The sequence below is a fragment of the Suncus etruscus genome, chromosome 10, assembly GCF_024139225.1.
Source record: "Suncus etruscus isolate mSunEtr1 chromosome 10, mSunEtr1.pri.cur, whole genome shotgun sequence".
Lineage (NCBI taxonomy): Eukaryota > Metazoa > Chordata > Mammalia > Eulipotyphla > Soricidae > Suncus > Suncus etruscus.
Genome location: NC_064857.1, coordinates 71,307,634 through 71,379,157, shown reverse-complemented (window position 1 = coordinate 71,379,157; position 71,524 = coordinate 71,307,634). Strand labels below are relative to the sequence as shown.

The 71,524-nt window shown below is 44.9% G+C and overlaps 1 protein-coding gene and 1 pseudogene across 2 annotated transcripts; one reads left to right on the top strand and one right to left on the bottom strand.

The window, feature by feature from the left end:
• The first annotated feature begins 11,485 nt into the window (after positions 1-11,485).
• Positions 11,486-69,147, top strand: MALT1 (MALT1 paracaspase). Of its 2 annotated transcripts, XM_049782067.1 has the most exons (17): positions 11,486-11,712; positions 20,072-20,238; positions 28,430-28,551; positions 32,009-32,168; positions 35,038-35,216; positions 36,288-36,384; positions 37,453-37,485; positions 41,339-41,365; positions 43,719-43,751; positions 49,207-49,410; positions 57,249-57,426; positions 58,309-58,383; positions 58,724-58,851; positions 64,394-64,543; positions 64,715-64,872; positions 66,103-66,228; positions 68,216-69,147. In XM_049782067.1, exons 1-17 carry the CDS (start codon positions 11,486-11,488, stop codon positions 68,618-68,620), a joined length of 2,469 nt encoding a protein of 822 aa, XP_049638024.1. In that variant the 3' UTR covers positions 68,621-69,147. The 2 variants fall into 2 exon arrangements, with proteins under 2 accessions (XP_049638024.1, XP_049638023.1); XM_049782066.1 differs by lacking the exon at positions 37,453-37,485.
• LOC126021775 (uncharacterized) lies at positions 13,727-13,824 on the bottom strand (annotated as a pseudogene).
• Positions 69,148-71,524: the final 2,377 nt, after the last annotated feature.

The following is a 71,524-nucleotide window of genomic DNA, read 5'->3' as shown; positions in this document are numbered from 1 at the left end:
GAATTTGTGTTTGGTTTGGTTTGGTTTGGTAAGGGAATCTATATATTTTTTTAATTTAAGCACTATGCTTACAAGGTTGTTAATACTACAGTTTTTTTCCCCACAGATAAAGTTGTTCATGATTGAGTTACAGTGACGCAATGTACAACAATCTTCACCAGTACTCATTTTCAGCATAGTTTATGTTTTTGTTTGTTGGTTTGTTGGTTTTTATTTTGGGGCCACACCCAGCAGCACTCTGGGATTACTCCTGGCTCTGTGCTAAGAAATTGTTCCTGGCAGGTTTGGGGGACCAAATGGAATGCCCAGGATCAAACTCAAGCCCAGTCAGCCATGTGCAAGGCAAATGCCCTATTGCTATGCTATTGCTCCAGCCCACAAAATTTGTGTTTTTAAAGAGCCAGTGCTCCTGACATCCTGGCAAAGGGGAGTGGACACTCTGATGGAATGTAGTGTTAGACTGTTGGGTGTATGAAACCTTGTTGTGCACAGATTGTCAAAAATGGGGCCTCATACTAAAAGCAAATGTTAAAATTAAATAATAATCATAAAGAACTGGTGCTGGGGTCAGAGCAATAGCACAGCAGAGAGGGCTTTGGTCTAACCCAGGGTCAGTCCCCGGCATATTGTCCCCGAACCTGCCAGAAGTATTTTCTGAGCACAGATACAGGAGTAACCCCTGAGTGCCAGTGGATGTGACCCCAAGACAAAAACAAACAAACAAAAAGCTGGTACTGTGATCAGGGCCTACCTACCCTTTCAGCATAAGTTCGTGAGAGAGTCAAAGCACCAGAGGAAGCTTCTCTAGGCCAGGGAACTCTTGGCTGAAGTTTGAGGTACTGAACTAAGTGGTCTCTCATGTGTGGAGGGGCTAAGGGATAAAATTCTACCAGTGTCCAAAAGACACCTGCAGATGTACTGACCTCAAGTCTATCTGCCCATCATTAAAGCATTATTGCCGACTTTCTTTTCTTTTCTTTTCTTTTCTTTTCTTTTCTTTTCTTTTCTTTTCTTTTCTTTTCTTTAGTTAATTAAAGGAATCATAGTTTACAAAGTTACACATAGTTGACTTTTAAGTGTTATAATATTTCAGTACAAATCTCATCACCAGTGCTCCTACACTCCATCATCCCCCACTCCCTGCCTGTTCACCTTGGCAGGCACATTAGTGTTTAGGGGTTTCAGCTTAGAGCTCATGTTTTCAGTGTTTTGGATGTCTAGCTACATCACTCTCCTGGGCTTATTTTATCGCTACACTACAGACATCCAAGAGTTCCAGAATTCTGTTGTATATATAAGGAGACCTAATAGAGTTTACTTCGGGCTGGAGCATCTCATTTCCGGCCTATAACTCCAACGCTCTGGGGCCTGATGAGTGGAGGCAGACAGGAAGTTGCTTCCTCTTGTCCTTAGGTCCTGTCACTCAGCACAGTGCTCTCTAGGTTCTTCCAGTTTGCATCAGAATTCCCTACAAATGAGGCACATCGTGTTCACCCATCCCTCTCTGGATGGTCGTAGTGTGTCATTTCCATCATGTGTGATAGAATGTGACAAACGCAAAGAATGCTGCTAAGAATTTTGGGATCACTGCCAGCAGGCTTAGGGCATCATATGGGGTGCCAGGAACCTGACCTGAGTTAGCCTCATGCAAGACAAGTGCCTCCCACAGTATTATCTCTCTGGCCCATCTCTTCTATGTCTTCCCTACTCTGTCAGATGCACCAGGTTGGATCTCCTGGTTCTGTGCATGATCTGATTGGGTTTCCCCCACTTGTGGCCTAGGGCCTTCTCTCTTACCTTCCTGCCACACCAGAGTTGGGGAAGTTCCTTTCCTCATCTCTAGCTGAAATTATTGGATTAATCAACATTATCTTCTAAGCATCTGAGAGGGAAAATTGACAAAGCCTGGAATGGAGTGGGTGTGCTGGCAGCCAATTGGATGTCCATACCTTCTTTTGTTTTTGACTAGGTGGCCTACAATCCTGAGAGAGAAGGTGTTCAAAACTGATGCAATGCAAATCAATCATCTTTATCAACAAATCCATTATGACAGGTATCATCCTACTCCCTTGCAGAAAAGCTAGTTGTGGGGCCAGAGAAATAGTACAATCAGGTAGAGCATGTGTCTTTGCACTTGGTTCACCTGGGTCGCAACAAAACAGTATCAGAATGATACCTAGTATAGAGCTGGGAGTAAATCACAGAGCAACTTGCCAGGATTTGCCCTAAAGAAAAGAAAGAGAAAGAGAGAAAGTAAGTAGAAGGAGAGAAAGAAGAGAAAGAAGAAGAAAGAAAGTAAAGAAAAGAAAGAAAGAAGAAAGAAAGAAAGAAGCAAAGAAGAGAAAGAAAGAAAGAGAAGAAAGAAAGAAAGAAAGAAAGAGAAGAAAGAAAGAAAGAAAGAAAGAAAGAAAGAGGGAGGAGGGATGAGGGAGGGAGGTGAGGATGAGGGAGGGGCGGAGGGGAGGGAGGGAGGGGGGGGGGAGGGAGGGAGGGAGGGGGGAGGGAGGGAGGGAGGGAGGAAGGGAGGGAGGGAGGGGGAGGGAGGGAGGGGGGAGGGAGGGAGGAAGGGAGGGAGGGAGGGAGGGAGGGAGGGAGGGAGGAAGGAAGGAAGGAAGGAAGGAAGGAAGGAAGGAAGGAAGGAAGGAAGGAAGGAAGGAAGGAAGGAAGGAAGGAAGGAAGGAAGGAAGGAAGGAAGGGCTACTTGTGCATCAAGTAACTCAATTCATCAGTTTTACTGGGCCTATGTATTTCTCTCACCTTTGGATTCACTGGAAGTGGCTATGACACTTTTATGTTTCTCTTTTTCATTCATAATTAAACAAAATCCTTGTCACTTATTTATGGAACCCATGAGATTCACTTTCTTCTACGAACTTTCATTTACCGTATTTTCCGGCGTATAAGACGACTTTTGAAACAAAAAAAGTCAACCAAAAATCGGGGGTCGTCTTATACGCCGAGTATATCCTGATATACTCACTAAACAAAAATCCGGCGAAACGAATTTTCCAACTTGATCCTGCACCAATCACTGCAAGGCTCTCGGACTGCCTCTCTAACTCAGCCAATCCAAGCAGGCTTTTTATGCATGCAAATTAGACAATGTTCAGTACCGAATCTACACTGTAAAAAGCCTGCTCAGATTGGCCAGAGTCAGAGAGGAAGTCTATTACAGTATAACCTTTGGACCTTTGCTTGTTGTGATTGGCTCACTCAGTTGCAGCACAGGAATGTTCTGTCTTATACAGTGTATATAGGCTAAACCTATGTTTTAACTGGAAAATTAGGGGGTCGTCTTATTCGCCCAGTTGTCTTATATGCCGAAAATACAGTACAAAAGCCAGAACACTGACCAAACCTAATGCTCGTGAGATTGTGGGGCCACAGACACACTCACTGGTTGCTAGCAAGAATTTAGAAGGTCCTGATTACTTATAAAACTAGTGAAGGTTGGGGCCGCGGGCGGGGTGGCGCTGGAGGTAAGGTGCCTGCCTTACCTGCGCTAGCCTAGGAGACGGACCGCGGTTCGATCCCCCGGCGTCCCATATGGTCCCCCAAGCCAGGAGCGACTTCTGAGCGCATAGCCAGGAGTAACCCCTGAGCGTTAACGGGTGTGGCCCAAAAACCAAAAAAAAAAAAAAAAAAAAAAAAAAAAAAAAACTAGTGAAGGTCACACACCCTTGACTTGTGACCAAGAGGTACCACTCCTTGGTATGTAACTGAAGGAAATGAAAGACATTCCACACAAAACCCATATGGATATTCCATAGCAGCTCTATCTATGACTGCTAAAATCTGGACTCAACCAAGGTGTCTTAGCAGGGAAAGTGATAAATACCTGGTGATACATCCAGCCAACAGGATGTTATTCAATACTGAAAAGCACACATGTTTCACCCTCAGCTTGGTTTGGATTATTTCATGTGTGTCCCTGACTCAGATTCACCTGTGTTTGAAGATATGGAGTGTGGGGTGATTTTACACACTGAGCCCAGAAAGGACAGGGAAAGATTTCTGCACCTATGACTACATAAAAGACATTCCTCTCATAAAGCTGTTTGCTTCCAACTGTGGTTGACCTTTAGACAACATGGGGCCACAAGGGGCACTGATTCCCCAAATAATGTATAACTTTGTCTCCCCCAAAACTTAACTCTAGTGAGTAAAATCAAAGAATACAGAATCAATGGAATGGAAAAAAATAAACACAGTGGTTGTGAAGCAACAAAGATCAAACCCACGCTGTTTAAGGATCAACTATTGATAGCATTATAATGTTAGCTTCCAGACTCAGGATCCGTCCCACAAAGATCACCAAGGAGGGGCCGGGTAGGTGGCGCTGGAGGTAAGGTGTCTGCCTTGCAAGCGCTAGCCAAGGAAGGACCGCGGTTCGATCCCCCGGTGTCCCATATGGTCCCCCCAAGCCAGGGGCGATTTCTGAGCACATAGCCAGGAGTAACCCCTGAGCGTCAAACGGGTGTGGCCCAAAAACCAAAAAAAAAAAAAAAAAAAAAAAAAAAAAAGATCACCAAGGAGACAAACAGCACTGCAGTGCAAGGGAGTTTATTTTTTACCACATGCTGGGGTCACCTTTTATCAGGCAATGATCCCTTTCTGAGATCTCATGCTCCCTTAATAGGGTTACAGAGCCTTCAAACCATCACAGTTAGCCTTTAAGTTGATTGGCTATTGTCTAGGGTGTTTTTTGTTGTTGTTGTTGTTGTTGTTGTTTTTTATGGCTAGATATCCAGAATGTAATATTGTTGCTTTTAGGGCTTTGGGGTCTGTGTCAGCTGAAGTAGTAGAGGAGGGGCTCAGGTATCCATTGGGTGCCCATGACCTTGTCTGCCCACAGGCTCCCGGGTGTTGCTAGTTTCTCTGCTTTGGTACATGCCCTCAAAGTTCCTGGAACTGGCTCTTTTGACCAAGTCCTTTATGCCACATATCTGAGGCCTATCATGCAATCTTTATGTTTAAAGCAAAGCAGAATAAGTAGTAATAAACTTACATTCTCTTCTTCTAGCTTTTAACAATAATAAGGGAAATTATAAAATAAAATAAAATAAACAGTGGTTGCATATTTTGGAAAGGAGGAGTCAAGAGGAGGCAGAACAGAGAAAACTTTTAGGGCAGTGAAAACATTAAAGCCATTGCATTTGTCTAAAATTTATCTAAAATCACATAATGGGAGAGTCAGTGCATCCATGCAATGGGGGTCAGCTGCAGTTTTACAGCTATGAGGATTATTAGTGTCTGTTTATCAGCTAAAACAAACATAGTATTCTGATGCATAAACTACTAAAAAGGGAAGCAATGTCAGTATGGGGGCAGGTGCACAGGGACTCTTGGGACTTTCTCAATGCTGTTATGAACCTAAAATTGCTCTAAAAAATAAAATTTCAATTAAACATGATCTTGTAACAATATCTGATACAGAGCCAAACAACCCAGAAGCATTTGTGTAAATTGCTAAATTACACCTTTGTCACTCTTCCCAAAGCCAAATACTAATCTTACCTGATGGTCAGACCAGCCCATTGCTGGGAGGTATCTATAGTTGGTAATTAAGGCCTGGGGAATCAGTGAAGAAGAGAGGCTCAGCAAGAGAAGAAGCAAGTATCTTTTCCATTAAATGTCTGAAGAGACAGCACAGAGGTTAATAAAAAAAAAAGAGAGAGAGAGAGAGAAGAAGCAAGAAGAAGCAGAAAGGAGAGGAGAGACAGGTTGGGTGCAGAGAGGCTGCTTAGCTTAGAAGCCATGTGAGATATGCACATGGTGGTTAGCACCTCTTAATAAAACTGCATGTCTCCTGACTTCTACTGACTGGCTGTGGATCATTTCCTCACAGTTACTCTCGGACCCAACAGGCCAAAGAAGCTACAGGTGGAAGTCAGGCCGAGAAAGGCTCCACCATTCACTCCTTGCACCACAAAGGACTTTATAATTAATATTTAATTCAACACACCTTATTTCATCCAAAACAAAGATTACTCCTGGTTTCTTTTTTTTCTATTTTTTTTACAGCTTGGTTTTACCCTGAAACAGAGATTGTCTTACATGTAAACCTGAGCAGGACTGGTTCAGGATAGCCTGAGCTATCTGTCCTTACTCCCCCACCTGGTGATGGTCTTTGTACTTAATAAAAATGACTGTTCTGGCAGGCAGTTCAATCTCTATACAGAGTAGAAGATTGCCAGGCTACACATATTTCATACTCGAGGGGTGCTTTTTATAGTAAATGACTAAATTAATGTATTTAGACAAGTCAATGTGGTATTTACGATAGCAAGACCTCAGGCAGGGTCCTTGGTCTTGAAGGGAAGGTCTAAAATACCAGAGTGATTCTTAGCTAAACTGCAAAAGTTAACGGGAACATTCCACTTAGCCTTCAGGACAGTGGCAGCAAAAAGGGGTGCAGGGAATACGGAGATCCTTGTGTGGAAGACAGTTTGAGTGACCTCAATAATAGAGACTAAGTCAGAGGTCAAGAAAGACCCGATGGGGGTAATTGCAGAGGTAAAACTAGGAGTAACTCTTGAGCATTGTTGGATATAAGTCAACCCTCCCCCAAAACAAGAGTAGTAGGCAAGGAATAAGGACAGAAAGCCACTAAAGGCACAGCCTACCTTCTTCCCTCGACTTCAATTTGGGGGTAGGGTGGTAGAATGTACCCCATGATATATGGGGGTTGCTCCTAGGGATGTTCAAGGATACATGCAGGGCCAGGAACTGAGCCTGTACTTCTTTCATGTGCTCAACCACTAACGTATCTCCCTGGACCATTTTTGTTGCTATTGTTGCTTTGGGGTCACATCTCTGCTCAGGAGCTATTCCTGGCTCTGTGCTCAGGAGAGACCCTTGGAAATGCTGGGGGATTGGAACCAAGGTCAGCTGCATGTAAGCAATAGCTGTAACTCCTGTACTATTTCTGTGGACCCCTTCCTGGCTCCTCTTGCTAATCTTCTACAAGCTCACCCCATGACATTGCCATTCCAGAGCACCCCAGTAATTGTGTTTCATTAAAGTGAGTTGTGTCTTTCTTCTTGGATTCCCAATGCACACAAAAATTTTTACATGCATAGAGCCTAGTAAGTGTGCAAGAGATTTATATATAAAACAATGTAGACATCTTAATTTTTTTTTTTTTGGTTTTTGGTTTTTGGGTCACACCTGGCTGCGCTCAGGGGTTATTCCTGGCTCTCTGTTCAGAAATTGCTCCTGGCAGGCACGGGGGACCATATGGGATGCCAGGATCCGAACCACTGTTGGTCCTGGGTCAGCCACTTGCAAAGCAAATGCCCTATCGCTGCACTTTCTCTCTCTCTGGCCCAGACATATTAATTTTTAATACTTTATAAATGTATATAAATATTACTATTCTGTGGAATCATATTCAAGTGGCTCCCAATAGCAGTAAGAATAAAGTTTAGGGCATCTGAGTGATAATACAGTGGGTAGGGTGTTTGCCTTGCATGCGGGTTACCCAAGTTTGATCCCCAATATCCTATATGGGCCCCCCCATGCACTACCAAGGAGGTTCCTGAATGTGAAGTCAGGCATCACCCCTGGGCATCGCTAGGTGTGACCCAAAAACCAAAATATAAAGTTTAAATTAAGAACCTGGCAAAATAATAATTTGTTTTGTTTTGGGGCCACACCCAGTGAAGATCAGAGGTTACTCATGGCTATGCGCTCAGAAATCGCTCCTGGTTTGGGGGACCATTTGGGACATTGGGGAATCAAACCATGATCCATCCAAAGTTAGCGTGTGCAAGGCAAGCACCCTACCATTTGTGCCACTGCTCTGGCCCCATAATAAATTTTCTTTTACTGATAAAAAAAACATGCCCATCATCGTCTGAGCTATTGGAGAAAAGAGGCCAAAAACTTGCTCAACAGAAAAATGGAGTTCACAGATTTATTCAACAAAGGGTGGCTCGAGTCCATCAATTTCTAGAAAGTGTTCACCCAGGACATCATGGAAGCAGGGCGCAGTGGAAGGGCTGATCCACGGCCCTGCATGCCTTCCTGCACCAGGTCTTAGAAGACTCGTGTAGAGAGGAAACAGTGTGCGGTTCTGACATTTTCAGAGTCTATCTATAGTCGAATTGTGAAAGGAAAAATATCGTTTGAGTCAGCGTCCAGATGTGTGCTTTGAAAATGACATTACACTGTATTTCCCTAGAATGAAACCACCAGCTTCCTGGAAATTGTCTGGATTCACCACATTTTGTCACTTTCAGCTAATGAGGAAGCATTGTCATCTATAATCTAAATAAAGACTGGCATGGACTTTCAAGGTTTGTGTCAATGCCAGATCTCGATTCTCTATTTTCACCATCTTTCTGGAAACTGAATGGTTGAACTGGAAAGAAAATTGAATTAACTGTTTATTATGTTGTTCCCAAAGTTAACAAGGCTATTTTGCAGTACAGATGTGTGTGTATGTGGTGGTGGTCAGAGTATAGGTGTGTGAAGGGTGTGGAGGCTCTTTTTGCAATGCCAGGATTAAACCCTGGACCTCATACATGCTAGACCATCATTCTACTGATGAGGGAGGGGATATAATAAAGATATAAAAATTTGACTGATGACTCCAGGCCCATCATAGGACCAGGAGATGGCTCAATGCCCATGTGTGAAGCCACAAATTCAATTTCTAGTACTGCTCCATGAACCGTATACAACCCAGGCTCCTCATTTCCTGCAGTGGGGCCACACAACTCTTCTGTCTCCAGTGCTACACACCATTTCTGGTTGTGCTATCCCCATATATGTTTGAGCACCAAAACTAGAGGCTTGGGGGAGCAGTATGACAGAATGTATGAACTCTGCAACTAAAGGAGCATGACTCTGCACTCCAGTCCTGCACCATCACCACACACACACACACACACACACACACACACACACACACACACCTGTGTGCGTCCAGATCAGCTCACCTCCACAGAGGTATAAGGTAATGCCCAGCTATCACCCCCAAACAAAAGTGTTCCCTCAACTCCCCTTATCCCTAAATCTCTTCTTTTGGTATATAAAAGCCCACCTAAAATTACAGGACCTTCCCCCACCCTGGTGGATTTGATTCTGGAGAATAAAGAAAGAGCAGTCCTGGCTTGGAGCAGTGGCATAGGCAGCACATGGCAAAGAGAAGCCATGAATAAAAGCAAACTAACTCCAATGAATCTTTTGACTGGCTTGGTATTATTCTCCACCTCTACCCTGTTTTATCAGACCAGTTCGCCTAAGGGGTTAGAAGTACGGTGCCTGGGGCAGTCACACCAGATCCTGGATTTGCACCATCACCACTACATACACATCTGTGTGTGCCCAGGTTAGTTCACCTCCACAGAGGAAAGGGAAGGGGATTTTTCCAACTGTCACTAGAGACAGTGATTGGAGAGAGTTGGGTGGTGTAGATGCAAAGATTGTTTCATTGCTAAGGCTGGTAGCACAGTGCTAACTATATAGTGCTAACTATACTGAATAAGGTACCTGATCAACCTGGGAAGATCACACACACACACACACACACACACACACACACACACACACACACACACACAGCTGCAGAAAGAACACCAGCCTACTTGTATGGAACCTCTATGTCAGGACTAGAAGACAAGGGGCTGGAGTGATAGCAGAGCATGCAGCCGACCCGGGTTGGACCAAGGTTCAATCGTCAGATCCCATATGGTCTCCTGAGACTGCCAGGAGTGATTTCTGAGCCCAGAGCCAGAAGTAACCCCTGAGCACTGTTGGGTGTGGTCCAAACACCAAAATAAATAAATAAACAAACTAGAAGACAAGACATACAGGCTGAATAAATCAGTGAATAGACTCATAAAACATTTTTCAGTGACTGTGGACAAGTGGAGCAGGCCACAAGCATCGGTATTTATGAGAATAATTGCCTTTATTACCCACTCAGTACAGAGCGGAGTTAATGATTTATATACACCAACTGCTCAGTCTGCCTGCAGTTGCCTCGAGATGGATTCCAGATTCCAGTTTCTGAATGAAGAATGGAATCCCTCCATCAAGATCATCAAACGAGAAAGAATCCACTTTCTTTCTGGACCCAAGGTCATCCTACCATTACTCATCCTGAACTTGAAACCGATAGTGGTTTGAGAAAGCACTGCTTGGGCTAGAATGCGGTGGAGACCTTCGGGCGCAATGCCCTCGCCCACTAGTAGTGAGTACATCCAGTGATTCTCACATGGTGCCAGTGATTGCTCCAGAGTCCTGCGTGATGGAAAAGGCGGGTGGAAAACAGAGCAGGAGGAAGTCAGTGACTGGGGGCTGTCTGTCTATCTGTCTGCCTGTTAGGCCACATTGCAGTTGCTTGCTTCCGTCCCAAACTCTGCTTTCCTTTACCTTGGGAGAATGATTTGAATATTGGTAATATTGGATGAGCAATGAAGCTTGGAGTCTGCGCTAATAATTATATATTATATAATTATATATGTTTAATATATATTTTACATATTCTATATTTATATATTATTTATATAAATAAATAGATAAATTATACACATATATATATAAAATCAACTGCCGATCCTTCTATGCAGGACATCTGCTGTAAAGCAGCCTTGTTTGCTGAGAAAGGTAGTGAGTGACAGTCTGATTCGGAGAAAACCAATCAGATGCCTGCCCCCCCCCAAAAAAAAAGGGCAAAAACAAATTGTGCCCAAACTTTGATTGCATTGACACACAGCACAGTGCAGGTTTTGCATTCCTCTTTCAAGTCTAAACCCAGATTTCGCGGTCCATTTCCATTGACGCATCGGCACCACTTCCCTTAAGCCAAGCCGACCGCAGAGAAACTTTCCAAACTTCCAAACTTCAACCCGAGCTGAGGTTGCCCAACGCGGGCGGACGGGAGTCGAACCGGCCGCTGGGGCGTAGTTCCTGGCCGGCTTCCTCCTCCCTGCGCTGCAACCGCATCCGGCCCCACCTCCAGGGACTCAAAAGAACGCACCCCTGGGAACCGCGGCCGCGGCAGGAGGCCGCGCGCACGCGCCCTGGAGTCCCGCTAGGCCACGCCCTGAGATCACGCCCCCAATCATCCAGAACACGCCCCGCCTGACCAAACCACGCCCTATGACCACGCCCTCTAGTCAGACCACGCCTCTCTGGCCAAACCACGCCCCTCCTTGCCAGACCCGCCCATGACCAAGCCCCTCCAGTCTGTTTGCCTGATCGAGGCCCGTGTGGCCACGCCCCTTTAGTCAAATCACGCCCTATATGGCCTGGCCACGCCCCGTGTGGTCACGCCCCCCGAGGCTCCCGAGACCGAGCTGTCACCGCGGGGCGCGGCTCGACTCGGCTCGGCGCGGAGCTTCTTCCTCCCGGACCGGAGCGCGGGGTCCGCCCGGCCGCCTGCGCCTTCCGCCCGGCACTTCGCGGGGCCCCGGCGAGCGGAAGAAGCGGCGCCCGAGCCCCGGAGGCCCGTCTGCTCGCTCGCCCGCCCGCGATGCGGTCGTCGGGGGCCGCGGCCGTGGCGGCGGGCTCGCTGCCGTGGGGGGAGTCGCTGCAGGCCCCGCCGCCCCCCGCCGCCACCCCGCAGCCGCCCGCCACCCTCGCCCGCCTCCCCGAGCCGCTGCTGCGCCGCCTCGCGCAGGGCCTGGACCGAGCGCCCGAGGGCCGCGGCTGGCGGCGGCTGGCCGAGCTGGCGGCGACGCGGGGGCGCCTGCGACTCAGGTGAGGTCCCGGGGCGCGGGGACGCGGTCGCCACTGCGCGGGAGGGCGGCGGGGTCCGGGCATCGCCCCGGAGGGTCTCGGGGCCCCGGTGTCACTTCCGAGGAGGCGGGGTCCGGGCGTCACCTTGGAGGGACTCAGGGTCCGGGTGTCACACCCAAGGCACGGAATCCGGGAGTCACCCTGGAGGGCCTCTGGATCCGCTTGTCACCGTGGAGTGTCTCGGGGTCTGGGCGTCACCCCGGGGGGGCGGCAGGGTCCAGAGGGTCTCGGGGTCCGGGCGACACCCTGGAAAACCTCCAAGTCCGGGTGTCACTTCCAAGGCAGCGGGGTCCGGGAGTCACCCTGGAGGACCTCGGGGTCCTGGTGTTACCCGCGAGGCTTAGGGATCCGGGCATCACCCTGGAGGGTCTCTGGATCCGCTTGTCATCTTAGAGGGTCTCGGGATCTGGGCGTCACCCCAGGAGGCGGCGGGGTCCGGGCGTCACTCTGGAGGGTCTCGGGGGCCGGGTGTCATCCCCAAGGCGCAAGGTCCGGGCCTCACCCCGGAGGGCGGCGGGGTCCAGGCGACACCCTGGAAGACCTCGGGATCCGAGTGTTACCCGCAAGGCTTAGGGGTCTGGGCGTCACCCCGGAGGGTCTCAGGGTCGGGGCGCTCTCCATCGTCCCCTACTCGCTCGCTCCCTGCAGCCGCCCAGCGAGGAGAAGCAGGAGGATCTTGGAGGGTCCGGAGAGCTAGAGCTAGAGGCACGATAGGGACTTGACTGCCTGGGACTTTTGACTCTGGGTCCGAGACTGACCCGCGAGGATGCTCCCCACTCCCCACTCCGGGTGTCAGGAAGCAGGAGGGCGTGGAAGTGCGGGGTGAGGGGCGCCGGGTTGGGGGCGCCCTCACCCGCCTCTCTCTGACCTGCTCCTCGCTCACCTCCACCATTCAGCTCCAGGTAAATAAAACGTTTTCCTTCCCCTCCACCAGGCTTGAACCACCTTAATTCAAAAAAACTTTTAACTTAGTGATCTTTGGGGCTCCCTTACTCAAGTTATAGAGGATCCCGGAGGGTTGTTGTTTGTTTGTTTTTAATATAGGTTCTATGTCTTATGCATGTTTTTCTATGTACTGCCATTTACATTAGAAATCAAAGCTAGAGGGGCCGGAGAAGTGGCGCTAGAGGTAAGGTACTTGCAAGTACTAGCCAAGGAAGGACCGCAGTTCGATCCCCCGGCATCCCATATGGTCCCCCCAAGCCAGGGGCAATTTCTGAGTCCTTAGCCAGGAGTAATCCCTGAGCATCAAACGGGTGTGCCCCCCCCCCAAAAAAAAAACCCAAACAAACAAGAAATCAAAGCTAGAAAGTGTCTTTTTTTTTTTTTTGGCTTTTGGCTTTTGGCTTTTGGATCATACCCGGCGGTGCTCAGGGGATTACTCCTGGCTCTGCGCTCAGAAGTCGCTCCTGGGACCATATGAGATGCTGAGATTCGAACCAGGGCCTGTCTGTTCTGTGTTGACCTTATTTAAGGCAAACACCTTACCTCTGTGCTATCGCTCCGGCCCCATGGAAGTGTCTTGATATCAACTTAGTTGTCAAGAGGAGCCCAGCATAAGTTCAGAGAATCTGTTTTTGCAGGAGAATAAAGAAAAGTCCTAGAAGAAGCCAAACAATGAGTTAGACAGAGGCATTGCCTTTTTTTTTTTTCTGAGAAATTCCTGCCGTGTCTTGGCTTGGCTACAGGGCTGGCTCTTTATCTGCTTCTGTATTCTACCTGTGCCTTGCCAAGGTGGTGGCTCTCCCACGGGAGAATGAATGAAGTGAATAGAACATCTTAGAATGTTCAGAGTTCCCCGGTCCCTGCCCTGAGATTCCAAACTGTGTCTCTTCCTGGCTGTACTTCTGGTTGGCCTTTCAATACCTTAGTCTTTTTCTAAACTTCTCACACTCCTCAACTTTGTCTTCTGCCATCATTATTTGTGTCTCCTCAAAAAAGGAGCCATCTCTTCTTCATCAATTGTCTGCACCCTAGATAATCGAAATATTTTTTAAAATATTTTCTTGCGCAGGGCCCATGCTAATTTCTGTATCGTTCCAATTTTAGTATATGTGCTGCCAAAGCAAGCACTTTTTCAAAATATTTTCTTAAGAAGGATCATATTTCACTGTTGCAAAACTGTATCAGTGCAAAATCATTGCGTGCCAGTGATTTGCTGGAAGTTCCAGAAGATGATAAAAAGATGACACATGGTTAGGGTTATCTAGCAATGGGTTGTTATTCTGAGATGTTTACCAATATCATGTGACATACTTTGTTAATATTGTTTTGTCTTACTCAATCATTGATTGAGCATTCATTATAGGCCATTCAGTGAGTGTCCCCTGCCTTTAACTTTCACAGAAGCCCAAGGTTTAAGGGTTCATTAGCTAGATGATGATTTGCAATCATCTGGCCATTCCGGGGAAGAATGATTTGAGCCAGGTATAGAAGCACAGTACACACAAAGGCAAGTAAACAAGTGTCACGATTTTTCCTGTGCTAGGAAAAGACCTAGATAATATTGGGGGCAAGTTTCCAAGCAGTGCTCAGGAAACATGGAATCCCACTGGTGGTTCTCACCCAGGGGCTGAATGAAGGGACCTGAGGATGCCGTGAAACCAGGGCCACATCCAGCAGTGCTCAGGGACCATGTGGTGGCAAGATAGAACCTAAATCAGGTGTATAACTGTTCTACTATTTCTAGCCCCCCCCCAAATAATAGCTTTACGCAAAGAAAATTTAAAATATCTTTTCTTAAGTTTATAGTTGTTGATTTTTATTTCTAGGCTTACCATAATGTCAAACATTGTCTTTGGGGGGAGGGGTAAGAGGCTCCTGTATATTGGGACGTGACCTAGTGCCCTACTCAGGCTTTCTGAAAGGACTTGCTAGTCAGAGCTCTTATTTGTCATTGAAGGGACAAGAAGAGAGTAAGGTCAGCCACCAGGGACTTGTGAGGAACACAGGCCCTGGTCAATGCCACAGACAGTAAAAACCTAAACTGATTGGAATCTCAGTTGACCAAGACCTGTGGGGTAACTGTAGACTTGAGTCAGGTGTTGGAGAGTAGAAAGGGGGCAGTCCTCTGGCGAGAGTGGCAAAGAAAGCACAGGTTGCCTGGTACATGGTGACCCATGGTCTGTACCCATGAGCAAGGACACAGGGGTCCTGCCCGAGTGACTCTGTTGATGACGGGAACTTGACAAAAGGTGGACCCACGGCTGTACAAGGACCTCGGAAAAATGGGTTGCTGCCTCCTTAAGGGGCCAGAGGTGCTCCTTGAACACTGATGGCAGAAATGTTGATGGAAATGTTTGTGAAAGGAGAAGAGGGGAAACCCACACTCCCTCCAGTCTGGGGGTGGGAGTAGGCTACAGGCTAGTCTGGCTTCTTTCTGTATATTTATTTTGTTTTGGGGCCACACCCAGCAGCTCTCTGGGGTTACTCCTGGCTCTGCACTCAGATATCACTCCTGGCAAGCTTGGGGGACCATATGGGATGCTGGGGGGCATAAGGGGGGGGATCAAATCCTGGTTTGAACCTGATTGGCAGCATGCAAGGCAAATGCCCTACCGCTGTGCTATTGCTCTGGTCCAGGCCTGGCTTCTTTTGACCCTGTTTCTTCTGCTTCCCCTCTGACCCTTTTCCTCCAGTCACTGGGCTTCACCACTGCTTCCACGAGAACTTTTGAACCTTCCTTCAATCTGTTTCAGGGCCTACATCAGAGACTCACACCTTATGCACATGTGTCCTTCCTCCCCCAAAAACCAACGTCTCCTGCAGTTTGCTCATCTAGGGAGTCGGGGGTCAGCTATACCCCCTCCCTGTTCTCACTGCTCAGGCCACACCTCTTAGTCACCTGCAAGTCCACTTGGATGCACCCTGCTGGGTCATGTGGTCTGCAGACCATATTATCCTGCCTTCCAGTCTCCACTGCAGCCAAGGCCCCCAAAACTCTTCCCTAAACTCTCCGGACTCACCCCAGCTTCCATCTGTTCTCAGTAATAAGTATGAGTCTTCCCAAATGGGAAATCCCATCCTATTCTTCCCCAGTTCACCTCCTACAGGCAGAAATAGCATCTGGCTGCCACTCAACCCTGTCCTGTGACTCTCTTGTCGCCTCACACTAGCTCACTGGCTGTTCCTGATCACACTCAGGCCTGTACCTGCCGTTTCTGGGACCTATGGACCCACCCCTGTCAGCCAACCTGACTTGCTCCTTTACCTCTTAAAGTGTAGACTGGCTTTTGTTGATTAATAAGTGTTGATTCAATTAGTAACAATTCCAAAGAGTCAGTGTGGCCAAAGTAGAAGCAAAAGAAACTTTTTGGTGCAGAGGGCTGTCTGTGCAAAAAGGCATTTGGGGACACATAGCATGCCCAGGGTTGCAAACACCTTCACTTCAATGGTGCCTCTCTGGCCTATCAAAGAAAATTTCCAAAGCCTTGTCATCTCTCCTTGAAAACCAGATCACAGCTTTTTTAGATAGATTATGGTAGGGGGCCACAGCTGGAGCTGCTCAGGGCTAATTCCTGGCTCTGTCCTCAGGAAAGGTTCCTAGTGGTACTTGGGGTCCATATGGCGCACTGGGGATTCAGAACTGATACCCTACCTGCTGTAATCTCTCTCTGGCCCCAACTTTAGATACATTTTATTTTAAAAAAAAAGTTCTTTTTTTAAGCTCATCTTTTTACTTAAATGAGACTCCAAATTCCTGCTATTGGAAACCACTTCAAAGCACTCTTACAGGAAAGTAGCTAAAAAAGGAAAGAAACACCACTACCACCCCAACCCCGCTCATAGAGCCTAGCCCAGGAGGTTCAGTAAGAGGAAAGACACCAGGTTCTGCCTCTCTCTTGGTGTCTGCATGGGCTTTCACAAGAACTCTCTGCCAGTGCAGATCAGCGACACTCCAGAAACACTCCGGGTGGTGTTCTGGGAACTAGAGGAAATGTTTGATGGAAACCATGTCAGTCAAGTCAGGTACCCTACCCTCAGTACCACTCTGGCCCCTGATTGTCATTTTTTCACATCAGTGTCAACATAACCCACCTTGGTAACCTGTGACAGGGATGAACTCACATTTCCAGGTATCAGATCTGGTAACCTTTCTGCATCGAGAAAGATATATTTTTGTATAGAGCACATGCTAATTATTTGGACACCAAATAAGTTCAACCTTATCTTCCACTCGCCTTGAATAAAGTTTCCTTGTCTCGAGTGTCACAGGGTCTAGGAAAGGGAAGCCTCCCCAAATGAGAACTAGAAAGCAGCCTCAGCATTTTTGTTTTTTGCTGCCTGCACAACCACTATTGTTCCATCGCAGAAAAAAAAAAACAAAAACAAAACTTTAAAACAGAGAACTTGGCTCAGGGTGGAGCAATAGTACAGCGGTTAAGGCATTTGCTGTGCATGAGGCCCATCCAGGTTTGATCCCCTATATTCCATATGGTCCCCCGAGCTTCGCCAAGAAAGATTCCTTAGTGCAGAGCCAGGAGTAGACTTCTACCCTGCTATGTATGGCCCCAATATTAAAATAAAATACAAGGGCACCCATCTTAGAGTATAGACAGTCCACCTATATGTATTTCCATCATTTAATTCTGAGTGTCAGACTGCATTGCTTGGGCCTGACCAAGAGCCTGGGAACAGTACACCTGTGAGAAGCTAATCTACACTGAGCCCAATGTGATTTCAAGGACACACATTTAACCAGGTGCTAAGGAAAGAACCAAATTGATATAGCAAATCACCAAGCTATTCAAAGATTATCTGGAAGGAAAAGTCACTCTCCCAAATAAGCAGAAGGTCAGCTATAATTTTATTACAAGAACAATAAGTTAATTGAGAATTTATTAATGGCCAGGCACTGTGCTAAGTGCTGTCTACACACATTTTCTATCCAATTCTCACAATCCCATAAAAGAGATGATACTGTTAATCTTGTCAGTTCCATACATTGTTTATTCCCTTATACGTTACCCGCTGTATGGCAGCTCTTGGAAGACCATAGTACAAATGCTGCGGTAGCATCTTGTTGTTTTTTTTTTTTGTCGTTTTGTTTTGTTTTGGGGGCATACCCGCTTGACGCTCATGGGTTATCCTGGCTATGCGCTCAGAAATCGCCCCTGGCTTGGGGAGACCATATGGGACGCCAGGGGATCGAACCACGGTCCGTCCTACGCTAGCGCTTGCAAGGCAGACACCTTACCTCTAGCACCACCTTCCCGGCCCCTTCGGCAGCATCTTAAAGAAACTGAGCATGAATGTGGTTTAAAGGCCTTTGCTGAGTCCTGTGTAATTTCCCTCTGCTGTTCTGAAAGGGATTTTGTCTTGTTAGCAAAGTCCTAAAGTGTTATTTAAAGAGGAGAAAGAAAAGAGAACATAGTGAAAGAGAGAACACAGACTTCTCCAGAGGGTGAAGACCACCACAGAGAGAAGGGGCTTCACAACCCCAGCAGGGGTCAGGGTGGGGTGACTCTGGAATGGCCCTCACAGAGCTTACACTGTAGGGAGGGACACTTCTCTTCCACCCTAGGGTTCTCTGCTCCAAGCACCGCTATGTGACACTCAGTATAGCTTCCTTTCTGAGCCATTCCTGCAGGCAAGAACAGCTCTAAAGGGCTTTTTTTTTTTCCTGGAAAGAGGGAAATCATGAATATCCTTGCAAACCAACTCCTTGTCTCTGCTGTTATGACTGACGACAGAGCCTCACTGCCATCCAGTCAAACTTTATATGCAAGGTCAGGTTGCTGACAGGTTTGATCCACAGACCAGACCATTTCCTTCCTTTGCCTTATGGTATTTCCGTGTGCTTAGAAATCCCTTGAGGGGCCGGAGAGATAGCATGGAGGTGAGGCATTCACCTTGCATGCAGAAGGACTGTGGTTCGAATCCCGGCATCCCATATGGTCCCCCGAGCCTGCAAGGAGTGATTTCTGAGCATAGAGCCAGGAGTAACCCCTGAGCGCTGCCGGATGTGACCCAAAAAAAAAAAAAAAAAAGAAGAAAGAAAGAAAGAAATACCCTTTAAAAAATTATTTTTAAATTGAGCTTTCTGCTTTCCATGGTAGAAGGGTCATTGCTTAGAAATACTCTAAATATCCATAGTCCTGGTTGCTCAGTGTTCCTTGTTTAGTCTTGTGGAGCAGATCAGGGCACATAATAAAATTACTTAGCAGCACAATGGTGGAAAGCTAATTATTGACTTATGACCATGACCCCACTTTCTCTCTGGGACAGCACTAGCATCCTCAAGCCCAGCTTCTTTGCACACCTTTCAAACCCTCCCTCCCTCCCTACAGAGAACACACTCAGTCTTTCTTCTTCTTCTTCTTCTTCTTCTTCTTCTTCTTCTTCTTCTTCTTCTTCTTCTTCTTCCTCCTCCTCCTCCTCCTCCTCTTCTTTCTTCTTCTTTTCTTCTTCCTTCTTTTCTTCTTCCTTCTTTCTTCTTCTTTTCTTCTTCCTTCTTTTCTTCTTCCTTCTTCCTCCTCCTCCTCCTTTTCTTCTTCCTCCTCCTTTTTCTTCTTTTCTTCTTCCTTCTTTCTTCTTTTCTTCTTCCTTCTTTCTTTTCTTCTTCCTTCTTTCTACTCTTCTTCCTCTTCTTTCTTCTTCTTTTCTTCTTCCTTCTTTTCTTCTTCCTTCTTCCTCCTCCTCCTCCTTCTTCTTCCTCCTCCTCCTTTTCTTCTTCCTTCTTTCTTCTTTTCTTCTTCTTCCTTCTTCCTTCTTTTCTTCTTCCTTCTTTCTTCTTCTCCTCTCTTCTTCTTTTCTTCTTCCTTCTTTCTTCTTTTCTTCTTCTTCCTTCTTTTCTTCTTCCTTCTTCCTCCTCCTCCTTCTTCTTCCTCCTCCTCCTTTTTTTCTTCCTTCTTTCTTCTTTTCTTCTTCCTTCTTTCTTCTTTTCTTCTTCCTTCTTTCTTCTCCTCCTCCTCCTCCTCTTCTTCTTCTTCCTTCTCCTCGTCCTCCTCCTCCTCCTCCTCCTCCCCCTCCTTTTGGTTTTAGGGCTATACCCAGCACTGCTGAGGGCTTACTCCTGGTCTGTGTCAAGAGTCATTCCTGGCAGTGCTCCAAGACGTGATGTCAGTAATCAAAACTACTTCAGTGGAGTACAGGCAAACTCCTTATCCCTATGCTCTCATCCTCTCTTCCCCCATCATATGCTCTCTTGTTTTCTTCAGTTAGTAGCCATGGAGCTGAGTTGGAGAAGAAAACAAAGGACCCTCCCTCCCTCCACCCCAACCATCCCCATTGGCTGACCACTCCTCACCTTCCTCCCACTAGTGCAAAGCAGAAGATTCACATCCTGACAAAAACCCTGTTTTCAATCTGTTGCTTGCAGTGTTCTTGACTTGGAGCAGTGTTCTCTTAAGGTCCTGGAGCCAGAGGGCAGCCCAAGCCTATGCCTGTTGAAGCTCATGGGTGAGAAGGGGTGCACTGTGGCAGAACTGGGTGAATTCCTGCACACCATGGACCACACGGAAGTTCTTCAGCTTCTCACCCGCCCAGGTAGGTGCTCCCTTGCCACACAGAGTAAACATGGACATGCAGTTGTGCCCTGAGCCAGGAGACAATTCCAGAATAACCAGACTCATTTGGCTGTGACCTCCCTCTGGCATAATGGGGAGTTTATTGTGTGATTATGGTGGTGGTGTTCCACAGAAGAACGACTTTATTTCAGGGCATAAAGTACACAGGAGTAAGGTTTCTGTCACACTCCCTGAAATAATATGGTCAAGTAAGGAACACACATCAGGGGCAGGATGTGTATGTGCATGTTTGTGGATTAAAGAAAGAAAATATGACTAATTTTTATTTGGGGTTTGAAGTTTTTTGGTTTGTTTGATTTTATGGGTTTTATTTTGTTTTGTTTTGTTTTGTTTTTCCTAGTGTGATGGTTTGGACATATTGATTGGCTCAGCCTAGTGATTTTTTTTGTTTGTGCCAGGTGAGCTGTGCACAGGATGTGAGGAGTGGGGGACAGTCCTCCTATCTAGAGTCACCTGCTGCTCTGGTAGGAAGAGCCCTGTCATGGAATTCACCTGACGGCCACAGTCCAGGGGACTGCTACTCAGGCTGGGGGATTGGGACAGATAGGAAAGTAGTGATTGTTGGATTCATGTCCCAGAAAGCCCAGCTCAGGTGACATAATAGAAGGAAGCTGATTCCTCCCACAGCAGATCTGACGCAGGTTGGCTTTTCAGACAGGCAGTTCAGCCCCAAGAAGCTGGCTCACTCCTGTCTCTGCTCATCCTTCTTTGCTAGCTGGCTGAGCCTGGCATTCTAAAGTATGACTCCAGGTGTCCTAGAGCTCCTTGCAAGCATCTTGCAAGGTCCCTAAATATTCACCCCAGTTAAGCACATGTGGGACACATGTGTGTTCCTCACATCTGGTCAGATAGGTGGATGGTGGCCAATGGATCTGGCCAGTAGTAGAGAGGAGTCAAATTGGCTCCAAGAACCACAAGGTCACTAGGTGCCACTGGGCCCATGGCAGGGGGGAGAGCTGATGGGAGCGACAGAATGTCCGCTGCACAGGACGGGCCTGGCTTGTGACTGCAGGGACAAATAGGGACTCATGAATGTGCCTACAAGCCTCTCCATGTTGGAGGTTGACATGGACTCTCATCCCATGAGGCGTAGCCGGATCTGCACTGTGGCCTGTCACTAATCAGTAAAATGTTTCCAACAGCTTTGTTAGATTTTCCTGCCTCCAAGACTATCCAGATCTGGTGAGCATTTTAGCTGAGGCCTTGGTTCTTAATCTGGGGTTGAGATTCCAGATGGGGAAACCCTACTATTTTTTATTTTGGCATTAAAATAAATGTCTTGTTTTTGTTTTGTTTTTCAGTAAATGGCTGAGGGTTTTTGTATGTTTGTTTGTTTGTTTAGAGACCATATTTGGTGATACTCAGGGTTTATTCCTGGCTCTATGCTCAGAATCATTCCTGGGGACCCTATTAGATGTCAGGGATAAAACCCAAGTCAGCTACATGCCAATCAATCACCCATCCCTCTGTACTTTCTTTCTGACCCCCTGTTGGTAAATATCTGATGTGTATGCCTATGTTATGTAGCTACATGCCCAAGGTCACAAGAAATATGGAGGGTGGAGGAGGATTGGCTGTGAGTAGAAAAAGTGGATGCAGCCCTAAACCAGACCACTGGGCAGCTGAGCTCTCAGAATCCCAGGGCTCAGCCACCAGGATCTCAGGGCTCAGCTACCAGAAACCCAAAATTAAGCTCCTAGGATCTCAGGGCTGAGCTCTCAGAATCCCAGGGTTTAGATCCTAGAATCGCAGGTTTTTGGGGGCCAAGGGACCCTCCGGGTTGTCAGGATCACTGTCCTGTCTCATTTTTTTATCACTAAACTGAGTTCCTCAAACCCTCATTAGCAGAGTTGGAGAAGTTACAGGTCTCAGCCCTCAGAATCTGTTTGTCTAGGGGCTGTGATTCCTCAAGACTTTCACAAGGAAACTGAGCTTGACTGGAACAGATCTCATTCATTGGTGTTTAATGGTCCTCTTGGGATGTGTCACTAGAATTTCCTATTCTGATTTCTGAAAACACAGGAGTAAATAAAGTCCCATCCAACTTGTATATTAAGTTTCTTTCTGCACTTGCTCTTCTCCAGATGCTGGGCTTAGTGCTATGCTGTCATTACTCCCTGTGGCAGATGGTTTGGTGGGCTGCTTCAGAGTTAGCCCCGTGATCTTTTCCCATTTGAGCAGAGAACAGGAAAAGAAAAATAAGTATTAGTGTATAAACCACTCATGCACCGTTTCTCTGAAGTTTCATGTTCTATTAACCATTTGTCTATTAAGAAACAGATGTTAGAGGGCCATAAAGGTAATACAGGGCTACAGGCACTTGCTTTGCATATGGCTGACCCAAGTTTCATCCCTGGTACTACATATGGTACCCCAAGCACTGTCAGGGGCCACACAGAGCCAGGAATAAGCTCTTAGCACCACCAGGTGTAGTCCAACAACCAAACACCAGGAGTTGGAGAGATAATACAGTGGGCAGGGCACTTGCTTTGCATTTGACTGAATCCCAGGGCTCAGTCCCCAGGTCAGTCCCTGATTTGGTCCCCTGATCCCCATCAGGAGTGATCCCTGAGTACAGAGGCAGGAGTAAATCCTGAGTACAGCCAGGTGTGGCCCTAAAAAACAAACAAGTATAAAAGCAACAGTTCTTTAAAATTCAGAACAGAATAGGGGCAGGAGAGATAGCACAGTGGTACAGCATTTGCCTTGCATGCAGCCAACCCAGGACCAATGGTAGTACAAATCCCATATGGTCCTCTGTGTCTGCCAGGAGAAATTTCTGAATGAAGAGCCAAAAGTAACCCCTGAGCACTGCTGGGTGTGACCCAAAAACAAACAAACAAACAAAAAATTCAGAACAGAATACTATAAACATTGAATTTTTTTCCCCACACACAGGTGGAAAATGAGATTATCAAAACTTATTATTTGGCGAAGGTCATAGCTGGTTGCTGACAAAACTCAGAGTAGAACTAAGGCCCACTTAAAATGTTATTTCCGTAATACTGGAAGGTTTCTGGGTTGCTTAGTCTTAAATTGCCTCTTTGCTTTAGAGATTGCAGGGTTTTTTCTCTTGTCCAATTAAAATCCTCAGATACTCCCCCAAGCACTACTGGAAAGTGGGGGTCAGTGCCTAGAGACCAGAGTACTGCAGAGCAGAACAGAATCACATTGTTAGGCCATTGAACTGTCCAACTCAGTTGGCCTATTATCACCATGACTAGCACTCTGATACTTGAGCATCCCTAGAAGACCCCGTCCATTTCTAAGAAAAATACCTAACTACTAGCTCTTACTTGTAATGTATTGCATAAAGCCCTTTGGATGGGCTTGGATGGAGGTGGATGGTGATGGAGGCCTTTCTCCTCCAGCTCAGGACCACATGTATCCACCTTCCCCAACCGGCGGGTATCTGGGTTCAGAAAAGCGGCGGGTAGAAAACTCATCCACAGACAGGTTCCAAGATATATCAGCTTTATCAGGCCCTGGCCAACATGTGTGGCCTATCATAACCATTTACACTGGATTCCTATTCAGCCCTGCATTGTACCTTGTTCCTCAGCCATCTCCTCCTGCTCCTCCAAACTCTGTTCAGGCAAATCCCCCTTTTTACCTTGAGGCCAAACCTTTTGAAACCTCCCCAAGACTCTTCCCAGAAATGGGAGGGTCTTTCTTGTAGGTAAGCTTACACAAAGAATAGGGGTAGGGTTACAGTAATGGACCTTTTTGTTTGTTTATTTCTTAAATGACTGAAATTTCTGGAAGGAAAATTAAGGAATAGGAAGAAACCCAGATGCTGTGGATGGGGAAGAAGTCAGAAAGCAGTAGATAAGAGAGGTGGGAGCAGTAAGTGAGGGGTGAGTGAGTGAGCATCGCCAGGGCACCTGACAACACAGAGATGAAGTGTAGCAACTGAACTGGCTTGGGAAAGGGTGTCCACGGGCATGCTTCATGTGGGATAATTGGAGGAAGAGAATTCATTTTTATTCTGGAATACAATAGAGGGCTTTGCAGTGATGACTTAGAAATGTCACTTCACAAGAGGCTTTCCAAGAGGAGGTGACACCACTGTCCCCCCAGCCCCAGTCTCCCCCCCACCATCTAGAGCCTTCAGTGTCTTCCAGTGCAGGGGAGTGGGGGTGTATGCATCTGTATGCTTGTTTAAAGAAGGCCGGTGCCCAGGGGCCAGTGAGTAATGTTGATGTCTGAAAAGGGAATGGAATTTTTTTTTCTTTTTTGGTTTTTGGGCTACACTCAGTTATACTCAGGACTTACTCAGAACTCTTTGCTCAGAAATCACTCCTGAGGTGTTCTAAGGATTGTATGTGGTACCGGTGATGGAAACCAGGTCCACTGTGTGAAAGACAAACACCTCACTCGATGTCCTATCTCACCAGCCTCAAGTCTGGGACTTCTAATTTAGATTGAAACTGATAGAAAAAGATAGTTGGTTCATGTCCTTTGAAACATAGGTGCTGGGGCTGGAGAGATGGTTCCTGGTAAATGAAAGCACATGCCTTACATGTAGCCAACCACAGTTTGATCTGTGGCACCACATGTTTCCCTAAGCATCACTGAGCATAGCCCTAGACACCCCTTCATACCTCTGGGTGTATCCCTGCAGCACCCCAGCACACAGAGTACATTCTGGGTAGACCCTGCCACTGCATCACCTGAGTAGCAGCACAGTCTCATATTTGCATAGAACCGCTAGTCTGTTTAGCAGAGAATTGCCAGGCATCTCCTCCCACCCCAGGCCTCCTGAGCAATGTTTGAGAGACATTTAACACTCCCACCTCCTCCCAATCAAGAAGATCCTCGGGCCAGAGAAGTAGTATAATAAGTATGCCTTGCAAGTAGTTTATTGGGTTTGATCTCAGACATCCATATTGTCCCCTGAGCACCACTAGGAGAGATTACTGAGTGCAAAGTCAGGAGTAACCCCAAACATTGCTGAGTGAGTGTGGTCTAAATACACACACACACACACACACACACTCACTCACTCACTCACATACATATGCATTGTCATGTATGCAATAGATCTGTTCCTAGAAAAGCTATAACTTAGATCACTAAGTGTGTGCCTTGTCAGAAGGAATAACGCCAATCATTGAATCATTTTGTCAAGTCATCCTCACCCTAATTTATCTATCCTGTGATTCCACAGGATTTTAGTCTCAGGGTTCAGATGTTACCCATCTGTTGATCCCCTCAGGTGTGTGCCCAAGACCCTTCCGTCCCATCACACCTAACCAAGTCTCCCCTGTTTACAGGAAGTCAAGTCACCTTTTTGCCTTCTTGGCTGATATTATCTGAAAACAGGTTCATTTGCCAGGAAGCCGTGCATTCAGCCTCTCACAGAGAGCTTTCCTTTGTGTGTGCTGCCTCCAGGGTCCAGGCCACCATGCCTCTTTCACTGTGCCTGAGTAGTTCAGGTTGGCCAGAGTTCCCTGCCTGGCCGGTGCTGTGTGGGAGGGAGGAAACGTATAGTTAAAGGCGGGAGGAGTTTTGACTCCAGTCATTACTACTCACCCAGGGTGGTTTCCAAATCACTGGGTGCCTGTCACTTCTCAGGCTTCCGAATAGTAAGTTGTAAACGGGGCATGTTTACTTACTTGCTGAAGGCTCAGTGACTAGTTTTGGGTACCCTTTAAGAAACTGTAAGTCTGAGGGGATATTAGAAAGCATTTACTGGGACAGAGAGATAACACAATGGGCTGAGCACAAGCTTTTAAGGTAGGAGGCTTGGGTTCGAGCCCCTGCCACAGGAGGACTCCATCCTCCCAGGCCCCGCTGGAGAGTGACCCTGGGATTTACATACAAAGGAAGGCACTTTCAGGAAGACTTTTTTTTTTATTTTTTTGGGTCACACCCCGCAGCGCTCAGGGGTTACTCCTGGCTCTATGCTCAGAAATCGCCCCCAGCAGGCTGGGGGACCATATGGAATGCCGGGATTCAAACCACGGTCCTTCAGCAAGGTCCTTCATGCAAGGCAAATGCACTACCGCTATACTATCTCTCTGGCCCCAAGACTTATTTTTAAATACATTTCAATTAATAAAATTTTTAATAGAATCACTATGAGATAGACAAATGTTACAATTACAAAGATGTTCATGATTGAGTTTTAGTCATAGAGTTTCAACACCCATTCCTTTACCAGTACACCTTTCCCACCACCTGTGTCCCCAGTTTCCCTCCCACCCTCCTGCTCTACCTTCCTCTGTGGCAAACATTTTTCTTCTCTCCCTCTCCCACTCCCCTTCCCTCCCTTCTCTCCTTTCCCTCCCCCTCCCTTCCTTTTTTAATTTTAGGTGCTGGGAGTCAGAGGGAGAGGAATAGACATAGAAAGATTGCACGCATTTGTAGGAAGATCCATTTCACTCAGGTCACACAGTCCTTTCATTTTTTCCTTCTAGTCTATGTCTTTTTGGGTGTTTGTAAAGGACATTTGCAATGGCCATTGCAAAGGACATAGTTCATGTATGAGCCTCCTGGTACAGGCCCTCCAGCTTGGCCACCCCCACTTCTCAGAGACACTCCCTGGCCCACTCCTGGGAGGAGCCTGGGAAAGTCCCTGGAAGATGAGAGTATGGGGAAGGGTGTTGCTACTCAGTTACCCTAATTCATGTCCTTATATCATATACCTGCATAGACTGGATTTAGATTCACCCATCTTGCTGCAGGAAAGTGAATGGCTAAAAAAAATAAAATAAAATCTCTGGTAGACCAGTGGCATGAGGGTTTGCATCCCAGTTCTGTCACTTACAGTGGCAAGGTAGTGGGAGGTTGGGAAGAAGGGGGAGTAATGTCAGAGAGCCTGAGTAGTTTACCCAAGGGAAGGGGTGCCTTCTGCAAATGACTGAACTCCGTTTGTTGAATCATAATCAATGAATAATCATTGGTTATTTTGAAGGTTAGATATCAAAATGCCTGGCTCATGTAACAGAGTCAGGAGCTCCCTACTGCAGCAACCTTACTTTTAAAGGTACTTGTTGATTCAATTAATAGGTGTTGACCACATAGGAAAAGGGTGAGTAAGGCAAACAAGGGCCTGACTCTCGAGCTCCTGTTTAAAAAACGACAACAAAAAAGAAAGTTAAAATAAAAAAGAGGAATTCTCCATGTTTACATTTCTGAAACAAACAAGAAAGATATTTTGGAAATAATCTGCATGTCCTTTTTGTTATTTAACACCAGTCCCTTCCCTGGAAGCCCATTGCATTATCTCTCTGACCCAGTAAATGCTTCTCATATCCCCCCAGACTTACAGTTTCTTCAAGGGTACCAAAAACTAGTCACTGAGCCTTCAGCAAGTAAGTAAACACACCCCATTTACAACTTACTATTTGGAAGCCTGAGAAGTGACAGGCACTGAGTGATTTGGAAACCACTCTGGTGAGTATTTTATTAATTGAAGCTCACCAAAGGAACGGGGATCTTGGGAGACATGAGCTCACATGGAAGGGTGAAAGTGAGTGTGGACCCAGATGCAAGTCGAGTTGTATGTGGTGCATGAAAATGCAGAGTATGGCTTGGCTTTTAGGGCAAAGAGAGGACCCGAGTGGCAGGAGCTGGGAGCAAGTGTGGGCAGCAGGTGTGGACAGTGAGGTCAGAGAAGCCAGGTGGTGGTTTTAACCAATGATGGACAGGGTCATGTAGGTTTTTTAAAGATTCTGAGCCACTGGCTGGAAGCAAGAGCCAGGTTCACTGGAGCTCGATCAAGTGCCAGACAGGCTTGGGTTAAATTCAGGGCACCCCAGTCAGTCACACTTGGAGAAGCCTCACAGACCTGACCAACTCGCACAATAATTCAGCAGCACCTCCCTGTCCGGCCTCACTCTCCTCTTTCTCATTTATGTCAGGTTCTGCTTCTCAGGCTGAAAACTCAAAGGCCTCATATCATTTTGGGGGGAAGTACAGTTCATTAAAGGTTTCTGCCAGCGAGTTTTTTTCTTTCTCTTCTCTTATTAATAATAACTAGAATTCACAAACCCCCGGAAGGGACTGGTGTTAAATAACAAAAAGGACATGCAGGTTATTTCCAAAATATCTTTCTTGTTGATTGTTTCAGAAATGTAAACATGGAGAATTCCTCTTTTTTACTTTATTTAACTTTTTGTTGTTGTTGTTGTTGTTTTTTAAAGGACTAAAGATTACTGTGAACCCAGAATCAAAAGCAGTCTTGGCTGGACAGTTTGTGAAATTATGTTGCCGGGCAACTGGACATCCTTTTGTGCAATATCAGTGGTTCAAAATGAATAAAGAGGTAATTTGTTCATTTTTCATTAATTTGTTAATTTTGTTCATTTTAATTTCTCTGTCACAAGAAATAATGATAGAAAAGTAATGGTATTTTCATCAGTGTTTTTAGAAATTTTGCTAAAGAACAGACTGTTATTATCATTAAAGTATTAGTGGGTAAGGTGCTTGCCTTGCCTTCAGCCAACACAGGTTCAATCCCCAGCATCTCAAATGGTCCCCTGAGCCTGCCATGCATAGCCAGGAGTAACCCCTGAACATCTCTAGATGTGGCCCCAAAATAATAATAATAATAATAATAATAACAACAACAACAATAATAATAATAATAATAGCTAATCTTATTTTGGTAAAAAATAATTCAAAAAAAATATTACCAAGGTACTTTGTAAGCAGCAGGGAAGCCAGACTCTAAAAATAGAGAGACCAAAGCAACAGTACAGCAGGTAAGATACTTGCCTTGTATGCTGCCGACCCAGGTTTGATCCCTGGCACCCCATTGGGTTCCCTGAGCCTTCCAGGAGTGATTTTTTAAATTTTTTGTTTTTTGCTTTTGTGTGTGTGTGTGTGTGTGTGTGTGTGTGTGTGTGGTTTTTGGGTCACACCCAGCAGTGCCCAGGGGAAACTCCTGGCTCCATGCTCAGAAATTGCTCCTGGCAGGCACGGGGAACCATATGGGAAGCCGGATACGAACCGATGACCTTCTGCATGAAAGGCAAAGGCCTTACCTCCATGCTATCTCTCCGGCCCCCCAGGAGTGATTTTTAAATGCAGAGTCAGGAGTAAACCCTGAGCACAACCAAGTGTGACCGCCCAAAAATGAAAATTGAGGTGTGTTGAACAACAGTGTTAATTTACAATATGAAGCACCACCAGAACCTTCTAACAAATCTACAAAAGATTATTTATGACAGATTATGTGCCAGCCAAAATCTTTAATTAAAAGATTTCAAAGCAGCATAAATGGCTAAAAGATCTCAGACTAGCATAGATTTTACCTTAAGCCTTTCAGATATTACATAAAATATTCTAGGTATTAAAAAAGGTCTGGGCTACCAGACTGGGGAGCTACTTATAGGACTAGAGTCATTCTTGGTGTTCAGAGTTTGATCCCACCACCCTGTAGTTGCCTAAACACCACTGGGTGAGAACCTGAAAACACTGGGCTGAGCTGGGTGGAGCCCTGAATCTCATTGGGTGTAGTCCAGAAAATCAGGGTAAGCAAGGTTTAGTCTAGTGTGGCAGGCTCTGGATTAAAATCCAGATTAATAAAGGGGCCAGAGCCATAGCATGGCTGATTGGCGTTTGCTTTGTACTTGACCAACCTGGGTTTCATCCCCAGCATCCCATATGGTCTCCCAAGCCTGCCAAAAGTAACTCCTGAGTGCTACCAGGTGTGGCCCAGAAACCAGAAAAATAAAATCCAGTCTGATGAAAAGGGTCATTTACTGTGTTTGTGGAAGAATTGTGTGCCTGAGTTCCCCACCACCACCTCCCTGGTCTCCTATGAATCGAGCTTTGCTGAGCCGAAAGTTCTCTTTTCTGAACCCCCTTCTCTGAGCCACTTAGCCACTGGGATTTCCCACTGACTGGGCCAGTCCCTGTGTGGTCCACTGATTATCTCTGTTATGCTCCTTCCTCTGTCTTCCTGGTCCCCTTCCCTCCTAGATTGTTCTTGAAACTGAGTTAAAGAGTCATCCTAGAGCCCAGTGAACGGGTGTGCAAGTTTTATATTTGAAATTACTTGTTTCAGTGCCCTGCATTGCATGGTGCCCCAAACACTGCGTGAGGTGCAATACCCCAGCAACAAGTCTGTAAGCTGTACCCCAAAAACAAATGAATGAGGAGCGATTCTGGATTAGATCTTTTATTTTAACAGGCTCACCTGTGCCTTGTAATCAAGACCACGACTAGCCTAGTTATCACCTCAAGTCTTTCCTCATACCTCCTTGAAATTTCTTCTCCCCCGACTACTTCTGATCTAATTTCTGCAGATGGGTCACTGGTCACTTTCTTTGTGTTTTTGATAATATTACACAGACGTGATCATGGAAAATGGACTTCCTTTTGTTGCACTTTGACTCAACTTTATTATATAGAACTGTACTGTCAATAGTCTACTGCTTCTTAGTGTTCTTTTATTTCCTGGGAGACTCTATAGTTTATTCACCCTCTCTGTGTGATAGGGCATCTGGACTGACTTGAAAAGCAAATAATGATTTTTTTTTTAATTTACAATCCTATAAAGTTTCAGGAGTGTAGCTCCACATTCCCTGTATGTGTGACTCACCATATTCACCCCAAAGTGCCACTTGTCCATCCAAATGACCCTTCCCTCTCCCCTCCACCCCTCAACTCCTTCCTTTTGTCTAAGTATTTTGCTGGTTCATTTGCTTTGATTGGTTAGTCAGAAAGGACTGGTTGGTTTTTTTGTTTGCTTGCTTTATTTAGGGATCCAGCCAGAGCCTCATGCATGTCAGTCATCGGTGCCCTGTGCCAGGAAGCCCCAACCCTGGCCACAGTCACTGCCTTTTGAGGGAGAAATGATGGTAGAACTCAGGTCAATGGTTGGTGGCCTGAGTCCTGATTTGAGAAAGGAAGCCGTGTAGGCAATGGTGTGCCCATCTGAGATTGGAAGTTGGTTTTTTGTTTAGTTGGTTTTATTTTGTTTTGTTTTTTGTTTTGTTTTGTTTTGTTTTTGTTTTTGCTTTTGGTCACACATGGCAGTGCCTAGGGGGTTCCTCCTGGCTCTACATTCAGAAATTGCTCCTGGCAGGCTCGGGGGACCATATGGGATGCCGGGATTTGAACCACTGACCTTCTGCATGCAAGGCAAATGCCTTACCTCCATACTATCTCTCCGGCCCCATTTGGTTGGTTTTAATTTGGACTTTTAGCGGTATTTTTGTTCGTTTGTTTGGGGGCCTCATTGGAAATACTCAGGGCTTACTCAGCATTTTGGGATCACTTCTGGCAGGACTCAAGGGACCATATGGGATGCCTGAGTTTGAACCCAGCCACTTGCAAAGCAAGCTCCCTATCCACTGTACTATCTCTCCAGTCACAATGTTTATTTCTTTTGAATGAGATAATATTTTTTACTTAGAGAAAAATGAAGAGAGAAGAGAAGGATAAAGATAAAATGTGTGTGTGTGTGTGTGTGTGTGTGTGTGTGTGTGTGTGTGTGTGTGTGTGTGTGTGTGTGTGTGTATGTTCAAGAGAAACATTCGCTTCTCCTAAAGCGAGAGAGCTAAGGGTGCATATATTAAGTTGAGATGTAAGTAAATTTCCAAGATACAGTAAATGCCTTAAAATGTTTACTTTTTTTAAGTAAGAAATATTTTAGGACACAGGGGAAAAATACTGTTTTCAGAGCTCCAAAGCTGGCACTTTGCAGATCACATATTCTAAGGCATACTTGGATGGCTTGAGTCACTTGTATTCTGCTATTGATTCTTTCACAGATTCCCAATGGAAATGCATCCGAACTTATTTTTACTGCGGTGAATGTAAAAGATGCCGGCTATTATGTCTGCAGAGTTAATAATCATTTTACCTTCGAATTCAGCCAGTGGTCACAGCTGGATGTCTATGAGGCCACAGAAGTAACAGGAAACTTCGAAAGTAAGTTATAATGTTGGGGTGGGAGTTAACCTATTTTTTATTATGCCTCTATTTGGGGGGGTGGGCCACACCCATTGACGTTCAGGGGTTACTCCTGGCTATGCAATCAGAAATCACTCCTGGCTTGGGGGACCATATGGGATGCCGGGGATCAAACTGCAGTTCGTCCTAGGTCAGCTACATGCAAGGCAAATGATCTACCGCTGCACCACCACTCTGGCTCTATGCCTCTATTTTTTTAATAATTCTAAAGTGTCCAAAATACCAAAAGCCAGGGACTATAGTGATTGTACAGTAGATCAGGTGTTTGCCTTACATACAACCAGGTTCAATCTCTAGCATCCCATGAGGTCCTCCATGTACCACCAGGAATTCATGGCCAGGTGTGGCTCCAAAACCAGGATGGAGGGAAGAAGATAGGGAGGGAGGAGGACCAGAGCTCACCTATGTGCTTCACTTTAATAGAAAGTCATTAGCTGGGGCCGACGAGACGGCGCTAGAGGTAAGGTGTCTGCCTTGCAAGTGTTAGCCAAGGAAGGACCGCGGTTTGATCCCCTGGCGTCTCATATGGTTCCCCCAAGCCAGGGGCAATTTCTGATCACTAAGTCAGGAGTAACCCCTGAGCATCAAATGGGTGTGGCCCAAAAAAAAAAAAAGAAAGAAAGAAAGAAAGAAAGAAAGTTACCAGCTTTTAAGATTTATTCCACATGGCTTTGATCCTCTTTATTTTATTTTATTTATTTTTTTGGTTTTTGGGTCACACCCAGCAGCACTCAGGAGTTACTCATGGCTCTACGCTCAGGAATCACTCCTGGCAGGCTCAGGGGACCATATATTTGAACCTCTGACCTTCTGCAGGCAAGGTGAATGCCTTACATCCTTGCTATCTCTATGGCCCTGGCTTTGATCCACTTTAGAGCCAGGTATCCTCTTTAGAGCCTGTATGTGCGGGATTTTTCCATATACATACATATGATTTCATACTCACATATTTAGACACATATGCACATGCCTTTGGGTGACATAGAAGTCATGTCAGCCTGAGCATGCTAAAACTTGCTTTTTCTTGTGTGTTAGAACATTATGGTCTCTGATTTTTTTCAGGAGAAAAAGATTAACTATAGTTGATTTTCCCATCTTTTTTTATTTGAATATTTTAAATATATTTTTTATTTAAGTAACATGATCATATTTGGGTTACAGTCATAACGAGAACACCCCCCCTTCACCAGTGCAACATTATCCCCTCCCCCCTTCCCATCCCCTGCCTATATTCGAGACAGGCATTCTACTACAGTAATTTGTTTTTAAGTTCAGTAAGTTGTATTTTTTTCCTTAAAGGATAAGAGTAAAAAAAAAATAGTAAAGGTGTGATATTGATAATTGCCAATGTTTGCATAGGTCCAGAAAAATGGAGAAAATGGAAAAAAAATCCTTGACCTGATTACAAAAAGGCCTCACCCCAGAAGTTTATTGGCATAAGACAGACTCTGGGTTCCAGGGTTTTCCCATCTTTTTTTTCTATTTTTCTCCCAAACTGTTGGTAGAAAATTATGTTGATAAAAGAACTCTATAAAGTGGATATCATCATGAAAAGTCTTACAGTGTATCTCCATGAAATAAATTTTAGCCACTTCTTTCTGTCATCCATCATTATTTTGGTGGGCCAGGGATCAAACCAGTGCCTTGTACCTACGAGACCTATATTCTTTTTTTTTTTTTTTTTTTTTTTTTGGTTTTTGGGTCACACCTGGCAGCGCTCAGGGGTTACTCCTGGCTGTACGCTCATAAACCGCTCCTGGCAGGTCCAGGGGACCATATGAGATGCCAGGATTCGAACAACCAACCTTCTGCATGCAAGGCAAACACCTTATCTCCATGCTATCTCTCCGGCCCCGAGACATATATATATATTGGTTTTGGGGCATCACCCGGCTGTGTTTAGGGGTTACTCCTGGCTATCTGCTCAGAAATAGCTCCTGGCAGGCACGGGGGACCATATGGGATGCCGGGATTCGAACCATCCACCTTAGGTCCTGCATCAGCTGCTTGCAAGGCAAACACCACTGTGCTATGTCTCTGACTTCAAGACCTATATTTTTAACACTAAACCACATTCCTAGCCTTTATCTATTTTTTTAGTTGAGTAAAACTAGTATTGAACAAAAATAAATTCAGTCTTCAGTACTTCAGATATTTGATCCACACACAATCAAGATGCTTACTCATTTCTGGGCTAGAGTGATAGTAAAGCAGGTAGGTATGCATACATCCAACCTGAGTTCAATCCCTGGCACTCCATATGATTCCCCAGGCACCTCTGGGAATAACCCCTGAACTTGAGCTATTCTCTCATCTTCATTCACCTAACACAAAAACACTTTGATCTGTTTGTTTGGATTTGGGGCCACACCCAATGGTGCTCTGGACTTACTCCTGGCTGTGCTCTCAGGAATCACTCCTGGCAGTTCTCAAGGAACCAACCATATTGGGTGCTTGAGATTAAAATCCAGCTTGCCACATACAAGGCAAGCACCCTACCTGCTCTATTGTCTTTCTAACCCCCAAGCACAGTAACAGTTGGAAAGCTCCAAAAAGTCCTACAAAGAAGAGCTCTCCTTGGCCCAGAGTGGTCTTGCCCTGTTTGTGCACAGCATCCTGTGTCTAGACCTTACCTCTTAACTGCCAAGAGGGTGATGGCTACAGGGCACATTGTTTGGGAGATGCTTTTAAGGATTCTTGGTGGTGTGTTTTGTTTTGTGTTTCATGAAAATTAAACATGAGAGTACACCCATGTTCTAAAATTAAAAAGAAGCATTCACTTAGAGATCTTGCTTGGTGTTTAATGATATTTTTCTTTTTATCGAAGGAAGTTGGGATGGCGTCTCTGATTCCAGGTTGCAAATCTGTGTGGAACCAGAGTCCCAAAAGCTGGTGCCTGGCAGCCCCTTGCTGCTACAGTGTGTGGCTGTTGGGAGCCCCATTCCTCACTACCAGTGGTTCAAAAATGAGTTGCCATTAACCCACGAGACCAAGAAGCTGTTCATGGTAGGAAGATGGCTTTGTGTGTGTGTGTGTGTGTGTGTGTGTGTGTGTGTGTGTGTGTGTGTGTGTCTGTGTACGCGTGTTTGTGAGTCCATAGGTCAAATAGTACAATTGAAGATTTAGGTGACAGTTAAAATTTATATTTTGGGGGCCGAAGAGATAGCATGGAGGTAAGGCATTTGCCTTTCATGCAGAAGGTCATCGGTTCGAATCCCGGCATCCCATATGGTCCCCCGTGCCTGCCAGGAGCAATTTCTGAACATGGAGCCAGGAGTAACCCCTGAGCACTGCCGGGTGTGACCCAAAAACCACAAAAAAAAAATTTATATTTTGGGGCCGGTGAGGTGGCACTAGAGGTAAGGTGTCTGCCTTGCAAGCGCTAGCCAAGGAAGGACCTCGGTTCCATTCCCCGGTGTCCCATATGGTCCCCCCAAGCCAGGGGCAACTTCTGAGTGCTTAGCCAGGAGTAACCCCTGAGCATCAAATGGGTGTGGCAAAAAAAATTTATATTTCAATATCTCCAATGTGCTTGCATAAAGTTTCCAATGTGCTTGTATCAAGTTTCTCATTCTTTAATATTAGTTTATTTTTCTATTTACAAAAGGGCTAGAACAAAATTCTGATCCACATCTAAGGGCTTATCCATAAATTGTCAAAAGGATTGACACCTTGGGCCAGAGAAATAACATAGTAGTAGGACATTTGCCTTGCATGCAGCCGACCCAGGATGGAACCAGGTTCCATTCTCGGTATCCCATATAGTCCCCTGAGCCTGCAGGAGCAATTTCTGAGCACAGAGCCAGGAGTAACCCCTGAACGCTGCCAGGTGTGGCCCAAAAACAAACCAAAAAAAAGATTGGCACCAAATTTAGCCAGCCTGGGGATTAGATTACTCTGCTGCTTGCATGCTACAGATGAGTGAAAATATCCCAATGAATGAAAATAATCTTAACGTGGCCAATGAACACCTTTTGAAATATTTTATGGAGTATTTTTAGAATACAAAATTACTAGTTTCTTTCTCACTTTCATGAGAACTGAGGCAGAGATGTGTGTGCTTTGATACTGAAACAGGTGCCATATGCGGATGTGGAGCATCAGGGAACATACTGGTGTCATGTGTATAATGATAGAGAGAGTCAAGATAGCCGGAAGGTGGAAATCACCATAGGTGAGTAGTGGCACTTGTTCTGACAAAGTCTAACATAAGCTCCATCAAAGGAAGAACTTCCACAATGGAAATTGTCTGTTGGTTTCACCTTGTTACAAGGAATTATAGTATTTATACAGACATTTGAGTAAATATATGCTAAATTCAAAATATGAGTCCTTAGATAAAGACCAAAAGAACCTAAAGAAAGTTTTCTAAAAAGTCCAATCTTGGGGCCAGACAGATAGCACAGTAGTAGGGTGTTTGCCTTGCATGCAGCCAATTCATGGACGGTGGTTCAAATCCCAGCATTCCCATATGGTTCCCTGAGCCTTACAGGAGTGATTTCTGAGCAGAGAACCAGGAGTAACCCCTGAAAGCTGCTGGGTATAACCCAAAAACAAAACCTAACAAAAGAATTCCAATCTTTTGGGGCCAGAGAGATAGCAAAGAGGGTGCTTGCCCTGCATGTAGCTGATCCTGGTTTAGTCCAGTGTCTCCTATACAGTCCTTCCTATGTATTATATATTCCTAAATGTTGAGCCAGGAATAACCCTGAGTGTTGTTGGGTATGGCAAAAACTAAAAAAAAAAAAAAATTTAAACCTAAAAATTCAGATTTTTCTCAGTGTTTTCAAGTTTGCTCATTTATTTTAAACTTTTAGGAGCAGGGAGGTAGCTCAAAATTCAAAAGATTGGAGTGAATGCTTTGCATGCAAGTAGTCTGAATTTAATCTCCTGCTATCCATGGTCCCACAGCACTAAACCAAGACTAGCCACTTCGCACCACCAGGTGTGGCCCCAATACAACAAAGTATTATGAACAACAGAAAGTACTTAGAGCTTTAGCTATAAAAATTTTGATGTCATAGAAAAACATTTTTTAAAACCAGACATTTTAGATATGTTACTGAAAGAGTGATTTTTCATCATCTACCCCACTGCCAAGTGCTGAATGCAGATAAAATTCTGCTTTGTCCTGAGGGTGTCAGAGTTGGCCTGCATTGTTCTGTGTTGTGTTTGTTTCTGTTTGCTTGATGGCTTCCTAAGATTTATGAAATGTATTCACGTTTGTTTCCTCTGGAACAAGGAAGAACAAACGAGGCAGTGGAGTGCACGGAAGGTATTGTAACCCTCTGGGTAAAGCCAACTATCCTGCATGTCCATTCTTTTGGGAATTGGTGGAGAGCTCTAGCAACTGGGCAGTAGCAGAAAAAAATACCAGCTATCAAAAATGGTTTTCATAAAAGGTGGCATATCAGAGGCCTGGACGCTGTGTAAACTGTCAGAGACACTGTTAAACCGCCACTTAGTAGAGCAATGCATTTTCAGTTTGATTTTAAAAATAATAACTTTTGCACAGTGTTGGATGACCAGTTCTCCTAAACTGTTGTTTAGCTGATCTGTCCTTTAATCATGATAAAATGCCTCTTCTATATAGTCTCAAGACAGATTTATAGTCTAACACGTGCACTTTAAAATACTAAATACTCAAAAAAAAAAAAAAAAAAGAAAGAAAGAAAGAAAGAAAATAACAGGGCCTGCAAGGTGGCGCTAGAGGTAAAGTGTCTGCCTTGTAAGCGCTAGCCAAGGAAATATCGCGACTGCGGTTTGATCCCCCAGCATCCCATATGGTCCCCCCAAGCCAGGGGTAATTTCTGAGCGCTTAGCCAAGAGTAACCCCGGAGCATCAAACGGGTGTGGCCCAAAAAACCAAAAAAGAAAATACTAAATACTCTCCTGTAATAAAAATTGGAAAGACAAATTATTGAAGCTAAATGGCTACAATCTACCATGTCACCTTCATTTTTCTTAACATATAAAAAGGAAATGGAAAACATTTTACCTCTTCCAAACATATGGAAAGAAAATGAAAACTATTTCAATATAAGCTTCAAATTTGTTTCTATTGATCAAAGCTTTTGCATAAATTGTAAAATGTGAAATTTATAATGACCTTGATGTCACAATTTTGCCAGTTAGTTTTAAAGATAGCAAAGTATTTTTTTTTCAGTTTCTGCCTCTCTAAAACACTGTTATAACTTTAGGCTCTAACTGGGGAAATTAAGAAAACATTCAAATGTGTGTTTCCTGATTCCTCTGTTCATAACTTTTGGAAATACTGTAATTGGGGTTGCTTTCTAGTAGCATTAGACACAGGAGCACTCTAGCATAAAGGGACTCCAGGGTGCACCGTGCAAAGAAATCCTAATCAAACCCCTTTTCCTTCTCTTACTCCCATTTCTCCTCATTGTATGATTTTTTAAATGTCCTAACAACAGAGACCTATCAGAAGAAGCTATTTGGTTTAGAGCCATGCATGCGAATCACCACCTTTCTCTTCCTTTACCTGCAAGATTCCTTCTGTGATTTTTGTTGCACAATATAAAATGACAGTCAAATAAATATGTCTATGTGGAGATGAAAATCCAGCTGGGAAACTCTCCAGAAGTTTCACTTGGAATATTTAGATCAGGGGTCTCAAACTAAATTTACCCGGGGGCCGCAGGAGGCAAAGTCAGGATGATCCTTGAGTGCAAAGTCAGTAGTAAGCCTTGAACATTGGGGGGTGTGACCCAAACAACTAAAACAAAACAAAACAAAAAAAAGATTCCTCTAGGGCTGGGCCACAAAATGTTGTACAGAGGGCTGCAAGCGGCCCACGAGCCATGAGTTTGAGACCCCTGATTTAGATCAAACTTTTCTCTTTTTATTTTTTTTTCAAACTTTTCTTTCTAAAAAATATATACAAAGTTGAGATGTTTGGGGCCATAGAAATAGTACTGGGATTAAGGCACTTGCCTTGCATGTGGCCAACCTCTGTTCAATCGTCTGCACTCCAAATGTTCCCCAATCACTGCCAGGAGTGATCCTAGAGCACAGAGCCAGGAGTAAGCCCTGAGCACAGCTAGGTGTGGCCCCAAAACAAAAGAAAAAAAGTTGAGATGTTTTATAATTAGCAAATCAAAAGATACCAGGCACTATCTAATGTAATGTTATTTTTAAATGTGTTAGAATATACTGTTAATTCTTCAGTTTTAACATGTATGTTCTGTGAAAGATTGGATTGGGATGAGGACAAGATAGGGGTTGAGGACAGGAAGCCTGTGGGATTTTCTGAGGGCTGTGAACCTATTCAGTGCAATCTTTGTAATAAAGAATAAAGTCTGTAGGTGTGAGAAAAGGTATTTAGTAGAACATCAGAGGAAGGGTATGCCAGGATGGAGCACAGGCTATGACAGAAAAATCCAAGTCTCGGATAACACGAAGGAGCCTCCGTTGCAAGGAGACAGATGTGAGTAGAGACCAGGACGGCAATGCTCAAGACAGGAGTTGCCCAAGTGTGGGCAGTGGCTGCTCCCACTCTGGGGTCTTTGTATGGCAAATAAGAGCAGCTGGCATAGAAATAAGAGCCCTTGACTTGTAGTTGATCGTTAGTGTCACTTTCCACCATCCTCACATTCATAAAGCGGAAATTGATGGCTGCCATGTCATGGACATTTGCTTCGTTTTATCTGCTCTTTCACTGGGGGTAGAGAGATTAAGAATTCAGAAAATGGGGGCCAGAGAGATAGCTTGGAGGGAAGGCATTTGCCTTGCATGCAGAAGGATGGTGGTTCAAATCCCAGCATCCCATATGTCACCTGAGCCTGCCAGGAGCGATTTCTGAACATAGAGCCAGGAGTAACCTCTGAGCATTGCCAGGTGTGACCCAAAAAAAAAAAAAAAGAATAGAATTCAGAAGCTGGGGCCTGGAGAGATAGCACAGCGGCATTTGCCTTGCAAGCAGTCAATCCAGGACCAAAGGTAGTTGGTTCGAATCCCGGTGTCCCATATGGTCCCCCGTGCCTGCCAGGAGCTATTTCTGAGCAGACAGCCAGGAGTAACCCCTGAGCACCACTGGGTGTGACCCAAGAAACCAAAAAAAAAAAAAAAAAATGGGGCCCGGAGAGATAGCACAGCGGTGTTTGCCTTGCAAGCAGCCGATCCAGGACCAAAGGTGGTTGGTTCGAATCCCGGTGTCCCATATGGTCCCCCATGCCTGTCAGGAGCTATTTCTGAGCAGACAGCCAGGAGTAACCCCTGAGCACCACCAGGTGTGGCCCAAAAACCAAAAAAAAAAAAAGAAAAAAAAGAATTCAGAAGCTGCACCTCTTTCAAAACACACTCACCAGTCGAGCTGTAAGAAAAGCATCAGCCAGACCCCAGCTGGCAGTCCACAGACACCCACCATTAATCCTCAGAGCTACTGAGCTCATCAGGATAAACCAAGCGTGGAAACAGCAGTCACAGGAACAGGTGCCCAGAGAAAGGGGAGTACTGAGGGGTAGTTGGCACCCGTGGGAGCTCGTGTACTGTTGACTGTAGTTCTGTGAGTCTCCAAAAACTGGAAAACAGGGGCTGGAGAGATAGCATGGAGGTAGGGTGTTTGCCTTGCATGCAGAAGGACAATAGTTCGAATCCTGGCATCCCCTGTGGTCCTCCGAGCCTACTAGGAGTGATTTCTGAGTGTAGAGACAGAAGTAACCCTTGAGCGCTGCTGGGTATGACCCCCCCCAAAAAAAAAACAACAAACTGGAAAACATGGAAGGTTTTTTTTCTGGAAGGTTATTTGAGAGTATTCACATTGAGAAGTATATAGTTGAGGCCTCAGAAAGTTCTTTTGACTGATTTTGTCCCATAATTGGTCAGAATATCTAAAACTTGGAACAAATTTAAAGGAACTTATTTAGCTTTTGATTCATTTATGAAAGCAGTAATAGTAGAGTAGTTCTCAGTTTATCTATAGCAATATTCTTGCCTATTTAATAATTTGCATCGCTTCTCATCTAAACATTTCTAAACTGATTATAGTCATTGATTTTAATTATAATAATGTGATTTCATAGCTCAAACCGCATTTGTTTGATAATAATCTGTCCTAAACTTGTAGTTTGATTCATTAAAGCTAATCAATTTCCCTTGTGTCTTTTTAGATGAATTACATAATCTTGGGCATCCTGGTGAGTAAAATATTAGTCTTATATTAACACTGAATTAGTGATTAATTGAATATGACAACTTTAAGAAACGTTAACGGGTTTTGCTTCGGGAGGGGTTGCCCATGTGAAGATTAGGAGACCCAGGCCCTCTCAGCAGTTCTCAGACAAACGGGGACCTGAGCATGGGGATCTGCAGGTGTGGTACTGCTTCTGCTCTGTGCCAGGATTTCCTGGAATCACCCATGATTCTGGAGCTGAGGGGAGAGATCTTCGGAGCGTACCCAGGGTAGTGGGGGAGTCTCTGGGGCTTACCCATGGTGCTGGTGCTGGGAAGTCTCTGGAGCCTCACCTGGTGTTGCTCAGGGACCAGGTGGTACTGAGGATTGAAACTGTACTCAATCACATGCTAGATTATGCCTTAACCACTATACTATTTCTCTGGCCCTGAAGGTAGATTTGCTTATTTATTGCTATAATATATTAGTAAGATTTTTAGCAAGATTTTTTTAAATTGAAGTACTGGGGGCTTAGGGCCAGAACAATAGCATAGGGCGTTTGCCTTGCACGGACCTCGGTTCATCCTCAGCATCCCATATGGCCCCCCAAGTCAGGAGCAATTTCTGAGCGAAGAGCCAGGAGTAACCCCTGAGTGTCATTGGGTGTGACCAAAACAAACAAACAAACAAACAAAAAAAAAAGGACTGGGGGCTGGAGTGATAGTAGAGCAATACTAAAACAAAAAGTTAATATATTTGACTGTAAAACCAGTAATAGAGAGTAAATAATAAAGAAACAAAATATTAGCATATTTTTAAATCACTTTTTATGACTGTAACAAAAAAGAGTCATGGAGGAAGCACATGATCTTCAGTTTCTTGCTTTATTAGGCCGTATTTCACAGTGCTTGGGGTTTACTCCTGGCTCTGTGTTTAGTCAGGGGACTTATATGTGGTGCTGGAGATTGAACCCAGGTTAGCTGTATGCAGGGCAAGAACGCCTCCTCCTACTGTACTCTATCAGATGATCAGTAGACTCTGGCATGGACTGGACTCATTTTCGATTCATGGTTCCATGTGATCCTACAAGCATTCTTAGTGTAGTCCTAGAGGTCTCTAATTCCCCTGGGGTGGCCCAGGTTTCCCTGGCACAGCACCACAGGGTCTGGGTAGTAAGTATCACATTCAAGCTGAGAATCACCAATGGGGCTCTGGGACTTACTGAGAATCACTACCTGGAGCCCCTGTGAAAAAGAACCCAAAAATCTTTTCCCCTTTTTGATGAGACAAGTAAGTGCTCTGTTGCTGAGTTATATCCTCCGCCCTGGGAATCCAACAGTTTGGGCAGGTACATAGTTCAAATGGTAGAGCACATGTCTTGCATGTATGAAGCGATCCTTATTCTCACCCCATCACCATTCAATGTATCTCCCCAGTTCCCAGTAAGGCAGGATTGACAGTCTCCACAACAAAATAACAGCCATTGTCACTAAATCAGTACGTACTGGGGTATTTTTTTGTTCAAGATGGTAAACAATCTTGGACCAGAGTGATTGTATAATGGATAGAGTGTTTTTCTTGCATACAGCTGACATGGGTTTGATCTCCAGTCACCCATATGGTCCCCTGAGCACCACCAGAAGTGATCCCTGAGCATTGCCAAGTATTGCCCCACCCCCCAAAAAAGTTGAATATCTTTTTTTTGGGGGGGGGGGCACACCCGGCATTGCTCAGGGGTTACTCCTGGCTGTCTGCTCAGAAATAGCTCCTGGCAGGCACGGGGGACCATCTGGGACACCGGGATTCAAACCAACCACCTTTGATCCTGGATCGGCTGCTTGCAAGGCAAACGCCGCTGTGCTATCTCTCCGGGCCCAAAAGTTGAATATCTTAAGATTATAAATTAACTATTTGAGGGTCCGGAGAGATAGCACAGCAGTAGGGTGTTTGCCTTGCAAGTGGCCGACCCAGGGCCAATGGTGGTTCGAATCCCACCATCCCATATGGTCCCCCGAGCCTTCTAGGAGCAATTTCTGAGCACAAAGCCAGGAGTAACCTCTGAGCGCTGCTGGGTGTGACCAAATAAATAAATAATAAAAAATATATTTAAAGAAATTACCTATTTGAAGCTACATTCTGGCCTATATATAGCCAGGGCTATAGTTCAGGGCTAGAATAGATACTTTACATGAGTGAGGCCCTCCGTTCAATTCCAGCACCAATAAAACCCCCAAGATCCCCCAAATAAAGTAACTGTTTTTAAGTCACTGCATTAATGTCTTTAATGATCCTGATATTAATTTTTTGTTTTTATATACTTCTAACCTGATAATATCATTGGTAATTGTGCTTTTTTGCATTTTTCTTTTTTTTTATAGATAATAAAGAACAAACAACTGATCAGCCTTTGGGTGAGTAGAATTTTAACGTGAACCATCAAGATATAATTGTATTGTATAACTCTTAAAGTATATACCCCTGACTTTTATGCATCGTTATTTGACAGCTTTTCTAAACTCTTGAACAACATTGACACCAAGTGTTTGATGTGGGAGATGTGTAAGAGAAATTCTAGAACAGGAGGCTTTAAAAAAAAAAAAGAGCATGAATCCAATTTCTGGGCAGTGGCACTCTTTGTTTTGACAACCTGAGAACAAGTAAACAACATAAACCCAAAGAAAAATGCCTGTTACGTCATAGAGGCTGATCCTGTCTTCTCGTGGGGTTAATGATTAGGAAAATGCCGAGGTCACATTCTAGATTCTGAAAGGTGATCTGAGAGAATGACCTTTGCAGCAGAGGGGCCGGCACCTTCAGTGCTTGCAGAAGAGAAGCAAGTTGTGCATAGGATCTGGGGAATATAGGAGTGGTTCTGATTGAGGGTGAGTGACATTTGTCTCTCTGATGTGAAAAAATCAAGTGGAGCCAGATGATTTTGTTTAGGACAAAAGAGACCATTGCAATAGTCCAAGTAAGGAAGGAGGAAATGGCAGGTCTTTGGGGAGTGGGATCCACAAACTGCCTGTTTCACCTCGCCTAGGGGATGAAACTAGAGATCTGGGTTCCAGCCCAGGCTCCATGTAGTTCCCCCAAGCATAGCTGGGGGGTTGACATTCCAATATGGAGCAATGAATAATTTCCCTGAGGACTGCTGGGTGTGCCTAACTACCCTCACCAAATAACAACTAGAGGAGAAAAAAAAAAAAAAACTGTTAACATTATGAGAAAAAAAAAAAAAAAACAAGAGAGAAGAGCCCCGGGCCTGTCAAGGCTTGCCTGGACCCCAGTGGAAAGCAATGCATTGGTTGAGTTTGAGAGCACTAGATCCAAAGCAGAGGTGAGAGGAGAGGTGAATCAGGCTGGCACTCACCACTGAGGTATTTGTGTCCTATGTGGGTACAGCAGGCAGCATCTAGGCAACTGGAATGCCAAGGAAAGGTGCATGCTTGAGAATGGTTCTCACCCTCAAGGGCACAGAGGCTGAAGGTTTCTGAAGCCAAGGGGTAGCATTAAGGACAGAACTATGGGTTCTCTGAAAGAAAGAGGCACAAGGGCCGGAGCCATAGTTCTGCAGGTAGGGCACCTGCCTTGAGTGCTACTGATTTCTTGCATCCTGTGTATGGTTCCCCCACCGTCACTCCACCCCAGCACTACCAAGAGCAATCCCTGAAAGAAGAAGAAGAAGAAGGAGGAGGAGGAGGAGGAGGAGGAGGAGGAGGAGGAGGGAGAGGGGAGGGGGAGAGAGGAGGGGGAGAGGGGAAGAGGAGGGAGAGGAGGAGGAGGAGAAAATGGCACAGACTGAATGATCTGTGGGCCGGGGTGGGAGTGGGGGTGAGGGGTCGCTAGAAACGAGGACCAGTTTCCAGGAGAGACAATGAATCTCTCCCGCCTCCCTCCCTCTGGGGTCTTGCCACGTTGTCCTTGATCTTCCCCAGGTAACTTACTTCCCCAAGCCAAAGCAGAAGTCATTCAGACTTGTATAGGTGAGGACAGAGTCAGCAGTGTTCTGCTACGTGAAGTTCAAAAGCAGCCCACATTTAGGGGCAGTGGCTGAGGGCTGGGGTGCAGGTGACTGCCTGAAATGAGAACAGGACACATGTCCATTGAGGACCGTTTTATTCTGCATCAGGAAATAGGCATATACCATAGTTGCAAGCTTTGAACACCAGACCAAGGAATGTGGACTTGGCTTCGTCAGACACAGAGTGCTTTGCTGCTTCGTGCCTGGCACCCGCAAGTACTGTCTGCTCGACAATTAGATGTGATGCTAAGACACAAGTCAGGACCAGTAGCCAAAGATTTGTTAGTAACTGATGCTGCATAGCAGTTCCTGCGTGCACGGTGCTTGCCTCAGAATCTGCGAGAACACATTCATTTGGGGGGAGACAATTTGGCACTAGAGGTGGATGGTGTCCTTGTTACACTGCGATACCAGTTTGGTATTTAGCTTTGGAAGAAGCCTCTGTGGAAAGAACACATGGAAACACTTCACTGAAGTGGTTTTACTTTTCTGTTTCCTGATCAACTGGCTTTTGGTTTGCTTGTTTACGTCCCTTTTCCCAGTTAACAGTGTTTGTTTGAGAAATTGTGGGTGGTTCTTACCCTACACATTTAGCTACCAAAAATGTCTAATTCAATAAAGTCAAACTTGAACATTTTCTTTGACTCCTCACCTTTATCTCAACTGAAGGTTTTCCCCTTTCTTTCTCTGCAGTCTGATTCATTCTTCCTCTTTCTGCCCATTGCCACCTGGTGAGTCTGTACTGTCTCTTACTCTGAATGGTGCATTGGGGGTCTCTGGTCTGGCCCCTCAGGTTTGCTCCTCACAGCTGCTGCCTGTGCAGAGGGCAAGGGAAAGCTGACTGCCCTCTGCCAGCTCTGCTCAAGAAAGTGCCAGACATTTCAGGACTGGCAGTTACCACTCATTGGAGGAAAAGTGTTGAGGGGATTAATTCCTGACACATGCCTCTATTTGTTTTTATTTTGGTCTTATTGGGGGAAGGAGCACAGGGACTACTCTTGGCTCTGTGCTCAGGAATCACACTCCTGGTGGGCTCGGGAGACCAATGGGATGCCGGGAATCAATCCCGGGTCAACCACATGCAAGGCAAATAATCTACCCACTGTGCTATTCACTCCTCCAGCTCCTAGCACATGCCTTTAAAGGCACATAGTTGTCAAATTAATGACCCTTGTGTGTAAATTAGACCAAGCCTCCTTCCTCCAGAGCAAGACCAGTTAATATAGATGAGCAGAAACATCCTAGAGAGCTCACTTTGACAGCTGTTTTTTCTACCCAATGGTGGTGTTGGATTTTTTTTTTCCATTTCATACCTCATACTTGTTCTCTGTCAGAGAAACTGACTTTGAGAAGTATATATGAATTAAATGAGAATATTCCACCAAAAGTTCATTCTGATTTCCACTACCCTATAACAGACTTTAGGTCTCGGCCTCTCATGGTACAAACCAGCACTGGACCACTCTCCTCTGGCTCCTCACCACAGGCGGGACTCAGCTCATCGAATTCTGATAGGGTTGAGGAGCTCATCCAAAAGATGCACTGAGGGCTGCATGACTTTGGATTGATGACAGGTCCGTTCCTCCTGGGCTTCTCATTATGCCCCATGCCAGACCAAGTTATAGCCACGAACCATTGCCTGGCCCTTACCAGACTACATATCTGGTTTATTCAAGATGAAATTAAAGAGGGGAAAAAATACAAATGATATTAAGCTTCATATTTTCTATTAAAATCCATCTGAAAAAATTTTTTTTTGGTTTTTGGGTCACACCCGGCAGCACTCAGGGGTTTCTCCTGGCTCTATGCTCAAAAATCGCCCCTGGCAGACACAGGGGACCATATAGGATGTCGGGATTCGAATCACACTCCTGCATGAAAGGCAAACACCTTACCTCCATGCTATCTCTCTGGCCCCCCATCTGAAATTTTTAATGGAACTTTATAATGAATGACAGTTTTACAGAAGCTTTTTGTCTGAATTTCCATATTCATTAAATTAATTTCATAGTTGGCATTTATGGGATGGAGATATTATATAGGGGTACAATCTCTTTAAAACATTTACCTTGTATCCTGCTGACTCTGATCCCCTGAGCCAGTCCCTGGCTCCATATAGTCTTATTTGGTCTGCTGAGCACTAAGCCAGGAATAGCCTCTGAGCATTGCCAGATGAAGATAATAATAATAATAATAATAATAATAATATAATTGGTCTTTTCTTTTGGGCAAAAACTTATCACTAGTATAAGACTTAAAGTGGCTTTTATTAAATTATAAGTAAGGCTTATATAGCATTTCATTTATTTTTTTCTAAAGACTTTATTATTCATGTCCTTTGCCCTCAGTCCCTGCCACTGTATTGGCCACCTGAGCTCCTCCAGGAGTAACTCCCAAGCATAAGACCAGAAGTAGCCCTTAAGCATTTTGGGTATAAACACCCCATTTTTTTATTTTTAAACCTTATATTCATAGTAATAAGTCATTTGCAAAGAAGCTCTGAAAATGCAAATACAGAACAAATACACCAAGGCAGAAAATTATTAGGGTTCTTCAGTCTATGGCATTTTCTGCCACTTTGGATCTTATTCCCCAAGTCTGTGCTAGTTTTCACTCCAGACCTTCTTTAATAATTGACCTAAGTGTTCTCTGAACTGAGCAGAAATGGCACCAAGGAGATTTGGGGTGGCATTCAACCATCATAAAGATGGGAGAGGCTGAAATTCTGTTGCATGCTACAGACGAAATAAGCAAGGTGGTTATTTGTGCCTGTGCCAATTGCATAAGAGCATGGAATGGTTTATAAATAAACTACTTAGCACTTTGTGACACAGGCTGGATGCCATGTCCTGTGGGTCAGAAGGAGGTGGCCCTCAACTCTGCCCAATGCAGCCCTGCGCCAGCTCCTCTAGTTCCTCACTCTCCCCTGTCCCCACCTCTCTGTCACCGAGACTGCTTAGCTCACACCCACTGCCCAGTAGTTTCGCTACTAACTGATGAAAATAAGTAAAGTCATAATTATTATTCTCCACTTCTCATCTGTTCGTTCTCCACAATATCCTTAGGGAGCTATATCTCACATTAACAGGGGGTGCTTTTTTATTATTTATTTATTTATTTATTTATTTTCTGAGGTTTAAGGGCTGCCACCAGTAGCCCTCAGGGTTAACTCCCTAGTGCCACCAATCCTGGTGGCACTCCAGGAACAATGCTGTATGTTTTGTTTTGGTTTGGGTTTTTTTTTGGGGGGTCACACCCAGCAGAGCTCAGAAATTGCTCCTGGCAGGCTCAGGGGACTATATGGGATGCTGGGATCTGAACCACTAACCTACTGCATGCAAGGCAAATGCCCTACCTCCATGCTATCTCTTTGGCCCGAGGAGCAATTTTTGAGTATAGAGCCTGGAGTAACCCCTGAGCGCTGCTGGGTGTGACCCAAAAACCAAAAACATTAAGTGAATCAGTTATTAAACAATAAATAATAATAAATAAAATAATAAAGTTATTGACAATAAAAACATTAAGTTTATCTGTGGAAAAGCCGGGTTTGGGTTGGACTGGGTTGGGTTTGGAAAGGGGGGCTTTAAGGGCCACATCAGCAAAAAGTAAGCACTTACTTCATTTTACAGCTAATCAAATGACCTTTGCCTAATTCTCAAAAACTTCATTATAATCTGAGGTTTGCCACCTCACTCTCTCCATGGAGTACATTGACCTGCTACATGAAGGGATATAGTTCTAGGTCAAACAAAGCAACAAGGAAGTCTTCGGTACAAAGCAGTATATGTGAAGCTTGTGTCCTCATCTTTGTGCCCTCTTCTAAGTCTCTCTCCTTGTTTTAACAGCAAAGGACAAGGTTGCTCTTCTGATAGGAAATATGAACTACCGGGAGCATCCGAAGCTCAAAGCTCCTTTGGTAGATGTGTATGAACTGACCAACTTGTTAAGACAACTGGATTTCAAAGTGGTATCCCTCTTGGACTTAACTGAAAACGAGATGTGCAATGCTGTAAATGAATTTTTACTGCTTTTGGACAAAGGAGTCTATGGTAAGAAATTATAAATATTAATTTTATAATGAATTTTTTTGTTTGTTTTTGGGCCACACCCGTTTGACGCTCAGGGGTTACTCCTGGCTATTCGCTCAGAAATTGCTCCTGGCTTGGGGGGACCATATTGGACGCTGGGGGATCGAACCGCGGTCCAGTCCTACACTAGCGCTTGCAAGGCAGACACCTTACCTCTAGCGCCACCTTCCGGCCCCGATATAATGAATTTCTTTTATAAGTGAGCTTAAGAGTGAAACAAGAGCCAGAGAGATAGTACAATGAGTAGAGTGCTTGCCTTGTAAGCAGCTGACCTAGGTCTGATTCCTGAAACTTCATATAGTCCCCCAGGCCCATTAGGAGTGAACCTGAATATGGAGCCAAGCCCTGAGCACTGCCAGGCCAAAATATTTTTAAACAAAAAATATGGATGCATGTGCTGTTCAAGAGTTTTATTCTGGGGCCGGGCGGTGGCGCTAAAGGTAAGGTGCCTGCCTTGCCTGCGCTAGCCTTGGACGGACCGCGGTTCGATCCCCCCGTGTCCCATATGGTCCCCCAAGCCAGGAGCAACTTCTGAGCACATAGCCATAGCCAGGAGTAACCCCTGAGCATTACCGGGTGTGGCCCAAAAATCAAAAAAAAAAAAAAAGTTTTATTCTAATAAACATAATAGGTATTATCTTCTACTAATAGGTACTAGTTCACTTTGAGTAAGCAATTCACTTAATGTTTTTATTGTGAGCAATATTGAGCAAATTGTTGACTTTTTATGTAAAGTACTGCAGTGTCTGTCTGTGTGTTAGGTTTGAGCATGAAAGGTCGTAACCAGATGTCTATCTTATGCATTTCCCTTTTCTTTTTTTTTTTTTTTTTTTTTTTTTTTTTTTTTTTTTTGGGCCACACCCGGTAACGCTCAGGGGTTACTCCTGGCTATGCGCTCAGAAGTCGCTCCTGGCTTGGGGGACCATATGGGACGCCGGAGGATCGAACCGCGGTCCGTCTCCTAGGCTAGCGCAGATAAGGCAGGCACCTTACCTCCAGCGCCACCGCCCGGCCCCGCATTTCCCTTTTCTAACACGAAATGTTTGAGTCTGTTAGATGTAATTACAATTTTACAAGGAAATTCTAGTGAATAAAATATGAGGATCTGGGGCCGGAGAGATAGCATGAAGGTAGGGCATTTGCTTTGCATGCAGAAGGATGGTGGTTCGAATCCCGGCATCCCATATGGTCCCCCGAACCTGCCGGGAGCGATTTCTGAGCATAGAGCCAGGAGTAACCTCTGAGCACTGCTGCTCAGGTGTGTGACTCAAAAACAAAAAAACACACACACACACACACCACGAGGCACTGAAGTTTTGTAAACTGAAGTTTTCTGCAGATCAAGTTAAGAATGGATTTGTTTTGTTTTGTTTTGTTTTGTTTTCGGGCCACACCCATTTGATGCTCAGGGGTTACTCCTGGCTAAGCGCTCAGAAATTGCCCCTGGCTTGGGGGGACCATATGGGACGCCGGGGGAATCGAACCACAGTCAGTCGCGATCTTTCCTTGGCTAGCGCTTGTAAGGCAGACACCTTACCTCTAGCGCCACCTCGCTGGCCCCAAGAATGGATTTTTTTTAACCTACCAAATTCTGATAGTACTTTATGGTCTTTCTCATTCTTTCACTTAGATATGATGTGGGAACTACATCTGTGGAAAAGCCAAGTTTGAGTTTGGTTTGGTTTGGGAAGGGGGTTTTGGGGGCCACAATGGCAATGCTCAAGGGTTATTCAGACTCTGTGCTCAGGAATTATTCCTAGGCATGCTTGGGGATCAGAGCGAATGTCAGGGATGTTAAGTCATGCACTCTACTCTATACTTTGATCCAGCCTCGTAAAGCCATTTAACAGATTGCTCTTGCTCTGCCATTTAATAGATTGCTCATTTGACAGATTGCTCTTAGTAGAAGTAACTTTGTGAGTAATTCATTTCTTTTTCTGGGAAGTTTAAAAAGGTCACCTATGGGCTCAGCTACACACCAACAATTGTACGAAGGTATTTGACTGCTGGGAAGTGACATTTACAGGCCTGTTAAGGACAGCAATAACAGAGAGTGCCTATTTGGCTTCTGTCTAATTCCATTTATTTTCATCCACTGATCCTAAATCAGGCTTCCTACAAAATTACATGGCAGGATGAAGGCAGGATGGATGGTTGAACTGGCTAATAAAAGTGTCAGGGAAACATCAGAAAAGAGGCTTGTCTGACTCAGTAAGATCCAAGACGCTGCTTAACACCCCTGGCTGAAAATGCAATTTTGACTCTGATTTCTTGTGTGAAACTGCAGACCCCCAACACACAGTCAAGTATTGTTATAAATGGAGGTTAGAGCAGACAGGATGAGTTTCTTCAACAAGGTGAATGGATGCTAATTCATTGTTTAGTTTAATGGAGATCAGATAAGTGGAAAGAACCCACAGGATGGAAGGAAATATTGTTAATTATATAACTATAAGGACAGCTTGTGTCTAGAATTTTGGGAGGGGACTCACACCCAATGATACTCAGGGGTAGTTTCTGGTTCTATACTCTGAGATTGCTCCTGGGGGTACACTGGGAGACCATATAGGGTGCTAGGAATTTAACCTGGGTCATTAACATGCAAGGCAAGCACCTTACCCACTATACTATCTCTCTAGCCATATCCAGAATATTTTAATGTACGTGACATATAATCCATATGAATAGCTTCAATCCAATAATGAAGAAAACAACATGCAAATGATTTGAAGAAACAGTTGTCCAGAGGACATACAAGTGCATATATAAGTTTATGAGAACATGCTTGCCATCCCTGGCCTTTAGGGAACTGCCAAGCAACGAGCTTCTTACAGGGATGGGGTGACTCAGACAAGCAATAACAAGGGCTGGCAAGAATAGAGAGAAATTGGAAACCTCACTTATTCTGGTGGGAGCATAACAACACAAACAACATGGAAGGCTCTTTGGAAAAAATTGTACCTCCAAAGAGTGAAACTGAGCATTCTCATATGCTCTATCAGTGAAAAGTCATACCCAGGAGAGCTGAAAACACAACCACATAAGAATGTGCGCAAAAATAAGCATGGCACTGGAATTCCTGCTCCCCAAAGAGAGGGAATTTGGGGGTCAGGCTCATATCCAATGGTTGCATAAATGTGGTGCGTCCATGCAGGGCAAAATTATCCTGCCATAAAAAGGCCCAGGTCATGAGGACATTGTGCTAAGCAGTGATCTTAAGGTCACATAAGGAATGATCTCTTGGGGAGGCAGAAGGGGGGACTACACCCAGTGGTGCTCAAGGACTATTCTTGGCTCTGTGCTCAGGACTGACCCTGGTGGTGCCCAGAGGACCACAATTAAGCAGGTGATTCAATGAAGTGATAGTTTTCTTGACCGTTTATTTGAAATGCTCCCCAATGTGCAAATCCAGATGGACAGGAAGAGACCGGAGCATCTTTGTGGGGTGATGAAAATGTTCTGTACCAGGACTGGAGAGATAGCACAGCGGGTAGGGCATTTGCTCTGCATGTGGCTAACCCAGGTTCGATTCCCAGCATCCCAATATTGTTATTTTTCCAAGCCTGCTAGGAGTGACTGATTTCTGACCTCAGAGCCAGGAGTAACCCCTGAGCCCTGTTGGGTGTGGCTGCCCCCACCCATAGAAAGAAAGTGTTCTCTACCCAGAGGACTGCTTCACAACTTTATGAACATGCAAAACCCCACTGAATTGCAGACTTTTACAGTGTGAACCAGTCCTCTGCTGAGCACTTGAATTTCCCCCCAGAGCAGTTTCAATAGGCTGCAGAAGCAAGATCTGCTTGTTTCCTGTGAAATCCTGGTGGTGCGATTGGTGTTGAAATATGAAATGCCTAGAATTCAACTATCGATAACTTTGGAAAGCATGGTTCTTTGATTAAATTTTTAAGAATTTCAAAAAGCAGGAAGATTCTGATATGATATAGCATCAGAACTGAGATCCCACTTTTGAGGCATGCATGCCTTTTCAAACATTGAACCATTTGACAGTACTCGGATTTTTGAATGAGAATCCTTTATTTTTGTATCCTGCACACATTTGTCAGATGTCTTTAATGCAATTTCGCTATCCCACTGGGTCTAGTACTGGCCTTAGGAAAGTCTTTTGAGTAAGGACTCTTCATTACTGTAAAAACACTCTTCCCTTTTGGGGCCATGTGCATGGGAGGATTTTTAATGGATATACCACATTCAGTTCCTCTTGAAAAATGTTGGTAAATACCCCAAAGCAGCATGAGGCAACTCAAAAAGATTCCTATAAGCTAATACTCCAGCAGAGGGTATTGCACATTCAGTGCAGCAAGAGGAAGCTGACATGGCGATACCAGTTTCATTATTTAGTACCCCAAGAAATGTGTTATTCCACTCATTGTTTTTGAAGTTTTCAGGCCCTTGTTCAGGTGCCATTCTGTGGGGGTAGTTTGGGGGGAGGGAGAGTTTCTCAGCTTGCAGTTTTGCACAAGAAATTAGAGTCAAAATTGCATTTTGGGCCAGGAGTGTTGAGCAGCACCTTGGATCTTACTGAGTCAGCCAAGTCTTTTTCCTGTTGCTTCCCTGCCACTTTTATTAGCCAGAGTTTAACACAAATCACCTGAAGGTCAGGGTTGACGTAATTAAGGGTACTCAAAAGATGAAAGAAAAAAACAGTGATTTTACATGTACTTGACTTTTGTTCATTTGTTTGTTTGTTTTTGTTTTTTGTTTTTGGGCCACACCCAGCGGTGCTCAGAGGTTACTCCTGGCTGTCTGCTCAGAAATAGCTCCTGGCAGCACGGGGGACCATATGGGACACCGGGATTCGAACCAACCACCTTTGGTCCTGGATCGGCTGCTTGCAGGGCAAACACCGCTGTGCTATCTCTCCGGGCCCTTCTAAGTGCCTATTTACTGTGAACTTTTAGGGCACAAATATAAAGGAACAATAGTATCCCGAATTTGGAGAGAGCAGATTTAATGGGCTTTAGGGACTCCACGCTTGGGGAGTATGTTTTCACAATTGTTTTACATATCTTTGTCAGAAAGCCCCTAAGGATCTTCCAGTTGTTTGTTTAGTTTAGTTTAGTTTTGTTTTGTTGAAACAAATTTCCAGCAAGTGTCCTGGATTGTTTAGTGCAGCTTAATGTCGTTTCCTAGTAAAGAAATGGCTCACTTCTTGAATCCTTAAAATAAACCCAGATTTTAGATAACTACTTAAGGAGACCAGGATATAAAGTGAATGATATTGATGTCTTATCACTATCCAGGAGGTCTGATTCCCCTCCTCTTAAGTAAAGCTTCATTTCTATGCCTGTAGCCTTCCTGGTGCTCAGGGCTTAGCATCTGAACTGTGCAGTTATCCCTTCACTAAACGCCCAACTCCTGCGTGCGCTGGAGTGTGTGGAGGCCAGAGTGTGTGGAGGCTGCCCTTCAGGGAGTCTTGGTCTCACAGGAAGACAAATGAGTCAGCAATGAGTATAGATTCCTGAGCTTGCTTTTTCTTTCTTTTTTTTTTTTTGTTTTGGGGCCACACCCAGCAGTGCTCAGGGGTCACTCCTGGCTGTCTGCTTAGAAATAGCTCCTGGCAGGCATGGGGGACCATATGGGACACGGGGATTTGAACCAACCACCTTTGGTCCTGGATCGGCTGCTTGCAAGGCAAATGCCGCTGTGCTATCTCTCCGGGGCCCAAGGTTTGTTTGTTTTTTTTTTTTTTTTTATTTGTTTTTGAGCCACAGCCAGTGCTGCTCAGGCCTTACTCCTGGTTTCTTCCTCAGGAATCACTCCTGGTGGTGCTTGGGGAATTCTATGGATGTAGAGGATCAAACCTGGGCTTGTCAATTGCAGGCATTACCCACTGTACTATTGCTTTGGTCCTGCAAGGCCTTTGTTTGTTTTGTTTTTTTGGGTCACACCTGGTTGCACTCAGGGGTTACTTCTGACTCTGCGCTTAGAAATTGCTCTTGGCAGGCTCGGGGGACCATATAGGCTCCTGGGAATTGAACCACTGTCAGTCCTGGGTCAGCCACATGCAAGCAAAGGCCCCACTGCTGTGCTATCTATCCTGCCCTGCAGCAAGATATTTTATTGAACAAAATTTACTTAGGAAGCCATTAGGGGAGGGCAGAAGCGATATATAGCACAGCAGTTAGAGCATTTGCCTTACATGTGGCTGACTTAGGTTCAGTCCCCGGTGTCTGATATGGTTACCCCGAGCCTGCCAGGAGTAATTTCTGAGTGCAGGGCCAGGAAATAACCTGAGTGCTGGCAGGTGTGGCCCAGAAACAAAACAAAACAAAGCAAAAGAAATTAGAATCAAAGACATGAGGGGAAAGAAAGAGAAATGAGGAGAGAAAGAGAGAGAGAGAGAGAGGAGAGAGAGAAGAGAAAGAGAGAGAGAGAGAGAGAGAGAGAGAGAGAGAGAGAGAGAGAGAGAGAGAGAGAGAGGTGTTCAAGGAAGAACACAAGAGCTTGAAAAAGCAAGATATTACAGGAGCTATTTCTGAGCAGACAGCCAGAAGTAACCCCTGAGCACCGCTGGGTGTGGCCCAAAAACCAAAAAAAAAAAAAAAAAAAAAAAAAGATTCTTGGTCTGGTTCAACATCCTGAGATGAAACTGCATCTCTATGATAGCATTCACACAAGTGTGCTACTTATATTGATTCAAATAACCTTGGGAACATAAGACCTGGTCTTTAATAGGAAGGTTATTAACACGGGATAGGGGAGGAATAGAGTAAGGAAGAAAACTCTGTGACAGTGGTGGAGGGAAGTGCTACTCAGTAAGAGGGCAGGGTGCTGAGAGGATGAATTGTATGCATGAAATGGTAATGATCCTGGAGACCACGGTGCCTAAAATTGAAAAAGAAAAAATTGCCTGTCAGAGAGGCAAGACTGGTAGGGGGAAGAAAAACTGGAAATATTGATGGAGGAAAGTGAACAGTGGTAAAGGAGTTGGTCTTGAAACTTTGCAAGCTTGAAAAACTATATAATTTATAAAGTATATTAATAATTAATAAAATTATAGATAATAAATAAATAAAAATAAATTGTTGTAATGTTTAAATAGAACTCTTGGAACCAGAGCAAAACTATGGTAGATAGGATGTTTGCCTTGCACAAAGTCAACCCAGGTTCAGGCCCGGAGAGATAGCACAGTGGCGTTTGCCTTGCAAGCAGCCGATCCAGGACCAAAGGTGGTTGGTTCGAATCCCGGTGTCCCATATGGTCCCCCGTGCCTGCCAGGAGCTATTTCTGAGCAGACAGTCAGGAGTAACCCCTGAGCACCGACGGGTGTGGCCCAAAAACCAAAAAAAAAAAAAGTCAACCCAGGTTCAATCCTCAGCATCTCATGTGGTCTCCTGAGCCCATCAAGAGTAACTCCTGAGCAAAGAGCCAGCACTGAGTAGCCCTGGAGACGGCCTCAAAACAAAATTAAAAAAATAGACTTCTGGACAGCAGCTTGACAAATTGACTTTAAATATTTATTTCGGGAACCAGAGAGATAATACAAGGATTAAGATGCCTGGTTTGCAAGCTATTCGCCCTAATTTGATCCCTGACACTAAATAGGCCAGTAACATCCCTGTGCACAGTCATGAGTAAGTCAAGAGAGACACCTGGTGTGCCCCTAACTCACAAAAAAAAAATGATTTCATTAGGATATTATAGTATTGATTTTGTTAACAAGAAAATGCAGTTAACAGGTGACTGTTTATTATTGCATTTTTTTACCTACATGAAGAAAGGGAGCATTTTTTTAAGTATAACTTAGAATGAACATTTTCCCTTTTTTTCCTTTCTAGGATTATTATATTATGCAGGACATGGATATGAAAATTTTGGCAACAGTTTTATGGTCCCTATTGATGCTCCAAATCCATATAGGTCTGAAAACTGTCTGTGTGTGCAAAAAATACTGAAATTTATGCAAGAAAAGGAAACGGGACTCAACGTATTCTTACTGGACATGTGCAGGAAAAGGTAAAGGTCTCTTCTTTGAAACAAGTGCTGGAGTTACATATCAGCCTGAGAGATGAAAGTCGAGGCACACTGAATCTTGAGGACATAGTTGGGGAGGAGGTGAGGGGGGAGGTCTTGGAGGAGCCCGAGACAGTGATGTCAGGAAGCAGACACCCTGGTGGCGGATATGGGGTTGGAATGCCATCTGCATGAACAGTATTTATTGTAAATCACAGTGACTAAAATAAACAGGTAGGAACAACCAAAGAACAGTTTGAGGACATGGATTATAGGTTTCAATCTATAAGTCATAAACAGAAATGGTTCCAGAAGAAAACAAATAAAAATAGATTGTGCCTGTGTGTGTCTTATACATATCACTTGTAGAACTTTGCTGTGCTCCTGTTTTCTACAAAGCACTATCTGTAGTCCTTGCAAAAGCCAGAGCTTCAGAGAGTCTTTGAATGCCTCATCTTCAGGTTTACCAGAAACAAAACTTAGTTATTTGGACTTGCCATGACGCTTGCTCAACTGGCCAAAGAGTTGTTTAAGACTGGGCTGCACCAGCCATTTAAAGGTGCAAGGCCTTGTGTCTGCCTTTGCATCCCTATGGGACAATTGGTGAACATTCCTCTGGACTTTCCAGATTTTTGTTCACTGAGCTTTTAGCACTCAGAACCCAGTACTGGCACCTTCCAAACTCATGAGACTCCTGGCTGTCTCTCTGGGCAGAAAGTCTGCCATGTAGCTAATCAGATAAAGGAATTTCAAATCCCGGGTTCTGAATCGTGTTCCATAGTCATATCAGGTTTCTCACTGTATTGTGATCCATGCTTTGGGAAGGAAACCTATCTAACTTGGCATAACCATTTTCTGTGCTTCTCTATCCTACCTCTTAAACAGAAATGACTATGATGACACCATTCCCATCTTGGATGCTCTCAAAGTCACTGCCAACATTGTGTTTGGATATGCCACGTAAGGAAGATTTCTGTCCTGGTAGAGGGCTTGTGTGTGCTCTACTGACTTCTTTGTGATTGGAAACTGGAAGCCCAGAAATATCCAGAGACACCAAGGCCCAAATGTGCCTCCTGACACTCTAGGTTGAAACTGTTAAGGGGTTGATGTTAGCTCTGTATGTCTTGGCATCTTCTTCAAGCATTTCATTCCTGTTAAAGACGGACTCCTGGATTGTGGGGGGAGGGTGTGAGGCCATCACAGAGAGGAAGAGGTGGTCAAGCCTCACCCATCTATCTGGGAATACTGGGCCTATGTGCTTGCTTTTTAAAATGTCTCTTGCCCTTTTGCTTTATTGAAGGTGTCAGGGAGCAGAGGCTTTTGAGATTCAGCATTCTGGACTGGCAAATGGAATCTTCATGAAATTTTTGAAAGACAGATTGTTAGAAGACAAAAAGATCACTGTGCTGCTGGATGAAGTTGCAGAAGGTAAAACAAGTGAGAAAAGCTACTCGTGCCCCGTTTGCTGATCAGTCCATTTCTGTTGTCACTGTACAGGAAATTACTACTTGCAACTGGTCATGAAATTATCTCTGTGCCTTTGCAGCTGCATTACTTGAACCCCAAGTTAATCTGAACATGGTTCTGAACATACTGAATTTAATCCTCCAAGCTCTTTTTGTCTTGAGAACTTTATCATTTGTTTTTAGATAATAATAATTACATCCCTTTTGTGGTATCATCATAAATTACATTTCTATGGAAATGATAAGGTTTTTTCCCTCCATGACATAATGTTAGTTTATAAGACTCCTTTGTTTCAGAATACAAATCCACCCCACTCATGGGGCTGGAGAGTGTACAGTGGGGAGGGTACTTGCCTTACACAAAGCTGACCTGGTTCAATCCCCAGCCCTCCATATGGTCCCCTGAGCCTCTCCAGGTGATCCCTGCGTGTAGAGCCAAAAGTAATTCCCGAGTACCAGTAGGTCCAAAAACCAAGACAACAATAATGAATCCACACCTCTCCAAAATGTCTGTCACCAGACCTGCCACCCTCTATCACAGCCTCCACCCCACAACACCTTGCCTCGCTCCTTGGTCAGTCTCAGCTGTCAGGAAAACCCACATCACCTACCCATTGTGGGCACTCAAGTTGGCCCCAGTATTTTGGCTGTTGTCAATAGTGTGCCCTGACGCATATCCTCTCAATTTCATGCTTGTGTGCGTGTATGAGTGTGTGTGTGTGTGTGTGCGTGCATGCGTGCGTGTGTGTGTGTGTGTGTGTGTGTGCGCGCTCATTCTTCAGACAGGCTCTGAGAGGTGAGACCACTACATCCTAGGGATATTCTGCTAGTTTCTGGCCATTCTCACAGGAGTGAGGCACCACAGTTGCCTCAGTGTCTTTATGTTTGCACCTCCCTGGCTGTCAGTTACGACGTGCAATTTTCCCCAGGCCTTTAGCTGTGTCTCTGTCTTGGCAAGTGTCTGCTCAGTTCCTCTGTGGACCAATGTCGCAGCTTTCCATTCAGACTGTAGGGCTGCCTCCCGCTCTGGCCACAGACAGGTGGTCCTGCCTCTCTATTTCTCTTTCCCTCTTTCTCTTTTTTCTTTTTCTCTCTCTGTCTCTCTCTCTCTCCGTGTGTCACACACACAACAGAAGATGCTGCTGACATAAAGAAATTTATGCCTTAGGGATATGGTAGCCATTCTCACATGGATGCGCTGAGAATGTTCCGAGGACTCAAAAAACGTTTCATTATAATTTCATCTTTTAAAATATCATTTAACTATCATTTCACTCTTAAAACTTCATTTAAAAAATTAAGTGTGGGGCCAGCGAGGTGGCACTAGAGGTAAGGTGTCTGCCTTGCAAGCGCTAGCCAAGGAAGAACCGCGGTTCGATCCCCCGGCGTCCCATATGGTCCCCCAAGCCAGGGGCAGTTTCTGAGCGCTTAGCCAGGAGTAACCCCTGAGCATCAAATGGGTGTGGCCTGAAAAACCAAAAAAAAAAAATTATATATATATAAATAAGTGTGCCCACATGTAGTGTATTGTACGTTGTGACAGTGATTGTCATCTCAGCAGGAACTGAGAATGTTTTATTGGGAGAGTCAGTTTTATTGGGAGAGTGCTCAGGGATCACTCCTGTTAGACTCAGGACCATATGGGTTGCCAGGGATCAAACCCAGGACTTTTGCATGCAAGGCCAGTGCCTTACCCGCTGTACTATTGTTTTGTCCCCCTAGTGAATTTCAATTTTAATTTCTGTCATTTTTTGATATATCAAACTTTTGTTGTTGTTGTTGTTGTTTGTTTTTGGGCCATACCCGGCGGTGCTCAGGGGTTATGCCTGGCTGTCTGCTCAGAAATAGCTCCTGGCAGGCACGGGGGACCATATGGGACACCGGGATTCGAACCAACCACCTTTGGTCCTGGATCGGCTGCTTGCAAGGCAAACACTGCTGTGCTATCTCTCCAGGCCCTGGTTTACTTAATTTAAATGCATTCAGGGAAAAATAGTATTTAGATATTATAAGCCAAGCAGCTGAGAGGGAAATAAACCATCCTGTTAATTAATTTTGTACAAATTAAATGAAATAGAAAATAAATTAACTGAATAAGACTCCAGCTGTTAGTCTATTAATCAGATTTTGTGTTTTGCACTTCACTGTATACCCTTGTTATTAAATTAAAATTGTAAAATAAGCACTCACCTGTCTTATTCTAAGGGTCTGGAATTCAGGCATCTGACAGTCACCTCACATAAGTACCTTTGCACACATCTTAGCAGTTTTCATTGTGCACGGAGGAACCTCAGACCCCCTCCCACGATCCACCCCCAGTTTTGTGCAAGGCCATTGTTCACCGCCTGGTTTTGTTGAAGGTTTATTTCTTTTTATGTGTTTTCGTTTTGTTTTGTTTGGGATTGTGCCTGGTAGTGCCCAGGGCTTACTCCTGGTGCTTGCAAGACCAGCACCCTTCCCACTATTCTGTATCTCAGCCTTTTTGGAGTCTTGAACACCCTCTGGTAATCACATTGCGAAGGTCTACTCCTCCCTCCTCCCCCATCTCAGTCTACTCTGGTCGCTGCAGGTCAGTGCTTGGGCAGACAGAGCACAAGCTTTCCTCTGCTCCTCTGAATGCATCTCAGTGGCTGCTGGATTTTGCTGAATGTGGACGGACAGTCAGCAAGAACATCCTCCCACATCCCTTCCTGGGTAGGCTGGTGTGCAAGTTGCTGTGGAAACTAAGCAGAGATTTTGAAATTGCTGGGTAAATTCTCAGAGGCAGTGCCAAAGTGTTTTCACACTGTGGCTGAAGCAGCCTCATAGTCCAGCCCACCCCAGCCCACGCCTGCAGACCATGCCCGTCTGCTTAGCGCCCTGGCCCTCACTACCTAGGTCAGCTTTCTCATCTTGCCAGTCTCAAGATCTAAACCCTCGTTGTGGTCTCTACTTCTTTATTGTTTTTGTTGGGACCCATAGCAGAAGTGCTCAGGGCAGACTCCTGGCTCTGCACTTAGGGATCACTCCTAGTAGTGCTTGAGGGGCCATAAGGGATGCCAGGGATTGAACCGGGTCAGCCACATACAAGGCCAGTACCCTCCCCACTGTGCTATTGTCCAGCCCCCTCATTGTGTCTCTACCAGTAAACAGAAGCAAATTAGAGGGGGGCACCTCAACTCACCCCATCTCCTCCCTATGTTGTTGTGTTGTTATATGACCGGGGATCACACGACCACACTCTGCTCTGTGGTGCTCCCAGGGTGGCACAACTGGCATCACTGCTCCCCACCCATCATGTCATGTACCAGGCATGACAAACACAGGGCATGACCCCTGGGGTCAAAGAGAGCAGCACCGTGGGAGAGGGTTTGGCATATGTGGTCAAAGGTAAGGGTCTGACCATGGGCTTCCTAGCTTCTGAGTCACCCGAGATTTGACTTTAAAGAAAACTAATGGAGGCCAGAGAAATAGTGCAGCAGGAAGGGTCCATGCCTAGCACGCGGCCAACCCAAGTTTGATCCCCGGCATCTCATAGAGTCCCTGAACATCGCCAGGAGTCATTCCTGAGTGCAGAGCCAGGAGTAAGCCCTGAACACCAGCTGGTATGGCACAAAAATAAATAAAAGGAAGTTAATGCTTATAAGGTTTTTCCATGGAAACAAATGGATTACCCGCCTTCATCCAGTATGATATGAGTCTTTCAATAAGAAAATGTAGTTTAGTGGCAGTTGTGAAATCTTTAGACCTGTTTTTACTGTTGATGTTTGGGTTCCCCCCACCCCCAGTTTTTGAGCCACACCAAGCGATGCTCGGGTCTTACTCTTGGCTCTGCATCGCAATCTCTCTGGCCCCAGACCTGTTCTTAAACATTTCGTTTCCTTGGTTGACCTTATCTATCCTCACAGCCTTGTTTGTTTCTCTCCTTGATTCTTAGCTTCTCTCCTCAGCTCCTAAGGTGTTGATGTGACTTCTACTTAGTTCTGGTTTGTTGGGGGTGTTTTCCCTCTCTCTTTTTACACTCTGCTTGCTTTCTCACTCTCTCTCTCTCTGACACTACTGTTGAAAGACTGCAAAATACATTTCAACTCTTTTACCAAATAAAAGGAATCATCTTAGTTTCAGCTTTATTACTGTCAGAAATAGAATGAAGCAACTGTGGGGCCAGAGCAGTGGCACAGCAGTAGGGCATTTGCCTTGCGTGTGGCTGACCTATGACAGATCTCAGTTCGATCCCCTGGTGTCCCATATGGTCCCCCAAGCCAGGAGCGATTTTTGAGCTCAGAGCCAGGAGTAACTTCTGAGCATTACCAGGTGGTCCAAAACCAAACAAACAAAAAAAAAAAAAGAATGAAGCAGATGTTCTTATTCAATAAAGGAATGTGATTTCACTCCTTTGCAGCTCTCCCCTCCCCTCTCCTGCTGTTCCACCTGTCTGTCTGTCTGTCTGTTGGGTGCGATACTCCCTCACTCAGCTGCATCTGGATGATCTAGCTCAGATACTAGGAGTCAGTGCTGTGGCTTATATTCTTATGAGGGAGTGCACTCCCAACCATAGTGCTCAGACATCCCTGTAGCTGCCACATCTGTACACACAGGCTGCAGTCCTACTGGCCATTGCTTGCCAGGCCCAGGATCACAGTTAAGCTGCCAGGATCGCACTCAGCACAGGCAGTGGCACCAGTGATACAACATGCATCCTCACACTTGCCATGTGTGGTAGCCCCTGAGCTATCCTCTGCCCCCTCCACTATCTGTTACTGGTCACATATAAGTTGGCCTCCATCAGAATTTGACAGTGAAAAAAGAAATGATCGCTTTATGAGTAGGTATCACATTACATTGTCATCAAATCCAGAATCAGAGATGTTGGGATATGTCATTTACCAATATTTACCTGCACAGGACCAAAGATCCCCCAGCCCTGAGACAGGTAGCACCCTAAATTACTGACCTGAAGTTGGGTGAGGGCAGGAGTGCGTCTGATTTAAGCTGTGGCCCTTGGCACTTATTTCCTTTTCAAAAATAAGACTGAGGGGGAAGAAGACTGTTTTAACTTTCTCATAAGTGAGTGGTTGTTTCTTTACGGAGTGAATGTATCTCTTGATGGAAGATTAGCATAGAATTTCACAGCTGCAAAAGTACATTTTCAGCTCTGACTGCAAGGCTTGGAATGTTAGGGACCCATCCACAGGGTTCCAGGAGGACAGCAGCAGAGAGAGACCAGAGAGTGGTGAACCAACCGATCCAGGCCCTTCCTTAGCCTGCTCGCTGCTGTGTACCTAGAAGCTACCTGCACACAGCAGCCTTAGTCAACTTAGCAAAGATTGAGTGCCGTGGGAGAGGTGGCACAACAGGTGGCACAGCCTTGCATGCTGCCAACCCCAGTTCCGTCCCCAGACACAAGGTCCCCCAGAGTGCTTCGTTGTGGGGCCCAAGAACAAAACCCATTTGTCAAATGTATACACGACACAGAATTAACCTAGACAGGCTTGTCCTGAAACCTGTATTCTCTTTTCCCGCAGACATGGGTAAGTGTCACCTGACCAAGGGCAAGCAGGCGCTGGAGATCCGGAGCAGCCTGTCTGAGAAGCGAGCGCTCACCGACCCCATCCAGGGCAGCGCCAGTTCTGCCGAGTCTCTGGTGCGGAACCTGCAGTGGGCCAAGGCGCATGGTGCGGCTGGGCAGGGCAAGGGGGGTGGGTGGACTGAGGGGGGAGGTGGTCGTTCTTTCTGTCATGCTGAATCCTTCCCCCTAAAAGAATGCATCCTTTGCTCATCATCAGGAAACATTGCAAATGTTCTCCAAGGAATGACTTGTATGTTGTCCTGTTATTCTCTTCCAGAACTTCCAGAAAGCATGTGCATGCAGTTCCAGTGTGGGGTACAGATCCAGTTAGGATTCGCCGCAGAGTTTTCCAATGTCATGATCATCTATACAAGCATAGTCTACAAGCCCCCGGACATAGTCGAGTGTGACGCCTATGTCACTGATTTCCCACACGTAAGTCCCTCCTGTTTTCCTCTGTGTGAAATGCAATGACGGGCCCAGAGACAGCTTGAAGATCTGGAGCATATATTTTGCATGAATAAGCCCCAGCACCACCAGGCCTGGCCTCCCCACCACCAGAAAGGAAGGAAGGAAGGAAGGAAGGAAGGAAGGAAGGAAGGAAGGAAGGAAGGAAGGAAGGAAGGAAGGAAGGAAGGAAGGAAGGAAGGAAGGAAGGAAGGAAGGAAGGAAGGAAGGAAGGAAGGAAGGAAGGAAGGAAGGAAGGAAGGAAGGAAGGAAGGAAGGAAATTATAATGATAGCCCCACTTATTAGAAACTCATTTTGGAAATTTAAAGTTGCTGGCAAATAGCAAAGGGAACACATATGGATGTAACTGTAGACTTACGTGTGTAGTCCAGCACAGTGGTCAGAATATTTCAAAGCTCATTGCCAAAATGCTTCGCCATAAGGGTCAGCCCAGGAAAGAAGCTTTTCCTTTTTCTAATGGCAAGTATAGAGGGGCACTTGGACTAGATTCTCTGGAGTGAAGGCAGGGGAGCCCTGGGGTTCAACATCAGTGAGGGCTTGAGCTTGAAGGGAGCTGGGTTAGTTAAGAAGTCTTTCTGGGGGGCCGGAGAGATAGCATGGAGGTAAGGCGTTTACCTTGCATGCAGAAGGACAGTGGTTCGAGTCCCAGCATCCCATATGGTCCCCTGAGCCTGCCAGGAGTGATTTCTGAGCATAAAGCCAGGAGTAACCCCCGAGCGCTGCCAGGTGTGACCCAAAAACAAAGAAGTCCTTCTGGGAGCCGGGGAGAGAGGTACAGCAGGAGGGCATGTGCCTTGCACAGGGCTGATTTATGTTCAGTTCCTGGCACTACCTGTGGTCCCCAGAACCCACCAGGAGTGAACCTGGAGACAGAGCCAGGAGAATACATCCTGATTCAAAAGCAAAGTAAAAGAATTCTTTATATGTGAGATTGCTGGGTTTTTCTTCGACATCACACAAACACATCACATTTCTAACAATCGTTGGAAAGCAGTTATCCTTTTCAGGACTAGACTTTTGAGTGAATTTGTACAAAGGGTGGTTCTCCCATTGTTCCTATATAATGAGATCACATAGTCTGCAGTCCTGGGGCACCTTCTTAGGCAAGTGTGCATGAGAGAACACTGTTCGGAGGTTTGACTTTCATAGACTTGAACTTTCTTTGCTTTCACTAATGACATTTACAATTTTCCCAGGTCCTATATATTGATCCAAAAGACACAAATAAAGGGACTCCTGAAGAAACTGGCAGCTACTTGGTATCCAAAGATCTCCCCAAACATTGCCTCTACACCAGACTCAGCTCGCTGCAAAAACTGAAGGTGGCTCCTTTTCCCATTCATAGCTGCTCATGGGAAGTTCTGTAGACAGGGAAATGCCTTGGGCAGTATGTTCTGTATGGGTGCCAAGATGGACTCCCTTTGGTGCTATTGCAGGAGTGACTAAGCTCCAGCAAGTCTCCAGCCCTACCTATTGTCTTCTGTCGTGAGAAAAATTACATGGGGTTCTTCTCTTTGTTGCTTAAAACTTTACATCTATAGATCCTATTCTACTTTAGAATATCTTACATTTCAAGTCATCTTTTCTTAGTTCTATGGCTCTTTGCCAAACACATAGCAACTTGGATTTGGGATTTCTTTTTTTTTTTTTTTTTTTTGGTTTTTGGGCCACACCCAGTGGTGCTCAGGGGTTATTCCTGGCTGTCTGCTCAGCCTGGCAGGCTCGGGGGACCATATGGGACACCGGGATTCAAACCAACCACCTTAGGTCCTGGATAGGCTATCTCTTCGGGCCCGGATTTGGGATTTCTTATTCAACTTTTTTTTTTTTATTTCTCAATGACTTACAGTTCAGAAACTTTCCCTGTAGGATTGTACTTTATAATTAAAGTGTACTTTTGCCAAGCATGATTTTATTTTTCCCATTTCAGAGTTGCCTGGCCATAGAATGCTCTGGCCAGAAACTGGAAGTAGGTACTGTTGAAAGTTGCTGGGAAATAATGGGCCCAAATCCATCATTACCTGCATATGGTCTATCTGTTTTATTTCCTTTTATCTTTAGAACTTAGTTCATTATATGACTCAGCTTTATTTTTCCACTTAGAACTTTGACTTATAACTTTATATTCTTTTTGGGGGGGAGGCCCACACCTGATGATGCTCAGGGGTTACTCCTGGCTATGAGCTCAGAAATTGCTCCTAGCTTGGGAAACCATATGAGACTCCAGGGGATTGAACCTTGGTCTGTCCTATGTCAGCTGCTTGCAAGGCAAATGCTCTACTGCTGCATCACTGCTCCGGCCCCTTTATATTCTTTTTTTGGAGGGGGTTAGGGCCATGTCTGACGATGCTCAGGGATTACTCCTGTCTCTGCACCCAGGAATTACGCCTACAGTGCTTGAGGGACATATGGGATATCGGAGATTGAACCCAAGTCAGCCATATGCAAGGCAAGCACCTTATTTGCTGTGCTAGCACTCAGGCCCCATCTCATATACTTCAGCAACTGCTAAATTTTCAACCCAGGAAAAAAGCCAGATTGTTTTTACTTAAAAGTCCTTCTTTTTTTTTTTTTTTTTTTTGGTTTTTGTTTTTGGGTCACACCCGGCGGTTACTCCTGGCTGTCTGCTCAGAAATAGCTCCTGGCAGGCACAGGGGACCATATGGGATATGGGACACCAGGATTCGAACCAACCACCTTAGGTCCTGGATCAGTTGCTTGCAAGGCAAACACCGCTGTGCTATCTCTCCGGGCCCTTAAGAGTCCTTCTTATCTTCCTCTTTATCCATGCCCCATCATCTGGAACAAACTGTTCATCAGGAGCAATATAAAATCCCATGATTTTGACTATCATCAGTCATCAGTACTAAGAGCAAGAATTTTATTAAGTATAGAATGAGGGAAGGTGATTCTAGCTTACTCTTTTCTAACAGATTTAGAATACAGAAAAGGGGAACTAAGAGATTTGTTTGTAACCACATTGTCTGTTGGCATTATCTGGTCATACCAGTGGAAGATATTTTGTTGGGGCGTGTGTGTGTGTGTGTGTGTGTGTGTGTGTGTGTGTGTGTGTGTGTGTGTGTGTGTGTGTGTATGTGTGTGTGTGACCCAGCAGTGCTCATGGTTGACTGCTAACTCTGTGTTCAGGGATAGTCCTACCAGTACTAGGGGACCAGGTGGAGTGCCAGGGGTCTAACCCAGATTGGCCATGTGCAGGCTTAATGTTTTAGCTACTAGATTAAAACCTGACTTTAATATCCCTACCCTTACATGGTTGATGAAAATTCTGGCTCTCCTCTCTGTCTGCAGGAACATCTCATCTTCACTGTGTGTTTGTCGTATCAGTACTCGGGGTTGGAAGACACCGTAGAAGAGAAGCAGGAAGTGAACGTGGGGAAGCCTCTCATCGCCAAGCTAGACATCCACAGGGATCTCTCTTCCTTCCAAACCTGCTTTACATGTGGCGACCCCAGCTCGGCCTCCACGGTGGCAGGACGTTACCCCTCATCACAGGATCTCTTCTGTGGATCTTACCAGTCACCTCTGGACAGTCCCAGCCACACGGCACCAGCAGATGACAGCCACTGTAGCCGGACTGCAGGCAACTTTGCATCCCGTCACCAGAGCCACCACTATTCATGTCCATTTGGTAGAAGCAACGTGCCCGTGGAGACAACAGATGAAATCCCCTTCAGCTTCTCAGAGCAGCTTTGAGCTCCAAGAAATGGCCTCCTTGCTTCTGAATCTTCCCCAGTTCATGCACCAAGTTCTCATTTGAAGGGAAGTCCTGCCCAGGCAGCTGTGTGGCTCTGTCCTCTGTTGGGAGCCTCAAGAATTCAACCGTTGAACCTCAGTTTTGTCACTCTTCATCTCTCTCTTTGGACTCTGTGAATGGGTATATTTGTGCTGCAAAAATGAAGTGTGTTTGTGCGTGTGTGTCTGTGTATGAGTGAACGTACTGAGATGTGATGATTATTTCATCCTGACCACACTGGAGTTAAGAACTCTGGGAAAGTGATGCTGTAGAGTAAGTCAACGTATTTTAAGGACCAGGAAAAGGAACTGGGTGGTCACAGTACTCAGCCATTTCCTCACTGAGAAACAGAGAGACAAGTGTTGGCATCCTGTCCAAGAGAGTCAGCTGTAGACTGAGACCCCCACATTCTCCTTCAGCACTGGATCCCCTGCACCCTGACAGGCTCTGTAACAGGCATTACTTTTTGTAGACATGGAAATGTGAGAATCTGTACATATAACTTAGAAATCTGCAAATGTTAGGGCCAGAGCTGTGGCGCAAGCAGTAAGGCATCTGCCTTGCACGCGCTAGCCTAGGATGGACCATGGTTCGATCCCCCGACATTCCATATGGTCCCCCAAGCCAGGAGTAACCCCTGAGCGTCACCGTGTTTGACTGAAAAATTAAAAAAAAAAAAAAGCATCAAAATTTTGGTTTGTGGTTATAAGACTTTGCTACAAATAGAAGTTCAGATTTGTGTGTGACTCTTTTATAGAACCTACACCTTTCTTGGTGATAAGGTTGTAAACACACATTGGAGGTGATGAATTATTTCTCTCTGTTAAAACTAGACAATAGGCCATATTGCTGCTGGATAATTGTGTTCAGGTTTTTTTTGTTTGTCTCTTGCTTTTCATACCACACATGGTGGTATTCAGGGCTTACTTCTGATTCTGTCCTCAGGGATTACTCCTAGCAGTGCATGGGGGACTACATGGGATGCTAAATATCTAACAGGTTTTCCACTTGCAAGGCACACACCCTAGCCACTGCATTATTTCTCCAGCCCTGTGTTTACTGTTTTATATAGTCTCACCAACGTTGTATGTAGTATCCTTGATAGCGTGTGTTTTCTTGTTGAATTTCGTTGACTTTTAGGAATTTATCTTAATCATTTTTTTTTGTTTTGTTTTGGGGGGAGGCCACACCTGGTGATACTCAGGGGTTACTCCTGGCTATGTGCTCAGAAATCACTCCTAGCTTGGGGGAACCCTATGGGACACCAGGGTATAGAACCATGGTCCATCCTAGGTCAATTGCATGCAAGGCAGATACCTTATCGCTGTGCCACCACTCTGGCCCCAATCTTATCATGTTTAATTCTAGCTAAAAAGCATATTTAAAAGGCAACTGGCAATAACATTGATTAATGTTATTGGAGTTTGGGGGGGATGCATAAAAGGGACACATCATATGATGATTAAACCTGGGCCTTCACATGCAAAACATGCCCACAAGTCCTTCCCTGACCCTCATTTAAGTAATTCTAAAGTCTCACATAGAGAAAATCTTTGGTCATGTTGACTTCACTGGTATTTTCTATCAAACATTTGAAGAATTAGCACCAATCCTTTGCCAATTCTCCAATAACCAGAGAGGTACAAGTAAACACTTCCAATTCATCTTAAGAGGCCAATATTACTCTTAGACAAAGCCATAGGTATCACAAGAAAAAAACACAGACCAAAATCTGTTACACATATAGAAAAATGCACAAAAAGTCATCAACAAAATACTAGAAAACTAAATCTAGCCACAGGAATGCAAGATTGGTTTGGTTTCCAAAATTAGGTAGAATATATAAATTATTCTCAATATTCTGTCAAGTTACCAGGAATACTAACATAGAAAACCATTGAGTACAGATGTGTGTGTTCACGAGCAAGCCACAGATTATTGCAAGTTTAGTGGCAGGCCACTGTAATAAAGAAGCTCTCGTGATAAAGCAGGTCATGTAAATGTCTTCATTTTCTTGTGCATATAACAGTTATACTAGCATCTGGTTTGGTTTGATTTTTTGGGGGGAGTCACACCTAGTGGTGATCAGGGATTACTCCTGGCTCTGTACTCAGGGTTTACTACTAGCGGGGTTCATGGAACCATCTGAATTCCAGGGTCTGAACCTGGATCAACATGTGCAAGACAAATGCCATACCCACTTCACTCTCTCTAATCCTAATCCATTAAGTACAATAGTTTTCTATCTAAAAGGCTCATATAGGGATTAGGGAAATAGTATAAAGGCTAATATGCTTGCTTGTCATGTGATGGAGGTCAAAACAATGCTTTGAGTTCTAGCAATATTTTTTATCTGAGCACTGCCAGTTATGGTCCCTGAGCACAGAGCCAAGAGAAGTCTCTGAGCATGATCTGGGCAGCTCAAAAGCCAAATTAAAACAAAACAAAAACCAACCCAACAAGCCCAATGTTGTCCTATAATTAAATATGACATGATCACAAAATGAATACAGAACTGGAGTGGTGGCGCAAGCAGTAAGTCATCTGCTTTGCCTGCGCTAGCCTAGGACGGACTGCAGTTCAATCCCCTGGTGTTCTATATGGTCCCCCAAACCAGGAGCGATTTCTGAGTGCATAGCCAGGAGTAACCACTGAGCATCACCAGGTTTGGCCCAAAAACAACAATAAAAAAGAAGAATACATGTTTTTGATGAAGCTGATATTATACCATATAGGGTTGCCAAAAACCTTTAATTTGCAAAACATACATTGTCTACAAAATACAATAAAAAAGTATGACAATAATACTTATTTCAAAGTATAATCTTAAGTACTAAAAACAAACTATCCTGGTATATTTTATT

Bases quoted from the DNA above. Each gene is read 5' to 3' on its own strand.
- MALT1 (XM_049782067.1), top strand. From the start codon at position 11,486: ATGCGGTCGTCGGGGGCCGCGGCCGTGGCGGCGGGCTCGCTGCCGTGG. The intron at 37,486-41,338 runs GTATTGTAACCC...GTGTCTTTTTAG, and splicing joins GGCAGTGGAGTGCACGGAAG to ATGAATTACATAATCTTGGG. The intron at 43,752-49,206 runs GTGAGTAGAATT...TTGTTTTAACAG, and splicing joins AACAACTGATCAGCCTTTGG to CAAAGGACAAGGTTGCTCTT.